The 72089-nt window shown below is 36.7% G+C and overlaps 1 long non-coding RNA gene and 1 pseudogene across 1 annotated transcript; one reads left to right on the forward strand and one right to left on the reverse strand.

The window, feature by feature from the left end:
• Positions 1-26699: 26699 nt before the first annotated feature.
• LOC125755538 (uncharacterized) lies at positions 26700-34481 on the reverse strand. Its single transcript, XR_007412254.1, has 3 exons — positions 33988-34481; positions 31047-31207; positions 26700-30350 (listed from the first exon to the last, which is right to left on the reverse strand). It is a non-coding gene; the product is annotated as an uncharacterized LOC125755538 (long non-coding RNA).
• Positions 34482-49030: 14549 nt separating this feature from the next.
• LOC112657922 (60S ribosomal protein L7a-like) lies at positions 49031-54374 on the forward strand (annotated as a pseudogene).
• The last annotated feature ends 17715 nt before the right edge of the window (positions 54375-72089 follow it).

Genomic DNA, 72089 nt, shown 5'->3' on the forward strand with positions numbered 1-72089 from the left:
CTCAGTTGGAAGAGTATGTGGCTTTTGATTGCAGAGTTGTAAATTCAAGCTCCATGTTGGATGTAGAGATTACTTAAAAACAAAATCCTTATAAAAATAAACTAATAGATATGCAAAAAATAGAGAAAGGAATCCAAGTATATCATTAAAGAAAGCCAGCAAATCATAAGAGAACAAGAAAAGAAGGGAACACAGATGAACTACAAAAACAACCATAAAACAAGTAACAAAATGGCAATAAGTACATACCTATCAATAATTACTTTCAATGTAAATGAACTAAATGTTCCAATCGCAAGATAAGGGGACAGAATGTATAAAAAAGCAAGACTGAACTATATTCTGCCTATAGGAGACTAATTTCAAATCTAAAGACACATGAAAAATGAAAGTGAAGAGATGGAAAAGCATTCGTGGAAGTGAAAATAGGGTCAAGTTAGCAATATTTATGTCAAACAAAATAGACATTTAAAGATAGAATGTGACAAGAGACAAAGAAGGGCACCATATAACCATAAGGAGAATGATCCAACAAGAAGATGTAACAATTATAAATATGTATGCACCCAACATGGGAGCACCCAAATACATAAAACAATAAGTAACAAACTTAAAGGAAGTAATAGTGATATAATAATAGTTAAGGACTTTAACGCCCACTTACATCAGTGGAGAGATCATCCAAGTAGAAAACCAACAAGGAAATAAGGACTTTCAAAGACGCATTGAACCCGGTGGGCCTAACATGTATTCAAAATATTCTACCCTAAAACAGCAGAATATACATTCTTTTCAAATGCATGGAACATTCTCCAGAATAGATTACATATTATGACACAAAATAAGTCTCAACAAATTTAAAAGATCAAAATCATACCATGAATCTTTTTTTTTTAAGATTTATTTCTTTATTCATGAGAGGCATAGACTGAGAGAGAGAGGCAGAGACACAGGCAGAGAGAGAAGCAGTCTGACGCAGGACTCGATCCCAGATCCCTGAATCACGACCTGAGACCTGAGCCAAAGGCAGGCGCCCAACCGCTGAGTCACCCTGGCATTCCCCATACATCTTTTCTGAGCACAGTGCTATGAAACTAGAAATCAATCACAAGAAAAAATATCTGTAAACAGCACAAATACATGGAAGTTAAATAACATGCTACTAAACAATGAATAAGTAAACTAAGAAATCAAAGAAGAAATTGAAAATTACATGGAAACAAATGAAAACAAAATGGCCCAAAATATTTGGGATGCAGTAAAAGCAGTTCTAAAAGGGAAGTTGTTGTTTTTTTAAGATTTTATTTATTTATTCAAGAGAGAGACAGAGGCAGAGAGAGAAGCAGGTTCCATGCCGGGAGCCCGACATTGGACTCGATCCAGGACTCCAGGATCATGCCCTGGGCTGAAGGCAGGCACTAAACCGCTGAGCCACCCAGGAATCCCCTAAAAGGGAAGTTTATAGCAATACTGGCCTATTGCAAGAAGCAAGAAAAATCTGAAATAAAAAAACTTAACCTTACACCCTAAAGATTAGGAAAGAAGAACAAACAAACCCCAAATCAGCAAAAGAAAGAAAATAATAACAATTAAAGCAGAAATAAATGATACAGAAACTAAAAAACAAACCAAAAATAGAACAGATCAATGAAACCAGAAACTAGTTCTTTGAAAAGACTGACACAATTGATAAAGTTCCAACAAGACTCGTCAAAAAGAGAAAGAGAGAGAAGAGGACTCAAATAAATAAAATCAAAAGGAAAAATAACAACCAGCACCACAGAAATACAAACAAGAGAATATTATGAAAAATTATATACCAACAAATTGAACCTAGAAGAAATGGATAAATTCCTAGAAATATATAACCTGCATGAATCAGGAAAAAAAAATAGAAAATTTGAACAGACTGATTTCCAGCCATGTTCAGGACCAAATGGCTTCACATGTGACTCCTACCAACTTTTAAAAAGACAAATATGCGTTCTTTTCAAATTATCCAAAAAATAGAAGGAAAGCTTCCAAAGTCATTTTATGAGGCCAGCATTACCCTGATATCAAAACCAGATAAAGACATTACAAAAAATGAGAACTACAGTCCAATATTTCTGATGACCAAAGATGCAAAATTTCTCAAAAAAGACTGTCAAATCAAATGAAATAATACATTTTAAAAAATCACTCACTACAATTAAGTGGGATTTATTACTGGGATGCAAGAGTGATTCAGCATTTGCAAGTTAATCAACAGGATACAATATATCAAGAGATAGGACAAAAGCCACATGATCATTTCAATAGACACAGAAAACATATTTGACAAAGAACAACATCCATTCATGATAAAACCATCAACAAAGCAGATTTAGAGGGAACATTTATCAACATAACAAAGACTGAATATGAAAAACCCACAGTTGACATTATAACTAATGATGGAAAACTGAGAGCTTCTCCCCTAAGATCAGGAACAAAACAAGGATTCACTCCAAACAATTTTATTCAATATAGTACTAGAAGTCCTAGCCATAGCAACCAGGCAAGAAATAAAGAGAATTCAAATTGGTAAAGAAGAAATAAAACTCATTATTTGCAGATGGCATGATACTATACATAGAAAACCCTAAAGACTCCACCAAAAAAACTACTAGAATTGATAAATGAATTCAGTAAGGTTGCAAGATACAGAATCAATATACATAAATCCATTACATTTCTATATACTAGTAATGAAGCAGTCAAAAGAGAAATTAACAAAATAATCACATTTACAAATGCACCAAAAATAGTAAAATAACTAGGAATAAACTTAATCAAAGAGGTGAATGATTTGTACTCTAAAAACTATAAAATACTGATGAAATAAATTCAAGATGACACAAAGGGAAAGATATCCCATGCTCATAGATTAGAAGAACAAATGTTGTGAAAATGTCCATTCTATCTAAAGCAATCTACAGATTTAATGCAATCCCCATCAGAATACCAATAGCATTTTTCACAGGACTAGAATAAATAACCCTAAAATATATATGGAACCATTAAAGACCCTGAGTAGCAGAAGAAATCTTGAAAGGGACAACAAAACTGGAGGTATCACAATCCTATATTTCAAGATATACTACAAAGTTGTAGTAATCAAAATAGTATGCTACTGACACAAAAACAGACACCTAGATCGACAGAACAGAATAGAGATCCCAGAAATAAACCCACAGTTATATGGTTAATTAATCTTTGACACAGCAGGAAAGTATGCAATAGAAAAAAGATAGTCTCTTCAACAAATGATGTTGAGAAAATTGGACAGCTACATGTAAAAGAATGAAAGTGGATCACTTTCTTATACCATATACAAAAATAAACTCAAAATGGAGTGAGGACCTAAATATGAGACCTGAAACCACAAAAATCCTAGAAGAGAGCACAGCCAGTAATTTCTCTGACACTGGCCATAGCAACATCTTTCTAGATATGTCTCCTGTGGCAAGAGAAAACAAAAGCAAAAATAGTTTTATTGAGACTACATCAAAATAAAAAGCTTCTGCTCAGAAAAGGAAACCAATAACAGAGGTGAAAGTCAACCTATTGAATAGGAGAAGATATTTTCAAATGACATATTCAAAAAGGGTTAATATCTAGAATATATAAAGAACATATACAACTCAACACCTCAAAAATGAAAATATGGTTTAAAAATGAGCAGAATGTATGAACAGACATGTTTCCAAAGAAAACATACAGATGGCCAACAGACTTGAAAAGATGTTCAGTATCACTATCAGGAAAATGCAAATCAAAACCACTATGAGATATCACCTTACACCTGTCGGAATGGCTAAAATCGAAAGCACAGGAAACATCAAGTGTTGGGGAGGAGGTGGAAAAAAACAAAGCCTCATGAACTGTTGGTGGAAACACAAAATGATGCATTCACTGTGGAAAACAGTATGGAAATACTTTGATAAATTAAAAATAGAACTACTAGGTGATCCAGTAATTTCACTACTGGATATTTACCCAAAGGATATGAAAGTACTAATACAAAAGATATATACACCTTATGTTTATTGCAGCATTACAACATGCAACCAAAGCATGGAGCAGCCCAAGTGTTCATCCACAGATGAATAGATAAAGGAGAAGTGGTACATATATACAATGGAAATATTATTCAGCCATAAAAAAAGAATGAAATCTTGCCTTTTGCAACAACATGGGTGGATCTAGAGGGTATAATGCCAAATGAAAAAAATGATAAAGACAAATATGATTTCAGTAATATGTGGAATTTGAGAAACAAGACAATGGACAAAGAAAAAAAAAGAGACTAGCCAAGAAGCAGACTCTTCATTCTAGAGAACAAATTGATGGTTGCCAGAAGGGAAGTGGGTGAGGGGATGGGTGAAATAGGTGAAGGAAATTAAGCACCTGATAAGCACAGACTAATGTTAGAATTGTTAAATCCATATACTGTACTCCTGAAAGTAATATAATACTGTATGTTAACTATATTGCAATTTAAAAAAAGAAAAAGATTATTTTATTTTTTAAAGATCTTATTTATTTATTCATGAGAGACACACACACAGAGACAGAGAGACAGAGAGGCAGAGACACAGGCAGAGGGAGAAGCAGGCTCTATGCAGGGAGCCCGACATGGGACTCCATCTCGGGTCTCCAGGATCAGGCCCTGGGCTGAAGGCAGCACTAAACCGCTGAGCCACCCAAGCTGCCCAAAAGAAAAAAAAATTGAAAGAAATTATTTATCGCTACAAAATAAAGAGATATCTTTCTTCATTTGCCTCACAAGGCCTTAAAGTTTTGTTCTATTTAGGTCTTTCTTCAACAAGCTTTTGTTGTTGTTTGTAATGAAAGATAAAGATCCTATTTTTTTTCCATAAAGGTAATTTATAAAAAGTTCACCTTTCCCCACGATTTGCAAAGCCTGGTCTCTCATGTATCAACTTTAAACACACATTTTGTATCTGGGCTTTCCATCTGTCTCCATTAGTTCATTGTTCTATTTTCATGTCAACATCACCTCCTCTTGATTGCTATCACTTTACAATGTCCTCATATATTGATAGGATGCCTTCCCAAGATGCTCTCTTTCATAGCTGCCTCAGCTTCTTTCCCTTTTTTTCTTCTAGTGAATGTTAGAATCATCTCAAGTTCCATGAAAACACTAGTGAGACTTTTTAAAAGATTTTTATTTATTTATCCATGAGAGACACTGAGAGAGAGACAGAGACAGAGACACAGGCAGAAGGAGAAGGAGGCTCCATGTGGGGAAACTGACATGGGACTGGATCCCGGTTCTCCAGGATCACACCCTGGGCGAAGGCGGCACTAAACCGCTGAGCCACCTGGGCTGCCCGTGAGATTTTTATTGTAATAATTCCTTGAATTTATACACAAATTGAGATAATATACATCTATAGTATTTTTAATCTATCACACTTTCTCCATGTATCTAGTTCTTCTTTAATGACTTTCAATAAAGTTTTATAATTACCTCCATAAAAGTCTTGTACATCTTTTGTTAGATTTATTCTGACTGCTTTACATTTTAGTTGCTATTAAATGCTATCCTTTAAAAATTACATTTTCAAATGTTTTTTGCTGGATTTGATATGCAATAAACCTGTGGAAATCTTATCTTAACAATTGAGTTGTAAAGTCTCTTGAGCTGCTTATTATACTCACATACGGCGTACGGTTTTTTCCTTTACAATCTCTATATTTTCTTACCCTAATTTCTGGGCTTCCTGGTCAGCACAATGCAAAGTAAGACATGACTTTTCTCATACCTGGCCTCAAAGGTAATGTCTGTTTCATTGCTATCAGTAAGATTTCATCAATGAAGGAAGCGTTCCTCTATTCCTATCTTTCTAAAAAGTGAGATCATAAAAGAACATTGGGTTTTGGGGCAACTGGGTGACACAGTCAGTGGAGGTCCAACTCTTGATTTTGACTCAGGTTGTGATCTCAGGGTCATGAGACTGAGCCCGTGTCAGGCTCCACTCTCAGTTTAGAGTCTGCTTGAAATTCTGTCTCCTTCTCCCTCTGTCACACCCACTAATGCTCTCTGTCTCTCAAATAAATAAATAAATATTAAAAAAAACATTGGATTTTGTTGACTTTCCTATTTTTTTAGATAATCCTGTGACTTTTCTACATTAATCTGTTAATGCTATGAATTTCATTAATGGTTTTTCCAGTAGTATATCATCCTCACATTCCTGGAATAAAACCCATATGAGCATGATGCAATTTTTTAGACATTTTGAGTTTAGGTCATTAATTAATTGGTTTAAGATTTTTTGCTTATAAGTAGATGCAATGGTCTAGCTTGTAATTTTACACTTACCAGCTTATTAGACTTTGGTTAAACTGTTCTATTTTATTGTATTTTATTTTTAAAGATTTATTTGAGAGAAAGAGAGCACACGCTCCCTCACATGGAGAGGCATAGAGAAAGAGCGAATCTTAAGCAAACTGTAGTGAGCACAGAGCCCAACACTGGTCTTAATCTCACAACCCTGAGATCATGATGTGAGTTGAAACCAAGAGTCAGAGGCTGAACTGACTGTGCCATCCAGTGCCCCAATTTGTTTTATTTTAAAAGTTGGACAATGCTATGGCTTTTTCCAGTCTCTGAAACAATTTGTTTATAACAATACTGAGTTAAAAGCTATCTTTTACTTGAATATTTGGTATAATTTGCCTATAAACCCAACTTGCACCCAACATCACAACTTGTAGATGTGAGAGAGAAGGAATGGGAAGTAGTTTGAGTTAATTAAAGGTAGTTGTTTAAAATACTATTTCAATTTATTAAGTAGGTAGAGATCTTTCATGTTTTCTGTTGTTTAAATCAGATTTTGACAAGTTATATTTGCCTAACAAATTGTGTCCTTCACCCAATTTTTCAAAATTATTGGCAATAAGATCACCATACCTTTTTAATGTCTGATTTGTGTGTGATTGTGTCATGTTGGTTATTTATTTATTTCTGCCTTCTCTCTTTGTCAGTCTTACTTCTTATAGTTACTTTGAATTTATTCTGTTGTTCTCTCTGTAGCTTCTTAAGCTGGACACTGAGCTCATATTTTTCAATTTTTTTTTGCAATAAATTATTTTCTAAGCACTGTTTTAGCTATATCCCATAACTTGTGATATATTGTGTTTTCTTTATTTCAGTTATATTGTCTAATTTCCATTATGATTTCTTCTTTGAGATATGTAGAAGTGTGTTATTTTCAAACATAAAAAGGTTTCTTTTCCCATAAGGTGTTTTTTTTTTTTCTTATCAATCTTTTTGTTGAGAATTTAGCACTGTTTTATTTAAGAAGCTTGATCCAAGTGTCACCTTATTCAAACTTAAGTCCTCGACTCTTTTAGTGCAGCAACCAAAACCCAATCACCTCGAGATTGGCAATACCCATAAGACAATCTTTGTAGTAAGAACAGCTTATTATTTTGGTTTTCTGTTCTTCTTGTGCTTTGAGCTTTTGTGATCCTTAACTATCTTGCAAGCTAAATTATACATTTTTTAATGTTTGTCAGCAGCAAATTTTCAGACTAGCTAGCCAACCACATTGCCAGAAATAAGTCAGAGGATGGGTGTTCATTTACAGGCTGGTCTGGGGAGATTGGAAAGGCAGGAAATTTTTCCAAAACTGGCACTTTTTGTTTAGTAAATACAATTCTCAAGTGAATATTAATTATCAATGGGATCTGTATGACAATACTGAACCACTATCTTACATATACAAAAATAAACTCAAAATAGGTTAAAGACTTGAATGTAAGGGCTGAACCCATAAAACTCCATGAGAAAACATAGATGGAATTTTGATATTGGTTTTGATGATGAATTTTTAGATTTGATAGCAAAAGCAAAGGCAGCAAAAGCAAAAATAAACAAGTAAGACTACATCCAGCTGAAAAGCTTCTGCACAGTAAAGGAAAGCACCAACAAGATAAAAAGGCAACCTACTAAATGGAAGAAGATACTTGCAAATTATATATCTGTTAAGAGATTAATATCCAAAATATAAGGAGAAATCACACAACTCAATAGCAAAGAACAACCCTATTTCAAAAAGGGACAGAGGATCTGAGTAGACATTTTCCCAAAGAAGACATACAGATGTCAAACAGTAGTCAAACAGGAAAATGTCCTCAACATCACTAATCATCAGGGAGACACAAGTCAAAACCACAATGAGATATCACCTCGACACCTGTTACAAGGGCCAACATCAAAAAGACAAAAAATAGCAAGTGTTGGGGAGGATGTGGAGAAAAGAGAAGCCTCGTGCTCTGCTGGAAGAAATACAAATTGGTGAAATCACTATAGAAAACACTATGAAGTTTTCTCAAAAAATTAAAAAGAAACCACTATATGATTCAGCAATTCTATCTCTGGTTATTTACTCAAAGGAAATGAAAACACTAATTTGAAAAGATAGCTATATCCCCATGTTCACTGTAGCATTATTTACAATAGCTAAGTGGAAACAACCTAAGTGTCCATTAATAGATTAACAGATAAAGATATTATAAGAGATAGATGATAGATAGATGATGATAGATAGATAGATAGATAGATAGATAGATAGATAGATAAATAGAATATTATTGAGCCATAAAAAAGAATGAAATCTTACCATTGGCAACAACATGGATAGAACTGAAGTTAAGTGAACTGAACTTGAGTTAAGCTAAGTGAAATAAGTCAGATAGAGAAAAACAAATACCACATTGTCTCACTTACATGTGGAATCTTAAAAAAAAAGCGGGAAGGTGGAGATAAAACACCCAGAACTCAGATGTAAAGAACAGATTGGTGGTTGCCAGAGCCAGAGGGTATAAGGTGGATGAAAGGGATGAAGGTGGTCAAACAGTATAAAATCCCAGTTATTAAAATAAGTTGAGGAAATGTAATGGACAGCATGATGATTTTAGTTAATAAAACTGTATCATACATTTGAAAGTTGCTAAAAGAGTAGATCTCCAAAGTTCTCATCATAAGAAAAACAAATTATAACTATGTGTGATGATGGATATCAACTAGACTTATTGTGGTAATTATTTCACAATATGTAAAAATATTGAATCATTAAGTTGTACACCTGAAACTAGTATATTGTTATGTATCAATTATGTCAATAAAAAAAATTAACAGCAGGGTGCCTGGATTGGTTCAGTCGGTTGAACATCTGCCTTTGGCTCATGTCATGATCCTGGAGTTCCAGGATCAAGTTCTGCACTGGGCTCCCTGCTCAATGCGAGTCTGCTTCTCCCTCTGCCCCTCAATTCCCTCATGCTCACTCTCTCATTCTCTCTGTGTCTCTCAGATAAATAAATAAAAATCTTTAAAAAATTAACAGCAAAATATTCCAGTAAAGAAAAGACAATGTACATATGGGGAAGGGGGATGGTAAAAAAACAAATTAGCAATTGTGAAAGTTTGGGGACAGGAAGACAGGAAGAATTGGGTGGGAAATAATAAATTCAAGGATAAAAGTATCATGCTAATGCAGTATCATACTGCACTGTACAGTTACTAGCAGTGAACCAAATTTGCTACTGCAAAAGGAGAAAAAGCAAAGAGGGAAACATTATCCATCATAAAAATCAAAATGTCCCTAGGATTAAAATAGGCCAGTTGTCAAGGTATTGGATCAAATATGATATTATAATAAAGCAAAGCCACATTTAGCCCTGGGCAAACTCTAACACACTATTACATAAGCTGAAACATCTGCCCTGGGCAAAAACAGAAAACATCTAGCCAGTGATGTGTCGGGGGCTTTAACAGACATACAAAATGACGAACCATAGAGATTTTTCTCTGTAGAGATTAGATCAAGGTGTATCTTTTGTGGAAACTTTGGGTGTATTTTCTGTGGTGGAATCATTAGGTTAATTTTTCAAAGTCCTATGCCTCTTTAGGATACTAATGCACTAACTCGTATCACATATCTATGGGTCATAATATAAAAGTATAGTTAGTTTGGTTTTACGGCAGAAGTTGGTATGAGGATTATATTCATGCCTGCAGACATGGAAAGTAAAAGCCAGATAATGAGTTCTGTTTAATTTTTAACCACTGAAATGTTGAGATGTTATGCCAAGCTTACTGTGTCCTATTCTAATATGTATAAGTAGATCAGAATTTAAGTCTTGAGTAACTCTAGATATTAGAGAACAAAAATTAGTGCAAATCAAGATAAATTGTATACTGTATCTCAAATAGGTTGGTGCTTCTGATGAATGAAATCATACTGATTTTAAAATATGGAGGAAAATTAGAGAATTTTTTCAAAAAAGCATAAAATATTGTGTGAACCTATATATATAGCTAGAGATATATTGGCCAAGTTGACTAGTTCAAGGAAGTGCGAACAAGTCAGTAAGGTGACACTGAATTATTCTGGAAAACAGTATACTTTCAAAAGGAGGCAAGTTTTCAACAGACTTATAAGAAAGAAGAAATGGCAAAGAGGTAGTAGAAAAACAGAGTACACTAAAAATTACATGGGAATAAATAAGCTGCATGCTGGTACCAGAAATAAGACTTACCTTAATTGAGATGGAGAGAATGAGTTGAGAATAATACTCGGAGAAATGCTGAAGAAAAAAGGACAGAAGGCCTTGATTTTAGAGACAATAAGGGGCTAAACCAAGGCAGTGCTACGATCATATATAATTTTTAATCCTTAAGTAATAGTGTTTACCTGGCTACATTTTGAATGCATTTTGGAGTCTAGAAACGAGTTAATCACTCTATTAACCAAATAATCATGAAAGCTCAATTAAAAGGAATTTCTATGAAAGTAACAGAGGAGAGTAAGAGGTTAATCTGTTTGATGTTAAAAAATAAAAAACAAAGGACTTGCTTGATGGTAAGTGTTGAAGATACATCCCAAAAAGAGAGGAGCAAAATAAATAATGCTGCCAATGTTTGCCACTATACTGAACTGTAAGGTTGTTGATACAAATGACAGTGAAAGGAGGAATTCTGGCTGGAGGAAGGGATGTTAAATATGTGTTTGCAATCTTCAACTAGCTCATCAGGAAACACGAATGAGTTTAATTTTTCAACCTGGGAAAAGGATAGCAATTCCTAAAATTAAACAAAGGAATCTGCTTCCATCTTGTGGCAAATTTGTAAATTACAGCTTGTTTTAGTATTTTTAGATTCTCCAAGACTTAACAAACTTATGCGTCTAAATCATTTAGTTATTTAAAAGATTTTCACATAGCCATCCTACTTGTTTATAAAGAAATCATGTTTCCTATATGTACTAAACTTAAATTTCAGCTTCATCGTAGTCAAGTAGAGAAAATATTTAGAGAACACACACTCCAGCATATTGATTTAAAAAAAAAAAACCTACAAAAATTTGTAAACCAAATAAAAATTATAGTGACATACTTCTTTATCATCAACTTCATACTACTGGCAAAAAAAAGTAAAATGAACAGGAATCTTTTGGTATATAATGAAAGATTATGCTTTGAAAAGCTACATAATGGTATTAAAAACACTGACTTCTAGCTTTACCTTTATATTTAGCAGTTCTGTGTCTTAAGGCAAATTGTTTGGTACCCGTTCTCCTCTATGAATTTGTCCCATGAAATGAGGTTTGAATGAAATGACACGCATAAAAGAACTCTGAAAGCTATAAAAATCTATTTAAACATAAAAAGAGAATTAAACAATAGATAAAGCAGAAGGTAGCACTGGATGTGTGCATAAGCAGAGAATGGAAAGTGAATTGGAATAAGACACTTTTCTCTATGTGAGATGAATTAAAACACCTCAAAATATAGATATTTTACACCTAATAAATATTAAACGTCTGTTATGTATGAAGGATATTAAGAAAACTTGAATCCCAATAGCTACTCCAAAACAACTCACAAGTCTAATGGGAAATACAGTCTATTTTTTTATTGCAAAAAGATGTGAAAATTCTATGGCTAACTATCTGCAAAGTTCAGTGAGTAGTTCCAGAAAAAAAAAAAGTATGGATCTATTATTATTCCTATTTAAAATGTAATATTAACTTTAGGTGGTGGGAAAAGGCATAAAAATTAAATTCATAGGATGCCTGGGTGGCTCAGTGTTGAGCGTCTGTCTTCGGCTCAGGGTTATGACCTGAGGTCCTGGGATGGAGTCCCGCATCAGGCTCCCTGTGAGGAGCCTGCTTCTCCTCTGCCTATATCTCTGTCTCTCTGTGTGTGTCTCTCATGAATAAATAAATAGGATCCTCTTAAAAATTTTTTAAATTAAATTCATGAAATAAATAGTAGCTATGGCTACCTGATGCTAGAAGTTGGGATAAAAGCTTAAACATTCTTTAAGTTATATATGAAAGTCCCAAAACATCTGTGTATTTCATACAATGCATACCAATACTTTCTTCAAGGAAAGTCCTCTACTCCACTACCTGAAACAGAGTAATGAGGAAATCCACTAGATTCAGTGCATTTGAGAACCCCGAGACCTTCACAAACTGCTTCATCCTTCACGACCACCCTTTTCAAACCCCTGAATCAGGTCAGAATCCTGTTAATCCACTTAGTTCCACAATGAATTAGGAAAGGTGACTAATCGAGAGATAATTTTTATTTCATATCATGGGAAGAAAGAGGCTAAGATGTAAGGGAGTTACAAGGAAGTTTATTCATCCCTTAAGAGAATTTCTTATAATCACATTTTCACAATGTCTCATAAGACCAGTCCTTTTGCATCCTGTGTTACTCATAGTAATTCTTCTAAAAGAAATATAAATCCAATTCTAGTAACGAAGCAAAACATCCATCAATAGATAACAAAATGTTAAACTAGGCATTTTGTTTGCCAAAATGATAATAGATATTCAGCGCCAAAATGAAATATTCCATCAGGATGCAAATATTCAAAGAAGAAAAGGAGCCTCTATGGAGCTGTGGAGCCTCTTTGCTGAAAGACTGGAAGAAAGATGCTATATTAGTCAGGATTCTTCCAAGAAACAGAACAAATAGGATATCATATGTATTTATACAAAGAGAAAGAGAGAAATATTTAATATACAGAATTGGCTCAAACAATTATGGAGGCTGAGAAATGCCACCATCTGTCATCTGCATCTTGAGGCTATTTCCTGGAGGCTCAGGAAAGCCAGTGGTGTAGTTTCCTTTCAAGCCTGAAGGCCTGAGAACCAGGGGAGCCAACGGTTTGAGATCCCGTCCAAGCACAGGAAAAGACCCATGTCCCCACGTAGTACAGGCAGAGGGAACCAATGCTTTCTTTCTTCACTCTTCTGTTCTATTTAAACCCTCAAAGGATTAGATGATGCACGCCCACACTTGGAAGGGCAATGTTCTTCATTCAGTCTACGGGTTCAAATGCTAATCTCACCCACAAACAACCTCACAGACACACCCAGAAATAACATTCAGCCAAATATCTGAATATCCTATGGTCCAGTCAAGGTGACACATAAAATTAACTATAATATGTATTCTATAATTCAATTTTTAATTTTTGAAAGATTGTATAGTATTCATTAAATAACACCCTCAGTGGATATTACATATCAACATTTCTACAGTAAGATAAACACACATTCCCACCAAGTGGGATTTTTTAAAGGTTATAAATATCATAAACAACCTCCTGTTGATTTGTCAGGTATTGCTGCCAAACACATATACAAGACACACACACATATGTAAAGAGATATAGATACATTCATCATTTTTTCTTTATTTTTTCAAGAATTTCTTAGATTTCAGAATTATAGATAAGGATTGTAGTCAAAGGCACACATATTATACTATGTCTTTTATCTTGCATGGAAAAGAAAGGCAGAGACATGGGGGAAATACTTGCTAAAGTTTTCCACGGGAACTCTCAGAAAAATGACATGCTCCTTTCCTTAGGAGGATATACTGGACTGGTACCTAGCTTCTGCTTGGGAAACACCAACGGGGAGAGACAGATCATCCGGAATAAGCATTAGTGACATGAAGATCAGCCTGCAGCCCAAAGCCTATCAGGACAAAATATGCATAAATATTTCTCATGGGGCACAAGTCGCCATGTGATTCTTCTAGAGCCTAATCAGTGAAATCACGTAGACGGGGTGAGCAGAGATCCATTTCTGTGGAATCACCACCAATTGTGGCTTACAACAATTTCTTGTGTTGTAAAAAGAACATTGACAGTAGGGATCCCTGGGTGGCGCAGCGGTTTGGCGCCTGCCTTTGGCCCAGGGCGCGATCCTGGAGACCTGGGATCGAATCCCACATCGGGCTCCCGGTGCATGGAGCCTGCTTCTCCCTCTGCCTATGTCTCTGCCTCTCTCTCTCTCTCTCTCTCTGTGACTATCATAAATAAATAAAAATTAAAAAAAAAAAAGAACATTGACAGTGTTGAACATTGTGACAGGGCTAATTCATTCAATCAGCTTGCAGCTTGGATGTGGCAAGATTGAGTAAGATGGCTTCACTCATATTTCAGGAGGCTTAACTCCTGATGAGTGATGAGAAGATTGGCATGATGGAGCTGGTCTCTCTCTCTATCCAACTTGTCTTTCATCTCAAGCACCCTCACAGGAATGCAGAAGTATTCCAAGGGGATGATGTCAAACTCAGAAGTCACAAAATGTCACTTCCAGAATATTCTATTGTATCAAAGCAAGCCACAAGGCCAGCCCAGTTCACAGAATAGGGAGGTAGATTCTGCCTTAATGATAAGGAGAGTTGCAAAGAATTTGAGGTCATATCTAGTATACCACAGCTGTGAGAACCTGCAAGCAGGTCAACAACTCCCCAAAGGCCCAAAGAAGTCACAAGCTGTAAGTCAGAGGAGGATTCGCTCACTTGAATCAGGAAAATGCAGGATGAGTGTCTCCAACAATGGCTGAGTTTGATTATAATATGGTACTAGCTACTTTTAATTATAAAATAATAGTGATCTTTGCAACTTAAGATGACCATCTTTTTTTTTCCAAAAAGAGAACTGAAAATACATGGATTTGCCTGAATTTTCATTTTTGAGAGGGAATAAATGCCATTACTCAGTAACTATTTAAGGGAAGATGAAAGACAAAAATAATGATACTTTCTGGGTGGTTACTATTGCTACTAATCTTGAAGTTGGAGCTTTAACATGTATATCTGGTAGTGAGAAGTGAAATCCATATACTGTGAAGTCTGTTGGTTCAATGTATGAATATTTCTCGAAGAAATGGTGAATGAGAGTACTATATTACTTTAAAAACAGCAAAGTATTCTGAAAATTAGTTTGAAACTTGCCCTTTCCCAGAGTTTCATGTCATGGTGCTTGTTCAGATCTCCCCTGCCCTCCTCTATGAACACTGCAGCCTATGTGTCTTTTTCACTGAGGCTCCTATTCATGAAATTAGTATCCTTTTTTTTCTTTCAGCAATGGCTCCTTGCCAACCACACATCCACATATATGTGCATCTGATTTATAAAATGGAGAAGAAAAATTTTCAAGTGTTTGGGAAGAAAAATTTCTCCTGCAGCAAATTTCAAAACCTAGTTTCACAGGTAATGAAAGAAATATATTGAATATATTAAGAAGGCTTACCTGATGGCCATGTAGAAGCCAAATTCAATAAAAAGTTTTAAAGGAGAATAGCAGAATTAAAAGTGATCGAAATAGACTAGAAGTGATATTCAGTTATGTGCAAATGATAGTTAACTCGACATGGAGAACCATGCTTTGCAGATGAAAAATAATAAGTGACTAGTTATAGCTATGGAGAAAGGGATCTACTTTTAGAGCATTATTGTACTCAGGGGTAAATATAATTTGAAGTTGATTTGCATTAATCAAAATACCAGAAATTAAGACTTCCTGAAATCTCAATATATTGTGACAGGTTAGGAAAAGATGACACTGCACTGAAGATGCAATTTGAAGATCTATATCAACAAAGTATTTTAAATAATTATCAAAATACTCCAGATGGGCAAAAGCAAGATTCCAATGTACCAAATTATCGATTATCAAGATTTGCCATTTACTTGGGCAACCCGGGTGGCTCAACGGTTTAGCGCCACCTTCAGCCCAGGGTGTGATCCTGGAGTCCCGGGATCGAGTCCTACCTCAGGCTCCCTGCATGGAGCCTACTTCTCCCTCTGCCTGTGTCTCTGCCTCTGTGTGTGTGTGTGTTTCTCATGAATAAATAAAGAGAATCTTAAAAAAAAAAAAAAAAAAGATTTGCCATTTACTGAAAATGCTCCAAAATTGATCATGATTAAGTGAGGCACAAATCTATGAACACATTACAAACCATTGAATTATGTAATTTTATGTGTGCAAACTGTATGGTGTGTGAATTAAATCTCAATAAAGCTGTTACCAAAAAGAAAACAAAAATTGCCATTCACACTAACTAAAGTCAAATTTATTTAACTTAGATTATTATACACATTCAAAATTGTTCAGTTTTATTGAATAATACCATAAAAATCATTCAACATTCAGTACTCATTAGAAGTTATTAATAGAGTATCCAGTATATGATAGGAACTCTACTGAGCTGTAAAAAATACCGTTATGGGATGCCTGGTGGCTTAGTGGTTGAGGGTCTGCCTTTGGCTCAGGTCGTGATCTTGGTCCTGGGATCGAGTCCTACATTGGGCTCCCTGCGAAGAGCCTGCTTCTCCCTCTGCCTATGTCTCCACCTCTCTCTCTGTATGTCTCATGAATAAATAAATGAAATCTTTTTTTAAAAAAGATACACAGTTACAAGACAGAAATAGACCTTGCCTTCATATAGGCATATAGGATTCTGACAAATAAACAGAAAATTATGGAGCTCCATGATCTGTGCTACCATAAGGGAAATATAGGATGTGGGGGCAAGAGGGAGACATAGGAAGAGAATTTAATCTACATTTGAGGGAAAGGTAGCAGTCAAGGAAACTTCGAGGAGGAAATGGTATTTAAATAAAAAACTTTAAGACTCAACATGAAAAATAACAATACAAATAAAAAGGAAATCATAATTCACATCAGATGGGATGCAGAGGCAAATCTCTGAAGATTTTAAGAATTGTGATGCATTTTAAGAATTGAATCGGTATAAAGAAACAGGGAGATGTTCTCAAGAGACAGTACTGGAGAAGTTAGAGAGCCACATGTGAAGTCTGGCTCATCAGGCACTGGGAGGCAGTAAGCAAAGGTATGACAACATTCAATTTGCAGTTTTCAAACCTGCTCTGGGTTCAATGTTAAGGGTGGAATGAATGGAGAACACCAAGGGAGGAAACTGGGGCCCTGGGGGATTGGGGAATGACTGGAAGTGGGGGACCAGAAAGGTTAGAGAGGACTTTCTCTCCCCCAGATTACTTCTGTTTTCCCTGAGAACTGGATGAAACTCTATCTTTGGGATAACCTTCATGGAGTTTCCAGATCCAGTTTTGAGGAGAGCAGTAATTATTTGATAGTGTCACCACGGAGGGTGTGATCTAGACCTCACCAAGAAAATACAAAAAGGTTACCATTTAACACGGAGTGCTTGATTGTGTGTTGAGACCAGAATTTAGAGGAGAACCATTCAAGTAACAAGTATTTACCCTATACTCCTCTCTATTACCCTGAAAACGTATACCTCTTTCTTCAGTGATCCCTCTCTTAATGAATGGCATCACCAAGCATGCAACTATCTAAGCCAGAAACATACGTCACTCTGGGACTCAAATCCTCTCTCTTTCTCTCTCCTTCAATTTCTCAGATTCACCTTCTTTCCTGCAATTTCATGGTCTATAGCTTTAGCCCACTCTGGATTCCTGTAGCACCTTCCATTCATGACTTTGCCTTCAGCATTGTTCCCTCTAGTGTCAAGTCAGAATGGAATCCCCTGCCACCAGCACATGAGGCTGCTTGAGGCTATTCCTCCCATCCCATATGTGCCTGTTATAGTGGAAAGAGGCAAAGAGTGTCACATTGGACAGAGTTTGAGGCCCTTTTCTCCCTCCAACACTTCCTATGCTTCATCCTCTCCCTCACCCATCTTCTGCCTAAGAACAGGAAGGACTGGACTAGAATGAAACAATGACCCATTACGGAGTGTGAGTGAAGGACATGCTTGCTCATTTTTGTTATCTTACTGCGGCCACAGGCAGAATGACTAGAAAAAGTACTCAGCATGCTCAGTACTGAGTCCCCTGGGAAGCCAGTCCAAAAAGGGGTATGCCGGGACACCATGCAGTTCAGAGGAGAGCACCTGCCATAGTTTTTGAAGGACGATTTGAAAGCAGGCAGCTCTGTGGAACCCAATTCTATCATATCAGCTCAGTATCTGGTAGCTTTTTGATGAGTATTTATTCATTTATCTGCTCAAATACCTTCTGTGTATCAAAATACCTCACCATGAGAATTCAAATATGAATAAGGCTTGTCCCCGCCCTCACAGTCTTGATAGAGTGATAGCTGCAAACAATTCTAGCAGATTCTTCAAGGTTTTCAATCTAATTAAGTAAAAGTTTCCAAGAGATCATACGAAAAGGAACTTAGAAGTGGACTTTACACATGTTTGCTAGATAATATAACGTCTAGACTGTGTCCTAAATGATTGGCAATTATTGGGGTCTTTTTATCATGTACTCCATGTACTACATCCATGAAAAAATATGCAATTATATTACACACTATTATCAATAGTTAATAGTTAATGAAGCACAAATTACATATAGAATGGGACTGTCTTCTGGGGGTAAAGTACCTCTTCTTTTCTTAGGATTTTGTTTGAATAAATTGTTAAGAGTATTATATGTAATATCCTATGTTTTTTTCTGAAGAATTTCAATATTGGGGGTAATATCTATTAATTGTCTTTTCCTTTATGTGTTATGACTGAAAAAAATCTCATACTCAAAAGGTGATGTACTTTGTTATTTTCTTGCCGTTTGCTCATGCTTGCAATTAACAGTATCATCTCTAGAGTTTTTTTCAGGAAACTTTTTATACTCTTGCCCATATTGTGAGAATGAGTTTATTTAGAATGGGAGAGTGTAACCCATAAAGCCATTAAACTGGATATGGATAAACTATAAAACATTATACCATGTAGCCTGTGAACAAGAGTGAGACATTTGCCATGTTCTCACCTCACTGTGGAAATGCCTCTTTCTAAAAGCCCTCAAGGGCACCAGTGTTAAGTCAGACTACCTGTTTCTGGAGTTTTATTTTTTTCTACTTTGCAGAAAGAAATATGGAAATTGAGGATATAATATTTCCCCCCACATTTCTCAATAGATCATTCCATGCAAACCCTATGATACATACCACTTCAGTCTCTGTAGGAGACTACAATAGTAGGTGTTAGCCAGGCATTGGACAAAAAGGAGTCTGTGCAAAGGTTTTGAGACTAGAGAGAACATACTGTTTTGGAGAAACTCTCTATTATATGAGCTTTGAAGCTGGAGTTCCTGGGCCTAGTTCTGGCTGTGACTGGGAACAAGATCTTACATTATCAGCTTCTTAGTTCTTTGTTGTTGTTGTTGTTGTTGATAAAATGGGGGTAATTGTGCTTGATAGTGTTACTTTGAAAGTAAAAAATAATGATGTTGTAGGTCACATGGGTGGCTCAGTGGTTGAGCGTCTGCCTTTGGCTCAGGTCATGATCTCAGGATCCTAGGATAGAGTCCTGCATCAGGCTCCCTGTGGGAAGCCTGCTTCTCCTTCTGCCTATGTCTCTGCCTCTCTCTGTGTGCCTCTCATGAATAAATAAATAAAATATTTTTTTAAAAATAAATAAAACAATGTAGCAAAATAGTATCTTGGAATATTAATCCATGTTATGTTAATTTTCCCACTTATTTCTGTGTGAATCTTTCCCTAGTAGTTAAAAAGCATCACCACTACTTTAGGAAGAAGTGTGATTGCTACACTGAAAGAATAAAAGGATCAAGATATAATCAATGTTGGTGTTGGTGTTTTTCTTGCTTCTAGAACAGAACAGGTATTCTAGAATAAAGAAGGAGGAGAAAGAAAAGGAGGAGGAGGAAGAAAATGAAGAGTATGAGCTTTTCATAGTCAAAGTAGTAAGTTTAGAGAGGCTAAAAAGAAAAACTAGATGATTCTACACATATTTCCTAGAAAAAATAGGGGTGAACTTCCTGGGATGGAGGATAGGGAGAGTTATGAATGGAATGGGACCTCACTGGAAGTCAAAGGTAGGAAGAGAGGGGATTGAATCTGGGGGGAATAGATGGAAAAGAGTGAGGTCAGCATACAGAGACTCAAACACTTTCAGGGGCCTACCACTCAGAGCCATGTGGAGGCCAAGCCAATCACCATCAGTGAGTGCTAATGTTTACCCTGACAGAAGCCATGCCAGATACTCATGTGCTTACTGAGGAGCTTGGGCCTCTGCTAGAGAGGTTCCTGTGTGAGACTTTGCTGAACTCCATACAGACTGTTTCTGTGTTCATGTGGACTCTCTTTTGAAGGTCCAAAATTTTCAAGATTCCCAAGACAGAAAGAAGAGGGACCTTAGCGGTACCTGGGTGTGTCAGTTAGTTAAGTGTCTGCTTCCAGCTCAGATTATGATCCCAGGGTTCTGAGATTGAGCCCCATATCAGGCTCTCAGGTCAATGAGGAGCCTGCTTCTCCTTCCCCCTGCTCATGCTTTCTCTCTCTCTCTCTCTCTCTCCTCTCTCTCTCTGCAATAAATAAAATCTTAAAGGGAGAAGAAGAAGAAGAAAGAAGAAGAAGAAGAAGAAGAAGAAGAAGAAGAAGAAGAAGAAGAAGAAGAAGAAGAAGAAGAAGAAGAAGAAGTTGTTTACACTCAGAAGACAGTGTTATAGAAGGGAAAACCCCAGAACTGAGCAGTACTTGAATAGACTGAAAAATGGGAAATTCCATTCTAGTGTAGCAATAGTCACCATCCTCATAATAGCCAACATTTTCCAGAGCACTGACCATATTATCAGGAATATTCTGTGCACTACATCACTTAACCAGGGTCTTCATTTCTACACTACACCACTCTTAACATCTACACTCTGTTCTCTCCCAGATAAAATGAGATTATGCATTTCAAGTATTTAATGTTGTGCTGATGTATATCCTGCTTGCTTATAATTACAACTGCAATATCATGGGAAGGAACGGGAGAAGACAAGGAACAGGTTGATTATCTGCTGTGATACCAAAAGAAATATTGTATCTGAAACTTTTAAGGTTCAGATGGCAAAGTTCAGAAAGGTTTATTTAGAAAGAAATTCAGGAAGACATAAAGAGATGGAAAAATATTCCATGCTCATAGATTGGAAGAATTAATATTGTGAAAATGTCAATGCTACCCATGGCAATTTGCACACCTAATGCAATCCTTATCAAAATACCATAGACTTTCTTCAGAGAGTTGGAACAAATCATCTTAATATTTGTGTGGAATCAGAAAAGACCCTGAATAGCCAGGAGAATATTGAAAAAGAAACCAGAGCCGAGGGCATCACAATGGCAGATTTCAGGTTGTACTGCAAAGCTGCGGTCATCAAGACAGTGTGGTACTGGCACAAACACAGACACATAGATCAATGGAACAGAATAGAGAACCCAGAAGTGGACCCTGAACTTTATGGTCAACTAATATTCGATAAAGGAGGAAAGACTATCCACTGGAAGAAAGACAGTCTCTTCAATAAATGGTGCTGGAAAAATTGGACATCCACATGCAGGAGAATGAAACTAGACCACTCTCTTTCACCATACACAAAGATAAACTCAAAATGGATGAAAGATCTAAATGTGAGACAAGATTCCATCAAAATCCTAGAGGAGAACACAGGCAACACCCTTTTTGAACTCGGCCACAGTAACTTCTTGCAAGATACATCCACAAAGGCAAAAGAAACAAAAGTAAAAATGAACTATTGGGACTTCATCAAGATAAGAAGCTTTTGCACAGCAAAGGATACAGTCAACAAAACTCAAAGACAACCTACAGAATGGGAGAAGATATTTGCAAATGACAGATAAAGGGCTAATATCCAAGATCTATAAATAACATATGAAACTCAACACCCAAGAAACAAACAATCCAATCATGAAATGAGCAAAAGACATGAACAGAAATTTCACCAAAGAAGACATACACAAGGAACCCCAGGTGGCTCAGCGGTTTAGCGCCGACTTCAGCCCAGGGCGTGATCCTGGAGACACTGGATGGAGTCCCACAGCAGGCTCCCTGCATGGAGCCTGCTTCTCCCTCTACCTGTGTCTCTGCCTCCCTCTCTCTGTGTCTCTCATGAATAAATAAATAAAATCTTTTAAAAAAATAAAGCCATACACGTGGCCAACAAACACATGAGAAAATGCTCCCCATCACTTGCCATCAGGGAAATACAAATCAAAACCACAATGAGATACCACCTCACACCAGTGAGAATGGGGAAAATCAACAAGACAGGAAACAACAAATATTGGAGAGGATGTGGAGAAAGGGGAACCCTCTTGCACTGTTGGTGGGAATGTGAACTGGTGCAGCCACTCTGGAAAACAGTGTGGAGGTTCCTCAAAGAGTTAAAAATAGAACTGTGTGGAGGTTCCTCAAAGAGTTAGAAATAGCAATTACACTACTGGGTATTTACCCCAATGATACAGATGCAGTGAAACGCTCAGACATCTGCACTCCAATGTTAACAGCAGCACTGTCCACAATAGCCATATTGAAAGGAGCCTCGGTGTCCATCAAAAGATGACTGGATCAAGAAGATGTGGTCTATGTGTACAATGGAATATTCCTCAGCCATTTAGAAATGACAAATACCCACCATTTGCTTCAACAAGGATGGAACTAGAGGGTATTATGCTGAGTGAAGTAAGTCAGTTGGAGGAGGACAAACATTATATGGTCTCATTCATTTGGAGAATATAAAAAATAGTGAAAGGGAATAAAGGGAAAGGAGAGAAAATGAGTGGGAAATATCAGTGAGGGAGACAGAACATGAGACTCCTAACTGGGAAACGAAACAAGAGGTAGTGGAAAGGGAGGTGGGCAGGGGTTGGGGTGACTGGGTGACAGGCACTGAGGTGGGCACTTGACGAGATGAGCACTGGGTGTCATACTATATGTTGGTAAGTAAAACTCCAATTTAAAAATTTACAAAAAAAAAAGAAAGGTTTATTTGATTTTTCCTAAGGATGTATTTTTTTTAATTTACATAGTTTAGTCTTCTAACTTCATGCCTGACCTTAAGGCAATAGAGCAAGAATCTAAAGAGTTTCTCTTCTTGAACATGGTCCTTATTTTCAAATCTCTAGGTGGAAAGACAGTAAATGGCTGCTAAGGCTTACTGTCCTCACCCCATTTACTCTATCTTTCAGAGCTCTTGAATCATCTTTATACCCATCCTAGCATTTTCCCCACTGAGGTGCTTCCCACTTCTGAGGTATCCACTGAACAAAAGTACTTTTTATTCTACTTTACTGCCAAGTAGGGATTTGATAACTAAGTCTCATAAGCTGGAGATGAGTGATGGTGAGAAATTAGTAACACTTTGACCACACATCTAAGCCATGTCCTCCAATCCACGTCTGACTTTTGGATATATTTCTCTATGGACTCCACAGCAGGGAGGGAAAGAGTATGTTAATGGTGTGTCAAAACCACACAATATACACAAAGCAAAATTCTCTACCAGTAGTATATGTTTTAAGAATATGTTAAAATTGTAATTAAACATTAGAAAATTGTATAAATAATATAAAGTAGGGCTTTATAAAATGCATTTATTCAACAACCTTTTTCTGAGTCCCCACCACATACTGGGCATCAAGTATAGAAGGATGAAAAAAAAAAAAAAAGAAAAAGAAACCCAGACACAACCCCCGTAGTTTTGGAGTGTGGAGTTAGCAGCAGAGACAGATATTAATCAAATAATCGAAAATAAATGTGAAACTACAATGTGACACTTATTAAAAAGGAATGTTACATGGTGTTTGGAAAGCACATTATGAAAAAAAAAAAAAAAAAAAAGGAAAGCACATTATGGAACACTCTCAAGCTACTCAGGTCAGGAAAGGCTTCCTTAAGGAAATGGAAACTGACCTTAAATCTGAAGAACGATCTTTCCAGTTGAAAGGACTAATAGATGTTCAGTACCCACAATGCAGATCCCAAGTGTATTGTTTCAAAGCTCTGTATGAATTTGTTAAAAATGAAAACAGAATCACAGATACACATATATAAGACCATATTAGACATAGCTCCTTCCCAGTGCAGCTAACAAGACAAAATACCTAATCCCTAAGCTCCCTAAAAAACCTTACTCTGGGATGCCTGGGTGGCTCAGCGGTTGAGTGCCTGCCTTCTGCTCAGGTCGTGATCCTGGGATCCTGGATCAAGTCCCGCATCTGGCTCCCCGTATGGAGCCTGCTTCTCCCTCTGCCTATGTCTCTGCCTCTCTCTGTGTGTCTCTCTTGAATAAATTAAATAAATCTTTTAAAAAATTAAAAAATAAAACTTTGCTCAAAATACCACCACCAATGAGCCAAAAATCAAATGTCAGTGTGGGTCAACATCCTGGAAATGTAGGAGTTGGAGAATGAGTGTTAGGAAAACTATATACTGTAACTGCACACAGGAGTAAATAAAAAATTGGAAAGATAAACTAATTTCAATCTTTCTGAAGGTTTTTAGAATTCCAGCGAGCCCTTGTGTTTGGGCATAGTCTTAAAGAAGGTTTTCATTAACTTCTACAGACTTACCTTGGCACATAAATGCTAAACAATGGCTATTTCCTGGGATAAAACTCCTTCTGCATCTGCACATGCAGCTGTATCCAGCAAGTCACTGAACTCTAAAGCAAACTGAAAAAAAGCCATGACCTACGCAAAAGAACTGGAAACCTTTCCCAACAAATGCACGCTTACAAAAACAATTTCTAAAATAAGTGTTATATATAAGGCAGAGTGTTACCATGGTTCAATTGTGGTATTTATTTGTTCCTTTAAGGTATTATTAATTTTCCTATTTTAAAGTCCCTATGCAGCTGTAGACAACAAGATTGTTTTGATTATGTAATAATTTATAAATGCAATAAAATGCTATTTTGAAAGTATCGTGCCCCCCTGCGTGTTACTGCTCCCCAAAGGACCTAAATAACTTTTATCAATGAGCATTTCCTCCAAACGCTACTTACCAAATGAGAAAATTTAAAGTAAAAAAGAACTTTAATAAAGCCAAATTTAAATTGTTGTGCTTCATCCAATGCAAACATGACATTTAAATTAATAGTATCTATCTCCATCCCTTAGGACATACAGTATAGTTTTTTAAACAACAAAAGGTTTATATTTACTTCTGTCTTTCTGATGTAGACACACTGCCAATGGGAATTTTAAAAATAGTGTTCTTGCAGTTACTCTATTTCACCACCACCATGTTGAATTTGAAAATTAGCGTGGACTTAGTAAAGCCCATTACATGATTAAGGAACTATCAAGAAAATAAACAGCGATATATAAGTTTTATTCTGTGACCAAACAATACCCATGATGCCTTTCTTTTCTAAACCAGTTCTAATCAAGAAAAGGGAAACATGCAAAATGTTTTTTTACCTGTGTCAAGAAGTATCTCAGCTCTTGGGACATTTTGTAATCTTTATAAGCAAGAGAAATATTGCATATAAATGATATCACACCCTACGTTTTAGCTAGTTATGCCTAAATCCTTTGTTGATTATAGGCCATATAACTTCAGGCAGACAAAAGAAAAATAATCCCTATCATGTTGAATGCCAGTCTGTGGTGTTTATGAGTACCGCCTGCTGTGTTAAATGACTCAAACATCTGTCAGGTGTGCTACATTATAGCCACAGGAAAATCTCAGTACAGGTTGTGTGCCAGGCAAAATGCTTTGTCTAAGACCTTGTCAATCCTGCTGATGGATGAGTTCAGTATTCTAATGAGTAAGATTCTAAATATGTTTCTACTTTGCCAGATCTCTGGATCACATCAGGAGGCACAAACCTCAGATGACTGGAGAGAATAAGATCATTTTTAAAGGACAGGACTTCTCCTGACTCATACAATGTGTGGGTTTTAAGCTATCCTGGTGAGATGGTCTCCTACCCTTTTGTAATCCTTTTTTTATAAGCTTCATTTAACAGACTAATTTCCGTTTACTCAAAACAAATTAATTCCAAACAATTTGCAAAGGCTACCAAACTTCTGAAGAGCATTAGTTACTGTTAGTTTTACATTTTGCACAAGACCATGTCTACAATCAATGGATTTGCAGACACATTATTTAGTGAGTTATATTTTAAACTGTGTCCAGTCACTAAATCAAATGATATTGTTATGGTGGGATGCTATATGTGTGTTCCATGTAGAAAACTTGTAAGTAATAAATCCAACCATTTTTCTCATGGCCTTTCATATTCTAATATAAAAACACTGTTTTTTAAAATTGACTTTGGAAAAGCATTATAGTAAATATATTACCTACCTATATATCAACAGTTTGCTTAAAAATTACACGATATTCATATCATACACTATACAGAGGTATAAATCCTGTCCTTATAATAAGGTAGAGGAGGTTCATATTTTGTAAAATTGATATTCCAAGTTTATTATTTTTAACTTTACATAACATCTAACATGAATCCTAGTAAATTCTATTCCAAACAAGACAAAAACATAGTTTTTGTATTTTTTATTGGACTTTGATTTGCCCACCTCCCTTTCCACTTCTCCTTGTTCGTTTCCCAGAGTTAGGGGTCTCTCATGTTCTGTCACCCTCACTGATGTTTCCCACTTATTTCATTATTTTTTATAGTCTTTCCTGCTTTGTCAAATATTAGTTGACCATAGAGTTGAGGGCCCATTTCTGGGTTCTCTATTCTGTTCCATTGATCTATGTGTCTGTTTTTGTGCCAGTACCACACTGTCTTGATGACCACAGCTTTGTAGTACAACCCGAAATCCGGCATTGTGATGACCCTGGCTCTGGTTTTCTTTTTCAATATTCCTCTGGCTATTCGAGGTATTTTCTGATTCCACACAAATCTTAAGATGATTTGTTCGAATTCTCTGAAAACAGTCCATGGTATTTTGATAGGGATTGCATTAAATGTGCAAATTGCCCTGGGTAGCATTGACATTTTCACAATATTAATTCTTCCAATCCATAAGCATGGAATATTTTTCCATCTCTTTGTGTCTTCCTCAATTTCTTTCAGAAGTGTTCTGTAGTTTTTAGAGTATAGATCCTTTACCTCTTTGGTTCGGTTTATTCCTAGGTATCTTATGCTTTTGGGTGCAATTGTAAATGGGATTAACTCCTTAATTTCTCTTTCTTCAGTCTCATTGTTAGTGTATAGAAATGCCACTGACTTCTGGGCATTGATTTTGTATCCTGCCACGCTACCAAATTGCTGTATGAGTTCTAGCAATTTTGGGGTGGAGGCTTTTGGGTTTTCTATGTACAGTATCATGTCATGTGCGAAGAGGGAGAGTTTGACTTCTTCTTTGCCATTTTGAATGCCTTTTATTTCTTTTTGTTGCCTGGTGGTGGAGGCTAGGACTTCTAGTACTATGTTGAATAGCAGTGGTGAGAGTGGACATCCCTGTCATGTTCCTGATCTTAGGGGAGAGGCTCCCAGGTTTCCCCACTGAGAATGATATTTGCTGTGAGCTTTTCGTAGATGGCTTTTAAGATGTTGAGGAATGTTCCCTTTATCCTTACACTCTGAAGAGTTTTGATCAGGAATGGATGCTGTATTTTGTCAAATGCTTTCTCTGCATCTATTGAAAGGATCATATGGTTCTTGTTTTTTCTCTTGTTGATATAATTTATCATGTTGATTGCTTTATGGGTGTTGAACCATCCTTGCAACCTGGGAATAAATCCCACTGGGTCATGGTGAATAATCTTCTTAATGTACTATTGGATCCTATTGGCTAGTATCTTGTTGAGAATTTTTACATCCATGTTCATCAGGGATATGGGTTATAATTCTCCTTTTGGGGGGGTCTTTCTCTGGCTTTGGAATTAAGGTGATTCTGGCCTCATAAAATAAGTTTGGAAGTATTCTGTCCCTTTCTATCTTTCAGAACAGCTTTAGCAGAATAGGTATTGTTTCTTCTTTAAATGTTTGATAGAATTCCCCTGGGAAGCCATCTGGCCCTGGACTTTTGTGTCTTGGCAGGTTTTTGGTGACTGCTTCAATTTCCTCCCTGGTTATTGGCCTGTTCAGGTTTTCTATTTCTTCCTGTTCCAATTTTGGTAGTTTGTAGTTTTCCAGAAATACGTACATTTCTTCTAGATTGCCTAATTTATTGGCATATAGCTGCTCATAACATGTTTTTAAAATTGTTTGTATTTCCTTGGTATTGATTGTGATCTCTCCTTTCTCGTTTGTGATTTTATTAATTACAGTCTTTTCTCTTTTGTTTTTAATAAGGCTGGCTAATGGTTTATCTATCTTGTTAATTGTTTCAAAGAAACAACTCCTGGTTTTGTTGATCTGTTCCACAGTTCTTCTGGTCTCTATTTCATTGAGTTCTGCTTGAATCTTTATTATCTCTCTTTTTCTGCTTGGTGTAGGTTTTACTTGCTCTTCTTTCTCCAATTCCTTTAGGTGCAAGGTTAGCTTGTGTATTTGAGGGGTTTTTTTTTCCAATTTTTTGAGGGATGCTTGTATTGTGATGCATTTCCCTCTTAGGACTGCTTGTCCTGTATCCCAAAGATTTTGAACGGTTGTATCTTCATTCTCATTAGTTTCCATGAATCTTTTTAACTCTTCTCTAATATCCTGGTTGACCCTATTTTAATCTTTTGGCAGGATGGTCTTTAACCTCCACGTGTTTGAATTGCTTCCAAATTCCTTCTTGTGATTGAGTTAAGTTTTTTATCTGTCATTTGCAGAAAGTCCCATGTTGAAATCTCCTAATATTAGTGTACTATTATCTAAGTATGTCTTTACTTTGGTTATTAATTGATTGATATAATTGGCAGCTCCCACATTCGGGGCATAAATATTCATGATTGTTAGGGCCTCTTGTTGGATAGACCCTTTAAGTACGAAACAGTGTCCCTCTTTATTCTTACTACAGTCTTTGGGATAAACTTTAATTTATCTGATATGAAGATTGCTACCCCTACTTTCTTTTGAGAACCATTTGAACGGAAATAGTTCTCCAACCTTTAATTTTCAGGCTGTAGGTGTCCTTAGGTCATATGAGTCGCTTGTAGACAGCAAATAGATGGGTCTTGCTTTTTTATCCAGTCTGAAACCCTGCGTCTTTTGATGGGATCATTAAGCCCATTCATATTCAGAGTTACTATTGAAAGATGAATTTAGTGTCATCATAATACCTATTCAGTCCCTGTGTTTGTGGATAATTTCTTTGGGCTTCCTGTTTCTTTTACAGGATTCCCCTTAATATTTCTTGCAGAGCTCGTTTGGTGGTCACATATTCTTTCAGTTTCTGCCTATCTTGGAAGCTCTTTCTCTCTCCTTCTATTCTGAATGAGAGCCTTGCTGGAAAAAGTATTCTTGGTGCAGGTTCTTCTTATTTAGGACCCTGAATATATCCTGCCAGCTCTTTCTGGCCTGCCAGGTCTCTGTGGAGAGGTCTGCTGTTAATCTAATATTTCTCCCCATATAAGGTAGGAATCTCTTGTCTCTTGCTGCTTTAAGGATTTTCTCTTTATCTTTGGAATTTGCAAGTTTCACTATTAGATGTCAAGGTGTTGAACAGGTTTTATTGATTTGGGGGGGGGGGGAATCTCTCTGTTTCCTGGATCTGAATGCCTGTTTCCCTCCCCAAATTAGGGAAGTTCTCAGCTATGATATGTTCAAATATGCTTTCTGGTCCCCTGTCCCTCTCAGTGCCCTCTGGAACCCCAATTAAATGTAGATTTTTCCTTCTGAGGCTGTCATTTATTTCCCTTAACCTTCCCTCATGGTCTTTTAATTGTTTTTCTCTTTTTTCCTCAGCTTCCTTCCTTGCCATCTACTTGTCTTCTATGTCACTCACTCTTTCTTCTACCTAATTAACCCTTGTCATTAGGACCTCCCGTTTGGATTGCATCTCATTTAATTGATTTTTAATTTCGGCCTGATTAGATCTAAATTCTGCAGTCATGAAGTCTCTTAAATCCTTTATGCTTTTTTCCAGAGCCACCAGTAGCTTTATAATTGTGCTTCTGAATTGGGTTTGTGACATCAAGTTGTAATCCAAATTCTGTAATTCTGTGGGAGAGGGTACTGTTTCTAATTCTTTTGTGGTGAGTTCTTCTTTCTAGTCATTTTGCTCAGTGCAGAGTGGCTAAAAACGAGTTGTACTGGAAAAAGGAAGAATAAAAAAAAAAAAAGGAGGAGTATCCTCTGGTTATATATACTGTAAATCCCTTGACTTTCCCTGGAGCTTCCCAGTGCTGCTGGATCAAGAACTTGCTCTTCCCCTGTCCTTCTAGCTGGTCTTCTGGGGGAGGGGCCTGCTGTGCTGATTCTCAGGTGTGTGCACCTTGGAGAGCTGCCCCGCCCCCCGCTTGGTGCATGGCTCAGGGGGAGCTGTTTATCTTGTGAAGCCCCTGTTCCCTGGCAGCCCCCCTCCCAGGCACAGGGTGACACCAGGAGGAACAACAACAGTGGCGGCGGCCAGCTCCCCAGCCCTGGAGTCAGCTCCCCCAGTAACTCCCGCAGCTCCCAGTCCGCAGGGGCCTGGATGCTCCCGGGGGCGGGCCGCTGACCTGGGCCTTCCCAGCCTCCACCTGTTCCAGGGGGAGCACAGGATCCTGGGCTGTGTCCCCCTGCACCCTGGGCTCCAGGGCCTGCGCCACTGGGATCGTGCTCCCAGGGCGTGCAGCCCCTTTGAGTGCCTTTCAGTTCAGGAAGAATCCGGTGCAGATTTTTTAAGTTCCTCTCTCCAGGGCTGGGCTTTTCTGTCCCCAATACTCTTGCCGCCCCACTTAGCCTGGCTCCTCACGGGGGCCCCTTCCCCATTGGAGTCTTTTTTATTTTTTTTTCCACCTTCCTACCTTGTTAGAAGTGCAAACTCTTCTGTCTATAGCATTCCAGTTGTTCTCTCTTTAAATCTCAAGTCGAATTTGTAGGTTCTCAGGATGATTTGAAAGTTATCCAGGTAGGTTGGTGGGGACAGGTGACTTGGGGACCCTACTCCTCCATCTTGCCATGCTCCCTCCAAAAACACATATTTAATGGAAATGAACAAAGATAATAAAAACAATGAGCTATCAGAAATTATAAATCAATCTTTCTCTATTCAAAATGTTATACTACTTAATGTAGCAGTGAGGAAAAACTCACTAAGAACATTATGCCTTTCTAAGAAAACAACTAATTTCATCTAATGCCCTCAAAAATTACATAAGCTATATGTTAGCCTTTACAATTAAGCCAACACAGTTTTGAGGCTAGTGATTTAGCAGCACATCAAAAATAAAATCTTAATAGCATTTATGGTTAGTCAATATAGAAACTATTCATTAATCACAAAAGGAGATTTATCTGGGTCATTTATTGATTCACCCATTCATTGATTTATTCATATTATCACAAACACTACAGAAAGAATACTGAAAGTTCTAAATATCTAGCCAGATTTTAGCATTTTGCTGATTGGGTCAATGCATGCATTAAAATTATAGTACATACTAATCAGCAAGCAATACTTATGTCATGACAAGACTTAATTTTTAGTTTTCAAATCTTTACTGATTTGTTATATAGATATATATACATGTTTACTATAGAACACTTAGAAAATAAATCTTTTTAAAGATTTTATGTATTTATTCATGAGAGACAGAGAGAAAGAAAGGCAGAGACATAGGCACAGGTAGACATAGGTTCCATGCAGGGAGCTCAATGCGGGACTCAATCCTGGGACTCAGTCCTGGGACTCCAGGATCATGCCCTGCCCTGATCATGCAGATGCTCAACCACTAAGCCACCCAGGAATCCCTAGAAAAAAAAATTTAAATAAAGATAGTAATTAAAATAAAGTGATCTACAGTCCTATCACACATATTAGTAAAAAGGTACCCCCTCCACTACAATGCAGATTCCTAAATCAGTTAACATACATATATAGTCCATATCAGAACTTTGTGTTCTGCATCAATGAAATATAAACAAAATACCAGTTGTGGAAATATGAATAAAGGACTTGATCAGGCAATTAAAAAAAAGAGGCTAACCAAATGGCCAATATAAAAAAGATGGCTAACTTCAGTAATCAAGGGGGGAATAAAATTAAAGCAATTTAATATTCTCTGGAATGTCTACATGAAAAAGAGAGAAAGTTCCAAGTGCTGGAAAGGATTTGGAGAAACTGAAACTTGCTTACAGTGCTAGTGGGAGTGTATATTGGTATAATGACTCTGAAAATTGTTAGGCAGGGTTTCCTAAAACTAATTATATGTGTAGCTTATGATTCAGCTATTAATATCATAAATATACTCAACAGAAACAAAATATGTATGTTCACCAAACTCATGTACAATATATAACAGCTCTACTCACAATAGATCTAAACTGAAAATATCCCAAATATCCAATAGTACAATAAATAAATAAATAAATAAATAAATAAATAAATAAATAGCAGTATAGTGATAAACTCTATTCTCTTCAATAATAATGAACATACTAAACCCAAAACTACATGGAAGTGTTTCCAACATAAAACAGTAAAAGTAAAAGTAGATATATTATCAAAGTTCAAACAAGTGAAAGTACCAGGGGGAAAAAAACCATGATGCTCTTCCCTGATTCTGCACCCCCATCTCCTTTATGGAACAAAAGCCTGAAACTTCCAGGATAAGGTCAGCAAATCTTACTGCCCTTTAAAGTACTTTTAAAGGGGATCCCTGGTGACTCAGCAGTCTGGCGCCTGCCTTTGGCCCAGAGCGCGGTCCTGGAGTCCCGGAATCGAGTCCTGCGTCAGGCTCCCTGCATGGAGCCTGCTTCTCTCTCTGCCTGTCTCTCTCTCTCTCTCTCTCTCTCTCTCTGAATAAATAAATAAAATCTTAAATATATATATATATATATATATATATATATATATATATATATATATAAACAAATGTCTCTTAATAGCAGGATGCAAACAAAATAATCCCTCTACACCCTGCGGGAGTAGAAAAATTCTGGGCTGAAACCTACAACTGAGGGAAACGAGTAAGATCACTGAAAAAGTCCCTCCACCCAACAAGAATCTAGGGACATAGGACCTACCTAAGAAGAAAGGAGAGGGGGATCCCTGGGTGGCGCAGCGGTTTGGCGCCTGCCTTTGGCCCAGGGCGCGATCCTGGAGACCCGGGATCGAATTCCACGTCGGGCTCCCGGTTGCATGGAGCCTGCTTCTCTCTCTCTGCCTCTCTCTCTCTGTGACTATCATAAATAAAAAAAGGAAGAAAGGAGAAAGTCTTCCTCTTCCTGTGCGTACCACCAAACTAATGGAGCATCAAGTGACAGCACTCTCCTGCTTGTACAGAAGCAAGAAGATAAAGACCCTCTCTAGCATACAAGTTCAAAGGGAAGATCTAAAGTTGAAGAAAAAGTACATCTTGGAAAAAAAAACCTGTAGCAAACCAGCCCCCACCCTAAATTTAAGGTAAATTTAAGGTAATTCTAAAGGATTTCTAAAAGCTGGGAGGCACAGAAGTTAACCATAGCAACATCACAGACCAAACTCAGTTCAATTCCTGACATACTGGCTCAACATTCCATCCAGAAGCCGAGCAATGTGGACCCATTTCCAGGTATGAAATCTAGTCACTTCAGTCTCTATTATCCTATACAAAGTATCAGTTGTCAACAAGAAACTAAAGGCATAAAGATTTTTTTTAATTCACTTTCAAGAGATAAAATCATCAACAAAATAAGACTTCCTAAATATGAGAACTATAACACAGAAAGTGTAAAGTAACTGGACATACTTGAATAGAAACATACCTGAAGAATATCAGTAGACTCAGCTCAGCACAGAAAAGAATCCGTGAAGTTTAAAGGAGATCAACAGAAAACTCAAACTGAAATATCAACAGGTAAAAAGTAGGGGTGCTTAGGTGACTCAGTCCATCAAGCATCCAACTCTTGAATCCAGTTCAGGTATCAATCTCAGGGTTATGAGTTCAAGCCCCATGTTGGGGCTTCAAAGCAAAACAACTCAGGAAAGAATAGAAAAGAAAAAATAATCTTAGAGGAGAACATCTAAGAGCTCTGAGATGGTATCAACAAGCTGATACATAGGCAATTAGAACCATAAAAGTAGATAGGAAACAAGGAAAAGTAAAAAAATTGAAGAAATAACAGCTGATAGTTTTGAGTTCCAAAAATCTCAATGAACATTAGGCATAAATTATGATAAATGCAGAACACACACACACTTAGACATATCATATTAAAATTCCTCAAAAGCAAAGAAGAAAATATCTTGAAAAAAAGCCAAAGATTAAAGGTAAATAACATAGATAAGGTACAAAGATAAGAATTACAGCAAGCTTATCACCATAAATAATACAAGCCACTTAAAAAATATAGAGACATCTTTAAAATGCTGAAAGAAAAAAAAAGAAACTGTTAATGAGGAATGTACTTCTTTTGTACTTCCATAGTACAAGTATAAGTTTCTACAATAATAGCACAAAAGAAGAGAGGAAAAAATTTGGAATATCCCCTCTTTTAGTCCTCAAAGTACCTATGAAGTGGTTCAATATGATTTGAAGATATGTTCTCATTAGTTAAAGATACATATTATGAATTCTAAGGCCATCTCTGAAAAAAAAAGTGAGAGTTACATATAATAAGGCAACAATGGAGTAAAAATGAAATTACAAAAATTACTCAATCCAAAAGAAGCTATAAAAGAGAAAAAAATACAGTTATCAGACAACACTAATAGAAAATTGTTAGGAGGATGGTAGATTTCAGTCCAGTCATATCAACAACACAATGAAGTAAAAGTGTGGGAGAAGCTATGCATGGAAAAACTAATCAAAATAAAGATGAATAATTATATTTATATATGATAAAATCAATATGCAAGAAATAATAATCTTAAATGCCTATACAGCAACAGAGCTTCACAATCGCTGAGGCAAAATTGATAATACTGAAAGGAGAAATAGAAAAATCCACAGCAGTTGGAGACTTTGACACTCTTCTTTCAGTAACTGAGAGAAAATGTAGATGGAAATTCAGAGAATTTCAGGGAATTCCAACTACAGAGAAGATCTAAGCTATGTCACCTATAAATTTGACTTATTTTCCCTTTAGAGAATACTCCACTAAATAATAGCAGAATATGTATTATTTTCAAAAGCATATGAAACACTTTCCAAGACAACTATTTAAAACCAAATGTCAACAAAATTTAAAAATTGATCTACACAACGTATGTTTTCTAACAATCACAGATTAAAATTAGGAATCAATACCAATAAACTATCTGGAAAATACCCCAAATATTTGAAAATTAATACAATACTAATGGGTCAGGAAAGTCGAAAAGGATATTACAGTTAAATATACTTTGCACCAAATGACAATGAAAAAACGTTAGGTGATGCCAGAAGCTAAAGAAGTGCTTGGGGGAAATTTATACATTAAATGCTTATCTTAGATGAGAGGAAAAAAATCTTAAACCAATATTCTAAAGTTTCCACTCTAAGAAACTTGAGAATAAAAGGGAAAATTAAGTCCCAAGCAAGTAGAAGAAAAAAAAATAAGTAAAAGCAGAAGTCAATGAAAACGAGGGCAATAAAAAATTGGAAAAAATCCATAAAACACTTGTTCTTTGATGGAGAGGAATGGGGGAGAGAAGATTGGTAAAACTGGTAAATCTCTAGCCAAGCAAACCGAGAGAGAGAGAGAGAGAGAGAGAATCACATTACACATACATACATTATGAATGTCAGAAATTAAAGAGAAAATATCATGACATTAATAGGAACACTACAAACACTCTACACTCATAAAATCCACCACTTAGATAAAATAGTGAAATTCTCTGAAAGATCCAAACTCCAAAATCTCACTGAAGAATTAGATAAATGGAATATTCCTAAATTTATTACAGTAATTGAATTTATACTGGAAAACTCCCCAACAAAGCAAGCTGCAGGCCACATGGTTTTATTCCTGAATTTTCATCAACTGATCAATATACTACCTTGTTTTAGTGTGTTTCTGTTTTATGAACCCTTATTTAATACATATTTTTCATCCATTGACACTGGACTCCCTGACCAGCAGCAGGATTCTTCTGCCCTGAGCAAAGCTTCTCTCTCATGTGTTTCTTCTTTAAGTCCTAACACTTAGGAACACCAGACATCATTTCAGCAGTACACTAAGGGGGCATTTGAAACAGTAAAATCTCTAAATAAAAAGCACAAAAATGTGAGTAACATGAAAATAAACAGACCAGGAAAATGCTGCTTGTTTGCAGTATGAGAGCTGAGACAGAAAAGCAAAGTAACACCTTGTCTGACCTCTGCTGGGACCATGCACACTGGGGGACTCAAACTTTTTGCTGTTCTGTGCATGTCTGCAAATGTTGCAAAAGCACCATGAATATTGATTTTGGGGTTAGAGACAAATTTTACCAAGTAGGCAAATTCACAAACACAGAATCTACAGATAATGAGGATTGACTGTAATTCACCATATCAACAGAATAAGAAGAAAAACTCTGTTATTATCTCAATAGATGGAGAAAAAGCTTTTGAAAAATTCAACACCCCTTCATGATAAAGCTTTGAGCAAACTGGTAATAGAAAGGAACGTCGTCAAGTTGATAAAGGGCACCTACTAAAAAAACTACGGCTCAGATTATACTTAATGGTAAAAGGCTAAATATTTCCCTTCCCTATGATTGGAAACCAGACAGGGATTTCTGCTTTCACATCTTTTCATCAACATCTTATTGGCTGTCCTACTTAGCATAATAAAGCAGGACAAAAAAAAGACACACAGATTAGAAAAAAGAAATACAACTGTCCTTATTCTCAGAAAACAAGACTGTCTACCTAGAAAACTCCAACTCTTTTTTATCTTATTTTATTTAAATGCAATTAATAAACATATAGTGTATCATTAGTTTCAGATGTAGTTTAATTATTCATCAATTGCATTTGTATTTGAGTTCTTTCCAGTTTTTGAATGGATGCTTGTATTGCGATGTATTTCCCCCTTAGGACTGCTTTTGCTGCATCCCAAAGATTTTGAACGGTTGTATCTTCATTCTCATTAGTTTCCATGAATCTTTTTAATTCTTCCTTAATTTCCTGGTTGACCCTTTTATCTTTTAGCAGGATGGTCCTTAACCTCCATGTGTTTGAGGTCCTTCCAAACTTCTTGTTGTGATTTAGTTCTAATTTCAAGGCATTATGGTCCGAGAATATGCAGGGGACAATCCCAATCTTTTGGTATCGGTTCAGACCCGATTTGTGACCCAATATGTGGTCTATTCTGGAGAAAGTTCCATGTGCGCTTGAGAAGAATGTGTATTCAGTTGAGTTTGGATGTAAAGTTCTGTAGATATCTGTGAAATCCATCTGGTCCAGTGTATCATTTAAAGCTCTCGTTTCTTTGGAGATGTTTTGCTTAGAAGACCTATCAAGTATAGAAAGAGCTAGATTGAAGTCACCAAGTATAAGTGTATTATTATCTAAGTATTTCTTCACTTTGGTTAATAATTGATTTATATATTTGGCAGCTCCCACATTCGGAGCATATATATTGAGGATTGTTAAGTCCTCTTGTTGAATAGATCCTTTAAGTATGATATAGTGTCCCTCTTCATCTCTCACTACAGTCTTTGGGGTAAATTTTAGTTTATCTGATATAAGGATGGCTACCCCTGCTTTCTTTTGAGGACCATTCGAATGGTAAATGGTTCTCCAACCTTTTATTTTCAGGCTGTAGGTGTCCTTCTGTCTAAAATGAGTCTCTTGTAGACAGCAAATAGATGGGTCCTGCTTTTTTATCCAGTCTGAAACCCTGCGCCTTTTGATGGGGTCATTAAGCCCGTTCACATTCAGAGTTACTATTGAGAGATATGAGTTTAGTGTCATCATGATATCTATTCAGTCTTTGTTTTTGTGGACTGTTCCACTGAACTTCTTCTTAAAGGGGAATTTTAAGAGGCCCCCTTAAAATTTCTTGCAGAGCTGGTTTGGAGGTCACATATTCTTTTAGTTGCTGCCTGTCTTGGAAGCTCTTTATCTCTCCTTCCATTTTGAATGAGAGCCTTGCTGGATAAAGTATTCTTGGTTGCATGTTCTTCTCATTGAGGACCCTGAATATATCCTGCCAGCCCTTTCTGGCCTGCCAGGTCTCTGTGGAGAGGTCTGCTGTTACCCTAATACTCCTCCCCATAAAAGTCAGGGATTTCTTGTCTCTTGCTGCTTTAAGGATCTTCTCCTTATCTTTGGAATTTGCAAGCTTCACAATTAAATGTCGAGGTGTTGAACGGTTTTTATTGATTTTAGGGGGGGATCTCTCTATTTCCTGGATCTGAATGCCTGTTTCCCTTCCCAGATTAGGAAAGTTTTCAGCTAGAATTTGTTCAAATACATATTCTGGCCCTCTGTCCCTTTCGGCGCCCTCGGGAACCCCAATTAAACGTAGGTTTTTCTTCCTCAGGCTGTCGTTTATTTCCCTTAATCTATCTTCATGGTCTTTTAATTGTTTGTCTCTTTTTTCCTCAGTTTCCCTCTTTGCTGTCAACTTGTCTTCTAGGTCACTCACTCGTTCTTCCACCTCGTTAACCCTCGTCGTTAGGACTTCTGGTTTGGATTGCATCTCATTCAATTGGTTTTTAATTTCTGCCTGATTAGCTCTAAATTCTGCAGTCATGAAGTCTCTTGAGTCCTTTATACTTTTTTCTAGAGCCACCAGTAGCTGTATAATAGTGCTTCTGAATTGGCTTTCTGACATTGAATTGTAATCCAGATTTTGTAACTCTGTGGGAGAGAGGACTGTTTCTGATTCTTTCTTTTGAGGTGAGGTTTTCCTTCTAGTCATTTTGCTCAGTGCAGAGTGGCCAAAAGCAAGTTGTATTGGGAAAAAGAGAAAAAGAGAGGAGAGAAAGAAGGAAAGAAAAGAGAAGAGAAAAAAAAGGGAAGAAAAAGAAAAAAAAACGAAAAAAAAAAAAAAAAAAGAAGAAAAAGAGAAAGAAAAAGAAAGGAGAAAAAAAGGGGGTGGGGAAGGAAACAAATCAAAAAGCAAAACAAAACAAAAACAAAAACAAAAACAAAAACAAAACAAACAAACAAAAAAAGAACCACCGGGGAGTATCTTCTGATTCTGTGTACTTTAAGTCCCTTGGCTTCTCCTGGAAGTTGTCAGTCTTGCTGGTGTTCTGGGGGAGGGGCCTGTTGTGCTGGTTTTCAGGTGTTAGCAGTTGGGGGAGCCGCTGTGCCCCTGCCTGGTGCAGGGCTCGGTGGGGGTTGTTTACCCCGTGAGGCCGCAGGAGGAACAGCCCCAGTGGGGGGGCAGCTCTGGAAACCTGGATTCAGCTCCGGCAGGAACTCCGTCTGCAGGGCCTGGAGGCTCCGGGGCGGGGCCGCTGATCTGCTCAGCTGGGGCAGGAGCGTCCTCGCTGTCCTGGGCCCTCCCGGCCTCTGCCTGTCCCGGGGGAGGCCGGATCCTGGGCTGTGTCCCGGCGCCCTGTGCTCCGGAGCCTGCGCTGGTGGATTCGCGCTCCCGGGCCGCGCAGCCCCCTCCGCGGAGCCGCCGCCCGAGCCCCTCCGAGCTGCTCCTGGAACCGCGCAGCCCCCTCCGCACGGAGCCTCTTCTTCTGCCCGAGCCCCTCCGAGCTGCTCCCGGGGCCCCGCAGCCCCCTCCGCGGAGCCGCCGCCCGAGCCCCTTCAGCTGCTCCGGGTCCCGCCGGGTCCCGCCGTGCGCGCTGCAGCCCTTAGGGAGCTCGGCGCACTCTCCTGGGCGCGCAGTTGCTGTTACTGTCCCCGGGAGCCCGAGGGCATCCCCGCCCTCCTGGGTCCTGCTCCACCTCCCCGCGAGCCCCTTTCCGCCCGGGAAGGTCGGTGCAGCTCCTGCGTCTCCGGGACGGGGCTCTCCTGTCCTGGGGACACTCGCCCCGGCCTCAGCCCGGCTCCTCGCGGGGCCCCTCCCCCTTGGAGGCCTTTGTTCCTTTATTTCTTTTTCCCCGTCTTCCTACCTTGATAGATGCGCGAACTCTTCTCACTGTAGCATTCCAGCTGGTCTCTCTTTGAATCTCAGGCCGAATTCATAGATTTTCAGGATAATTTGAAGGTTTTCTAGGTAGTTTGGTGGAGACAGGTGATTTGGAGACCCTACTCCTCCGCCATCTTGCTCCTCCCCCCATCAATTGCATGTAACACCCAGTGCTCATTAGATCACATGCCCTTCTTAATGAATCTTAAAAAAAAAAAAAAAGTAATGCTAAAAAGCAAGTTTATCATGGTTGCAGGATATAAGGACAATATGAAGAGAGCAATTTTGTTCTATATAGTAGCAATGAACAATTGGAAATTGAGATAAAAGTAAACTTTACAGTGGCACCAAATATAACACAGGTATAAATCTTACAAAGTATGTGCAAATCTTCATGCTTAAAATTATAAAGGTCTAATTGAGGACATCAAATAAAACTTAAATTAGTTGAGCAATATATACCATGTTCCTGGAGTTAAAAATTCAACAGTCTTAATATGGCAATTCTCCCCAAGTTCATGTACAGTATAAATTTCAATCAAAATTTCAACAATTCTTTAATAGAAGAATAGACAAGTTGTTTCTAAAAGCTGTATGTGAGGGCAAAGAAACTAGAAGAGCCAAAACAATTCTGAAAAAGAATAAATTTGGAGTACTTACACAACCCGATTTCCATTCCGACCATAAAGATCAAGACAGTGTGGTCTCTGGTTTGAGGGGGAGAGGGGAAGGACATCAAGAGAGCACACTAAAAAGTCCAATAATATATCCACCTATATACAGGCAATTAATCTCCACAAAGATGCAAAATAATTTCGATACAGAAAGGATTTTCTGTTTAACGTGTGGTTCCAGCATATACAAAAGAATGACTCTCTCTCATCATACGTCACATTCAACACAGTAAATTTAACCAAAATGGCCATTGACATAAATTAAAAACCCTAAAACCATAAAAATATATGATGCCTGATATAATCAAATAATCTATATCCTTTTTGATTCTTTGTTGTGGAATTATACCCTCAATACTTGAGATTTTTTTTTTTTTTAATCACCAAAAATTTTGCCTTTGTCTATTTCTCCATTAAGTCTGTCAGGGTGTTTTTTTTTTTTCCTAACTTTATTTTATCTTATTCTAAGTTTTTACTTAAATTCCCATTAGTTAACAAATAGTGTAATATTAGTTTCATGTGTACAATGTAGTGATTCAACACTTCCACACAACACCTTGTCCTCATCGCAGCAAGTGCGTTTAATCCCCATCATTTGTAAGTTTGTCACTTTTTGATTTGTGTATTTTGAAATTCTGTTATTAAGTGCATAGACATTTATAAATTATTATAATTCCTCAATATGTGAACATTCCTTTAGGAAATGTGCCTTTTTGTCTCTTGTAACCCTTCTCATCTTGAAGTCTTTTCCTACATAAATATAACAACTCCAGCTTCTCTGATCTTACAGTTTGCATAGTATATGTTTTGTCTTCCTTGTAAATTCACCCTATCTGTGTCTTTGTGTCCAACTCTCTTGCAGACAACATCCAGCTGCTTTCTGGTTCTTGTTTTCTTGCCCATCTGAAAAAGTCTCTTTTTGCCCATCCCCCATCCCCTCGGGCAACCATCAGTTTGTTCTCTGCATTTATAGATCTGCGTCTGCTTTTTGTTTGTTTGTTTAGATTACACAGTATAAGTGAAATCATATGGTAATTGATTTTCTGGCTTTTTTTTTTTTTTCTGACTTATTTCACTTAATACAACCCTCTCTAGGTCCATGCATGTTGTCTCAAGTGGTGAGATCTCATTCTATTTTTATGGCTGAGTCATATTCCATTTTACTGAAAAACAGTCTTTTGATTGGAGTGTTTTGCCCACTTTACCTGAAGGTGTACTCAGATAGTTGTATTTAAGTCATTTTGCTATTTTTCGATTTGCCACCTATTTATTTCTGTCTGTTCTTTCTCCTTTTCTGCTTTCTTTTATGTTAAATTATTTTGAGTATTCCATTTTTTCTTTGACCTACTAGCTTTAATTCTTTGCATTTTAGTATTAGCAAGGTATTACAACATCCATCATTAATTTAGTGCAAAATTCTTGGAGTTAATGTTTAATTATTTAAGTTAAATATTAGAAATTTGGAACAATACTTCTATAGTTATTCCATATTCCTTGTGTTATTGTTATCATACATACTACATCTATTTTGTCTATTTTATAAGCCCGATATTCAGCTATAACTTTAGCTCTAGGCCACCACCCACCTTTTAAAATACTTTAGAAAAAGAAAAATGTAATATTTTGTATTTACCAACATATTTATTTCCTGTGTACTTTATTTCTTTTAAATCTGAGTTACCATTAGTGTCCTTTCCCTTCAGTCTAAAGCACCTCACCTAAAAATTTAGAGGCAGTATGCTAGATTCAGTGGATATAAAATTATTAATGGACAATTTCAACAACTTGAACATGTCTTCTCAATATTTTATGGACCGTTGTAACTGCTAAGAAGTCAATCATTAACTATACTGCTATTCCCTTGCATGTAATTTGTTATACTTTTCTAGCTGCTTTCAATATTTTTCCCCATCATTGACTTTCAGTAGTTTGATTAAAATACACCTACCTGGGACGTTCTGTTTTCGTCCTGCTTGAGTTTTATTAAAAATTCTTGAATCTTCATTTTTTAAATTTCCCCCAACTCATTTGGGAAGATTTTGGCTATTATAACTTCAAGATTCTCTGGAACACTTGAGACTCTCTCCCTTCCTCTCCTTCTTCCCCTCCTAGGACATAAATTACACATATATTGGACTGTTGGATATTGTTCCACAGCTCCCTAAGGTTCTGCTTAGTTTTTTTTTTTTTCAATAAACTTCCGTTATTCACATTAGGTGATCTTTATTGATCTAATCTCAAGTTTACTAATGTTTTTTCTACCACCTCCAAATATAGAGCCTACCCATCAATTTTTCCTTTTAATTATTGTACTTTACAGGTCTAGATTTTTTTTCAATTGATTCTGTTTTTGTATTGATAGTTCCCCTAACTCTTCAATTTTTCCTGTATTATTTGAGCATATTTGCCTTTAATTTTTTAACACATTATAATAACTGTTTTGATATCTTCATTTGCTAAAGCTAGTTTCTGGACCCACTAAAAGTCAACTTCTACTGTTTTTTTGTTTTGTTTTTTGTTTTTGTTTTTGCGTAGGTCACATTTTCCTGTTGTTTTGACAGGTCTAGTAATTTTTAGTTAAAAATGACAGTGTACATATTGCAATCTGTATCCATCTTCTGAGGACTGTTTTTTGTTGCTTCCTTTGTTTTCTGTATTTTATTGTTGTTCTAATACACAATGACCTATTCCAGATTCAAAGTGTAAACTTGGTCTACAGTACATTTTGCAACAGGTGATACCTCTGCTTGATTTTTATAAATTCCCAAAGCTACATTTTTTTAGCCTGAGAGTGCCCCCTGCATCTGCAAGTTGAGCAGTTAGCCAAGCCAAGGATTTGAGCAGGGTATAGACATGGATTGGAGGCCTCACTGTATAGGATCGCATGGCTTAAGTGATCCCTTCAAGTTTCAGCTGCTCCTCAGTTTCAGGTCCTGTCCACTGATGCCTCAAGCCCACAATACTTCAGCTGCCTGCCACCTAGCTGTGCATACTTTGGGAAAGGTACTCAGTTAAAATAGCAACAAACACAGAGCTCATCCAGTGCAGTTCTGTCTTTCAAGGTTCAGTTTCTTCTTCAATCTCTATTTGTTTAGGGGTAGTCCCTCTAGGCTCTTCCCTGCACATGTGTAGTTTAGTATCAGGGATTTAGGCAATATACACTAGATTTTGGATCTCATCCATTCTGTAATTCTCACAAGATTTCCCTCTTAAATTTACAGCAATCCTTCCAGGCCTCAACTGGTTCTTTGAGTTTTTTTGCTTTGTTTTGTTGTCATCTCCACCCACAAACATGTAGTTTTCTGCTGCCATAGACATAGTGGTTGAGAAGAACATGCAGGAAAAATAATTACAAATGCTCAATTTCTACCTTGTATAGTTACAATTTTTCAAGAGTAAACTCTTCTCCATTTTTACATAATTTAAAATGTTTTCCAGTGCTTCTATCATTTTTTGTACAGATTTTACAACTGCAAAAAATAAATAAAATAAAATAAAAGATTTTACAACTGCTATTTCCAAAGAGTTTGCATTAACAGTTAATTCTATTGCCAATACTCTAAAGAGCATTTAAAGTGTTATTGTTTTCAGTTTTATTACAGAAACAAAACATGTTTATTATAATAAATTTAGCAAATATAGGCATATGAAGAAAAGGAAATGAAAATTACTTATAATCTAACTATCTGAAGGTAACCATCGATAATATTTTTTTAAGATTTATTTATTTATTTTTATTTATGATAGACACAGAGAGAAAGAGGCAGAGACACAGGAGGAGAGAGAAGCAGGCTCCATGCCAGGAGCCCGACGTGGGACTCGATCCTGGGACTCCAGGATCGCGCCCTGGGCCAAAGGCAGGCGCCAAACCGCTGAGCCACCCAGGGATCCCCTAACCATTGATAATATTTTAATAACACTATAATACTATTGATAATATTTCTATCATTTCTGCAATGAGATTATTGCATAAGATTGCCAGTTTTCAACCGTAAACATTCCTGAAAGATATGCAAAAGTCATTATTAAGAATGACTTTTATGTTATAAGATACCAAACTTAGATCTATTTAAAGAACAATAAAGAAATATTATGAGCAACTTCATACTCAAAAGAGTGACGGCCTCAAGAAAATGGCCAAATACCTTTAAGGAAATAAATTACCAAACTTTCAAAATCTGTGGGGAGAAGAAGTAATCAGTTTTAGATGTTTATACAACTGAGTATCCATCTGGAAGTTTATGGAGAAAAATCAGGGCTGCATTAATAGATTTTAAAGTCACCACTATCTAGATAAAACTGGATGGAGACCATATACTGTTAGCCTTTGTAGGGCATGTGGAAGAATTTTGTCTTTATTCCCAAAGCAATAGAAGCCACTGGCAAGTTTTATGCAAGAAGTTGACCTAAGGCTTGTCTTTTGAGAGGTTCAGTAACTACACCACAAACACCTTAACAGGGGAGAGAGAGAATTGCAGGGAAATAAATCTTATAACTATTTCAGTAGGTCAGATGAAAATGATGGCCTACAGTGCTTTTGAATAAAGTAGGAAGATTTATGAGCTATTAAGAAGGTAAAATCAGAAGGGTTTGTTGATGGATTTGATGTTTAGAATGAAAAACAGTTTCTTCTGGCCTGTGTAACTACATATGAGATTGCCATTCACTGGACTAAGGAAAGTGCAAACCATACGTTCATTTTTTAAATTTATATCTACTTGGAAAGTGTGTAAGCCTTAAGAGAAATTTTTTCTTTTACATTTAAAACATTTGATCTCAAAATTAACATAAATAGAGAAGGAACATATCTCACATAATAAAGGCCATATACAATAAGCCCTCAGCTAACATCATGCTTGATGATGAAAAGCTGAAAGCTTTTCCCCTAAGATTAGGAACAAGGCAAGGATGCCCACTCACTACTTTTACTCAACAGTGTTGGAAGTCCTAGCCAATTAGGCAAAAAAAGAAAAAAGGAAAAAGAAAGAAAGAAAGGGCATCCAAGTTGGTAAAGAACAAGTAAAACTGTCACTATTTGCAGAAGACATAATACCATATATAGAAACCCTAAAAACTTACCAAAAAATAATTAGAACTCATAAATGAATTCAGCAGTTGCAGGATACAAAAATCAATATGCAGCAATCTGTTATGCTTCGCTAATAACTAACTAGCAAAAAGAGAAATTCAGCAAATAATCCCATGCACAGGGACAGCTGGGTGGCTCAGTGGTTTAGTGCCTGCCTTTGGCCCAGGGCGTGATCCTGGGGTCCCTGGATTGAATCCATCAGGCTCCCTGCATGGAGCCTGCTTCTCCCTATGCCTATGTCTCTGCCTCTCTCTCTCTCTCTCTCTGTCTCTCATGAATAAATAAATAAAATATTAAAAGAATAATAATCCCATGCACAATTGCATCAAAAGGAATAAAATACCTAGGAATAAATCTAACCAAGGAGTGAAAGACCTGTCCTTTGAAAACTGTAAGATATTGATGAAAGAATTTGAGTATGACACAGATAAATGGAAAGGTATTTCATGCTCATGGATTGGAAGAATACATTAATAGGTCTGTGATACCCAAAGAAATATACAGGTTTAATGTAATCCTTATCAAAATACCAATAACGGTTTTCACAGAACTAAAACAAATAATCCTAAAATTTGTATGGAACTGTAAAAGACCCCAAAGAGCCCCAATAGTTCTTCTTGAAAAAAATAACAAATCTGAAGTTATTACAGTCTCATACTTCAAGATATACTATAAAGCTCTAGTAATTAAAACAGATATGGGAACAAAAATAGACATAGAGATCAATAAAACAAGATAGAAAGCCCAGAAATAAACCCATGTATATTCAGTCATTTAATCTACAACAAAAAAGGCAAGAATATACACTAAGGAAAGGATTATTTTTTAATAAGTTGTGTTGGGAAACTGGACAGCCACGTGCAACAGAATGAAAAAGGACCACTATCCTACAACATACACAAAATAAACTCAAAATAAAAGATGACCTAAATGCAATATCTAAAACTCCTGAAAGGAAACATAGGCAGTAAACCCTTGGACATTGGCCTTAGCAACATTTTTCTGGATAGATCTCCCCAGGCAAGGGAAACAAAAGCAAAAAATAACAATTAGGACTACATCAAACTAAAAATCTTCTGCAAATTGAAGGAAACCATGAACAAAATGAACAGACAACCAACTGAATGGGAAAAGATATTTGCAAATATATTCAGTAAGAATTTAAAGTCCAAAATACATAAAGAACTCCTATGACTCAACATGAAAAGAAAATCTGATTAAAATTGGGCAGAGGACCTGAATAGACATCTTTCAAAGAAGACATCTTTCAGAAGCCAACAGGCACCTGAAAAGATGTTGAGCATTACCAATCTTTGGAGAAACACAAATCCATATCACAGTGCGGTATCATCTCACACCTGTCAGAATGCCTAGTATCAAAGATACAAGAAATACTAAATGTTGAGGAGGATCTGGAGAAAAAAAAGAACCCTTGTGCACTGTTGGTGGGAATTTGAATTGGTGCAGCCCCTTTGGAAAACAGTACAAAGGAAGACGAGTGAAATGAGTTAAGGAGTTTAATAAGTAAAAACATAAGGAATATAGTCCATAATGTTGTAATAACTCTGTATAGTGACAGATAATAACTACACTTATCATGGTGATCATTTAACAATGTATAGAAGTGTCAAATCATTATATTGTACACTTGAAACTAATATGTCAACCATTTGTCCATTAAAAATAAAAACTATAACAAAAAACTGAAAAAAATTAACATGAATATCCTGTCTAGACACATGAGACTAACAAAGGCACTCCAGTTGCCTAGTAATATTGTCATACCTTTTAAAACATGATTACAAAGAATCATGCTAATATTGTCACACCTGTCTCTACCTCAAATTTTCCCACACTAAATTGTCAGTGTAATTTCAGCTCCCGGTAAACAACCTAGCCTATTTCTGAGTCTTAGTCCTTCCATAAGTTTTAAAACTCCTTCAGCTTCTGACACTAAGTGATCATATTTATTGCTGTTTACGTGGCCCACCTTAAAAGTTTCATGTGTTACTGGATGAAATATGCAGAATGATGACCTACTGGGGGGACACCTGGGTGGCTTAGTCTGTTAAGCCTCTGCCTTGGCTCAGGTCATGATCTCAGGGTCCTGAGATCAAGCCCTGCATAAGACTCCTTTCTCAGCGGGGAGTCTGCTTCTCTCTCCCCATCTATCTGCCTCTCCCCCTGCTTGTGCTCTTTCTGTCTCTCTCTCTCTCAAATAAATAAATAAAATTTTGAAGTGACCTATTGCTACAAGAAAAATTTTAAAACAGGTCTTTCTAGCATGTAAATAATTATAATAAGCATTGAGTATTAATAATATTTAGCATAAAACTTTTGGCAAATTCATTTATTTTCTCTTAAAACACTGATAGCATTTTGTAATTGTTGCTCTGTGTTATATTGATTTTTGTGACAATATCTAATTGCTTTCTCATTTCTCTAAAAAAAGTCATTCATTCTGGTGGATATCATATAAATAAAAGTGCATTTCACAAAGCAACGCTAACAATTAGTTCAAATAGAAAATTTAAAGTTAGAAGACTACAGAGGACAAATACGTATCCTGTAATATTAAAGATAACCATTTAGTAAGTATTAAATTATAAAAATACAAGCCATACTAAAGTTACTCAAATGTGAACCATGGACTACATAGCAGTTATCAGTCATATATCATTATGTGATACATCTCACACCTATGTATTTTCAGTGCCTAACTGGAAATGACAAAACCTGACAAGAGTATTTTTGACACTACCTGACAAGAGTATTTTTAAAAAAAAGACCTATTTATTTAGAGAGAGGGATGGGGAAGGGGTGGAGGGAGAGAATCTTTAAGCAGACTCTCTGCTGCGCATGAGAGGAGGGAGGTTGGGGGGGGCAGTACTTTATCTCACAACCCATGAGATCATACTAGAGCCAAAACCAAGAGTCAGACACTTAGCAAACTGAGCCACATAGGCACCCCTTGACAAGAGTCTTTTGTGTCCAGTAGAAAAGAACAGCAAGGCATGATAGAGACACAGTACCCGGAATGTGTGGTGATGACCAAGGATGCAACAGTCCTCAACAGTGGTGCCTAGTAGGCATCATGACACCCAGGAAAAACAAAAGTGGTTTCTAAGAAAGCAACACAACCCAGAACATATATTCAATATAAGCAACAAGACTGTTCACTGCATAACATATGGTCATCCAACCAACCTGTCAATGAAAAGATGTGAAGCATTCAGCAGGAGCTCCCAGAAATATTGAATTTAGAGGTAAGAGACTTTTGAAACCAGATGACACCCTACATGAGCCAAGGGAAATCTTGGTTATTATCATTAATATAAGCCCTCAGTAAGGCCTGAAGAAATAAATGATCCTGGTGGACTCTATAAGGGAAAAGCAGAAGGGAGAGAAGTTTATCCCAATCATCACCCAAGTCCTTGAGTATATAATCGTTGAATTTGTTATTAATAAAGAAGGAGAAGTAGCACCATCCTCCAATCTCTTCCTTGGTATCAGGACAAGAGGAGAAATGGCTTGGCAATAAAACTGATGTCGTGGCTCCTTTTGGATCATGATAGGGACATAGTTGGGCCATCACTTCTACTGTCTGTCCAGGGGAAGCTGAGGAGTTGTTTTAGGTCAATAGAACCTGAAACAGCAGATTGCACAGCAGACAGAGGAGACTACCTGGTGACCTTGGCAATCCTTTTATGTTGTTTCTCTCTTGTTTCTGTCTTCATAAATGAGAGTTTGTGCTTCACTAACCCATTTCTCCTAAAGCAGCACTGATTGCTCAATGCCCCAAGTGCAACTGTATTTCTTAGTGTAACAAAGTAGATGGATATCAAGAACTATCACATTTCTTTCAGTCATTAGGCAGGCAGAGTTTCTTAAAGAGAACCAATTTATTTTACTTTGTGAAACATTGGGAGTACGTAAATGTGCTGACACTTGATCTTTCCTGACTTAACATGTGAGTAACTATCAACCAATACTTTAAAACTCCCCTAGCCAACTGTAACATTACAAAATAAGCTCCATGAAGGCAGGGATTTTTGGTCTGCTTTGTGTAACGCTGTACCTGTGGGGCCTAAAATTGTGTTTGACACAGATTATATTTTCAACATTTTTAATTAATCAACACCAGTGACTTCGTTCAAGATAAGATGAATTAAGCACCACTAATAACTTAAAATGAGGACAGTGTATTTCAAATATCTGGGGAAAATAGTAGCAGGCATTCCAGGCTTAAGGAAAGGAATAGTTAAAATAAATCATGAGAAATAAAAAGTATGTGGGTCATTCAAATGAAAAGAAAAGATATCCCAGGTAGAAGCCAACAAAGTAATCTAAGTCCCTGGGGCTAAGAAACACACTGTGTGTACAAAGAAGAGCAAGTGATGCAGTGAATTCAAGGAATGGAACGTGAAAGAGAGAAAGCAGAATGAACATTGGAAAGACAGGTTATGGTTAAGGTTGATGTAAGGCAAATACAGAGACTCAAAGGGCAAGCCACAGGATATGGATTTTATGCTCTCGGAGTGGAAGAGCTGCTTTCTGCTCTGAATGTGAAAATCATATCTGACTCCTGGAAAAATTAATCAAGCAGCAGTCCAGATTGGTGAGGATAGAACTGAAGACAAAATGCACAATAGAAAGGCGGGTCATACTCTTCCTGAACAATCTAAAAAACAACACCTGACAGCAAGGAGTGGCCTCCTCCAGTCAAATCTATCTAACATGAATTCGTATAACTTACTTCAGATGGGCAGTAAGAATAAAGGCAAAAATGCTATAAAACCAAGAATTGTGGTTTTCTTAGATCTGTCAAAAATTGATTTTTTTCTTATTCTTAAAGGCCTTTAGGCACCAACTGTAAAATAGTAAAACCAAAGAGTAAAAATAGCTTTCAGTACAAAAGGTAGGAACACAAAGAGAAAGGAGAAGCCCAATGGCAATAGACTGCAATGATATGAGAAAGGTGTGTTTGGCAGAAAGAGCAAAAAGCAGGTGGGAGATGAGAAAACACTGAGATGTGACACCTAGAAGTGTATTCTGCAGGACATGATCCATGATACACTGCAAATTCCATAGGATGCATATATTACAAAAAGAGAGAGTTCGGGAAAAAATGAAATTCAGCTTTAAGAATTTATACAAAGGGCAGTACAGCCCTAGTGATTGATTATCCAAATCCCAAGCAAACAGGAGTATTAGTCTGTCATCCCCCTGCAATGCCCAGGAAGAAACCACAGGGTCCAAAACACTCAGGGCACAAAAGCAGAAATAAAATTTTGACCTAGCAACGTTTGGATAGAGCCAAGACTAAAAGTCAAGTGAGATGAGGTTAGATGGAAAAGCTAAACTCACTTTTGTAAAGTATGCACACCAATTCGTAATGCCTGATTTAAATACAAAGTAACTCTTGAGCACAATTTTATCTCATGCTATTCATTTTTGTTAGAAATTTCAATTGCATTGTTTTGCCATTTTCTAAGAATCATTAATTATCATTAAAGGAAAAATGTCTAAATCTGGTCATGCTCCACCAAATATCTTTTCATTTGAACAGGTGGTCAGGTGGTAACATTGGATATACACAATTGGGTCTCTAGGCTTTAGAGAGAAAGGAATGAGAAGAGTGACTATCTGATTGGCCTGAGAGAGGATGGCAACATGAAATGCACATGTTATATGTTGAGCTCTTCCTTTCATATGTGAAAAGATTGGACATTATTCTGTCCCTTCCTTAGCCAACACATGCAGAGAGTTTGACCATGATCTCTAATCCATTCCCTGATGGTGCTCATGCATTGCTGTACTTCTTTTGTTTAAGATTTTATATATTTATGCACAAGAGACACACAGAGAGAGAGGCAGAGACATAGGAAGAGGGAGAAGCAGGCTCCATGCAGGAAGCCTGATGTGGGACTCAATCCCAGGACCCTGGGATCACACCCTGAACCGAAGGCAGACGCTCAACCGCTGAGCCACCCAGGCATCCCTGCTGTACTTATTTTTAAGATTGAATCCTTAAAGGATAGGAAACAGCATGTCATTGATCCACGTCATATACAGCAGCCTGAAAATTGCTCTTTCCTGTTGTGAACCAAGCATCTATGAGTGGAAATGAGTCAAGGGACATCACTATTTTTTAGTCATAGAAGGAGAGCAGAACATGAGAAAGCTACAGAGAAGGGGACACAGGCTTTTACCCAAAGACAGAGCAGAACATATAATTCACTGGAGGCTATAAGAACCAATGGGTAGGAGGGAGATGTTCTCCGGGAAGAGCTAGGAGGAGGAGGACAACCAAAAGGCTGTTTTCTGAAAAAGAAGTTGAGCTAATCTGAAAAGGATTGCATTTTAAGCCACTAATTGACTTAAATGGATAAGTTGAATCCTTTCACACACATTCACATATCTTGCCCCACTCCTGAAAGAAATGAACTAACACATACACGGGTTGTCAAATCAAACAAACAAATCAGTCATATCCAGTAGCATACTTTATGAAATAATTTCGAGTAGACATGAAATCAAGAGGTTCGGATAAGATAAACAGAAGTCTGAATCATCAAAGGCAGCTCCTCAGGTCTTTCCTTCCCATCTAGAACAAAATTAAGGAGGTTTGGGGAGGGCCTCACAGAGCAGAAAGTGTTTAGGTTATAAAACATGTCTGTTTTACACTCCAGAGTGTTGAAAGCCTTTGTGAAGTTCTCCAGGAAGGTAGGCCTTAACCTCTGGGTTTTACTTGCTATGGATAATCTTCACCTAGGGGCAATCTGCTAAGGGCATATCAGGGATAAAAATACATCAGTATATTTATTCAAAAGTCCATTTGAGATTAGACTGAGCCACCCAATTCTTTCCACTTCCCCATAAGATCTCTCTCTCCATATCCAAGCAGGACAGATTGCAGGTCAGCTGCTCTAACCCCCCTCCATGCAGTAAGTGGAACTCTTATAGAAGAATAAGAGTAAAGAAAGTTTTATTCCTGCACCTATGTGTCATTGATTCCAATTTCCTGTGATCTAACTAGTTCAATTTTGGCCATGATCTGTCTTCTCATTTAAATGCTATTTTGCCATTTTTTTCATGAGTCAGCAGCTCCTCTACAGAGTCTTCTTTCCATAAAATCTTTCCATAAAAATCCTATTGCCTATCACTTTGAGTTCATATTTTGGAAATCTTAATAAGGTCCTTACATTTGGAAGGAATATTCAAACTGACTTCAAGATAGAGTATATTTAGCACATAAAACTTCAGTAACTATTTTTTCGAGTTAAAAAACATTGTCCTGGGCACCTGGGTGGCTCAGTTGGTTAAGCATCTATCTGCCTTTGGCTCAGGTCATGATCCCAGGGTCCTGAGATCAAATCCCACATGTCAGGCTACCTGCTCAGTGGGGAGCCAGTTTCTCTTTCTGCCCTTCCCCTTGCTCACGATCTCTCTCTTTCTCAAATAAATAAATTAATTAAATGTTTTAAATGTACAGAAAAAGGTCAAATATATTCTATTAAGAATAGAAAAGTCCCTCTCTCCTCCAGCAAGCCAAGATGCTGCAAGGGAAGAAGGCAAAGGGGAGAAGGTAGCCCCAGCCCCTGCTGTTGTGAAGAAGCAGGAGGCCAAGAGGATGGTCAATTCCCTATTTGAGAAACAGCCCAAGAATTTTGGCATTGGAAAAGACATCCAGGCCAAAAGGGACGCCAATTGCTTTGTCAAATGGCCTGGCTACATCTGGCTGCAGCAGCTAAGGGCTATTCTCTAGAAACATCTTAGAAGTGCCTCCTACATTTAACCAGTTCACCCAGGACTTGGACCACCAAGCAGCTACTCAACTGTTTAAGCTAGCCCACAAGTACAGACCAGAGACAAAGCAAGAGAAGCAGCAGAGATTGTTGACCTTAGATGAGAAGAAAGATGCAGGCAAAGGGGATGCCTCCACTAAGAGGCCACCTTTCCTTCGAGCTGGGGTTAACACTGTCACCACCTTGGTGGAAAACCAGAAGGCTCAGCTGGTAGTGATAGCACATGATGTGGATCCCATTGAGCTGGTTGTCTTCCTGCCTGCCCTGTGTCATAAGTTAGGGGTTCCCTGCTGCATTATCAAGGGGAAGGCCAAGCTAAGGCATCTGGTCCACAGGAAGACCTGCATCGTTGTCACCTTCACACAGGTTAACTGGGAAGACAAGAGAGCTCTGGCTAAGCTGGTTGAAGCCATCAGGACCAATTACAATGACACGTATGACAAGATCCACTGCCACTAGGGAGGCAGTGTCCTGGGTCCAAAGTGGGTGGCTCGCATTGCCAAACTGCAAAAAGTGAAGGCTAAAGAACCGGCCACCAAACTGGGCTGAGTGGACGCTGTTGAATTTTCTGTACATAAAAGTAATAAAATGTTCTCCTCAAAAAAAAAAAAAAAAGAATAGAAAAGTCACCCTAAAATGTGTTTTGAAAACATTTTCAATGCAACACAGAAAGTGGGCAGTTCTTTTTGTCCAAATACATGGGATGCATTTAATACTAAAAGGATTCTGAGAATGCCCTCAGTCAGAGTCTTGCTAAAATTAAGTAAGGGATGTTCATAAGCAAGCAAACAGGTATATGGTCCAAAAGTGACGTAGCATAGCTAAAGTCTTCTTAGTCAAAATCTACTCAAGGCATTGCATTTTTTCTGGCAATAATTGGAATAGATGTTTTTTCTTGCCCTGGAAGAGTTTGTTGTTTCTTGAGTAGCATCCCTTACACAATTCTGCGTTGTAACATGACAACACTGCAGTGTAGCCCACTTGGTTATTTCCCACATTTCAAAAGAAACTCCTAGCTCTGAACTGTTTTTTTAACCAATTTTTGACCTTCTTTTTTTAAATGGTTTTATTGGTTTGAGTGACTAATGATTAATAAATACTTTTTTAGGTTGAATGCCGTTTGGAAATATATTAGAATTGACTGCTTTTTACCTGAATATTTGGACTTAGATAAGATAGTATGATGTTGGGATTTTCTTCAAAATAATCTGGAGTGACAAACATTATATGTTCTCATTCATGTGGGGAATATAAATAATAGTGAAAGGGAATATAAGGGAAGGGAGAAGAAATGAGTGGGAAATACCATAAAGGGAGACAGAACGTAAAGACTGCTAACTCTGGGAAACGAACTAGGGGTGGTAGAAGGGGAGGAGGGCGGGGGGCGGGAGTGAATGGGTGACGGGCACTGGGGGTTATTCTGTATGTTGGTAAATTGAACACCAATAAAAAATAAATTAAAAAAAATCTGGAGTGATAACCTCATCACAAAAGATCTGAAATGAGCTGATCAATATTTTAAGCTAGCTTATGAGTACTTAAAATTCATAATATTTTCCTCTACTTCCAAATTTTATGCTGGATTTCTTTGGTAACAAAAGTTTTGAAATATCTTAATGGACTAGGAAATCTCATCAGGCTACTCTCTTATATTGTAATATCTTCATTCTACTCACTGGGAGAGAGGACTTCACCATTTATTGCCAAGAAGTTTCTTTCTTGGGATGCCTGGGTGGCTCAGTGGTTGAGTGTCTGCCTTTGTCTCAGGGTGTGATCCTGGAGTCCCGGGATCGAGTCCCACATTGGGCTCCCTGCAGGGATCCTTCTCTCTCTGCCTGTGTCTCTGCCTCTCTCTCTTTCTCTAGTTCTCTCTGTGAATAAATAAATAAAATCTTTTTAAAATTTTTCTTTCTTAGCCCTGAATTAATACTGTAAGTAAAAAATATTTGGCAAGCTATTCATCTTGTTATCTGTGATGATTTGGCTTTCTGTCCCATCCCTCTGAGTCTCTCAATGCTGGCTTAAAAAAAAAAAAAAAAAAAGTTAATTCCCAGAATACCTCAGGAGAGAGAGTCAGATATTCCACTTTTGTTATTACTTTAGAAGAGCTTTAAAAACTTGTTCAAGGTCACAAGCAATTTGCTATAAAAATCAACCCAGAAACCCTAAACTACGTGGTGCTGAAACGAGTTCTAATTACTGGTAGTTGTCTGGGTCGAGAGTAACCTTGGATTGTTGCTTTGATTGAGATTAATTTAGATTATAGACAGGCCTGTACTTTTCTGCTAAGTCTTCTCTTCTTTGAGAGTCATTGGTAGTTACGCACTAATTCAAATGAATCATCTCCAAATTTAAATCAAAAATGTGTTTGGCAATAAACTACAGGCTTTTTGGATCCAAGCAGAAGCTTTCTAGCAGTGCTCTCAATCAGTCATAGGTTTATGAGTCATATCAGTCATCGTGAGTAAGGACTGTCAGTATCACCAACATGGACCTTGGCTGAATAATCACTGTTATGCACCCTAGTGAGGTAAGTTATAGTAGTTAATGAGATTTATGTTGTCATATCCATAAGAACAGTGAAGTTCTTATGATTATTTTTAGAGCAGATGGGGAGAGTATTTCCTGTTCTGAGAGCTATAATCCTTCTCTAATAAATAAGCAACTAAATATTTTGAGTCTATACATTAAGCTTTGACAGCAATATGTTTCAGAATTGGTACCAAGGATATTTCATTAAAATAGATTTCCCAGGAAACAAAATGCCAATGCATTGCCCTGAAGAAAATGTTGACATACAAAATGTGTTTCTATTTCCTTATTTGCCATTAATTAGTAAACTATAGTATAGAACTTTTTAAGAATATTATATTTATTTGAGAGAGAGAGCATGCACATAAGCACAAGGGAGGAAGAGAGAGAGAGGGAGAAGCGGGCTCTCTGTTCAGCAGAGCTCAATCCCAGGACCCCAGGGTCACAACCTGAGACAAAGGCAGATGCTTAAATGACTGAGCCACCCAGGCACCCAGTATAGAAACTTTAAAGTTTCACGAAGGCCTGTTAATATTATGAAATTATTTCATACATGGCCCTGAAAAGGGGAAATGATAATTATTTCCAATTAAATGGCCTGTTTTTAATTGCCATGTAACAAATTACCACAGAGTCTTATGACAGCCCCCATTTATTGGCTTACAGTTCTATAGGACAGAAGTCCAGCACAGCATGGTTAGGTTCTCTGCTCAAAATATCACAAGGCTGAAATCAAGGTATAAGCCAAGCTGAGTTCTTCTTAGGAGGATCTGGAAAAAAGCCAATTCCATACTCAGTCTTGGAATGAGTAGAGTTCTCCTTCTTGCTAAAGTAGGGCTGAGGTCTTGTTTCCTTGCTTGCTATCAGCCAGAATGAACACTCTCCACTCCTGAAGGCTGCCTACATTTTTTGTCATGCAGCTTTCTTCATCTTCAGTTCAGAAATAGCATGTCAAATCTTTCTCTTTTTTTTTTAAGATTTTATTTATTTATTCATAAGACACACACACACAGAGAGAGAGAGAGAGAGAGAGAGAGGCAGAGACACAGGCAGAGAGAGAAGCAGGCTCCATGCAGGGAGCCCGATGTGGGACTCGATCCTGAGACACCCCAGGATCACACCCTGGGCCAAAGGCAGTTGCTCAACCACTGAGCCACCCAGGCATCCCTCAAATCTTTCTCATGCTTTGTGTCTCTGAATTCCATGACCAGCCAGAGAAAATCCCTGCTTTTAAAGAGCCCATTAGATTAAATATGCCCCACCTGGATAATCTCCCTATCCTAAGGTCAACGAATTTGGGACCTTAACTGCATCTATACATACCTCAACAGCAATATCTAGATTATTGTTTAATTAAATGGCTAGGAAAAGATATGTGTGAACCTGGGGCCAGAATCCTAAGGAGATTTTGAATATACCCATTCCAAATGGTATAGTATAAAATGAAACTTTACTGCCTTCAAATATTTATAACAAATCAGACAAATGACCATCTTCAAATTCCCTTATATACCTTGTGTCTTAGTCCATTTGGACTGCTATAAAGGAGTACCACACACACACACACACACACACACACACAAAAGAGTACCACAGACTGGGAAGCTTATAAACAACAGGAACTTATTTCTCACAGTTCTGGAGGGTGGGACATCCAAGATCAAGACAGATTTGGTGTCTGCAGCGAGCCCCCACCTGGCTTACAGACAGCTACTTCTTGTTATAGTCACACCTGGTGGAAGAGGCAAGGGAGCTTTATGGGGTCTTTTTTATGAAGGCACTAATCCTGCCCATGAAGTCTCCACTCTCATGACCTAATCAACTCCCAAAGGTCTCATCTCAAAATACCACCACATTTGGTGTTAGGGTTTAACATGTGAATTTGGGGAGATATGGTATTCAATTTTAATGACATGCAGATGGCCATCAGACATATAGAAAAATGCTCAAATTACTAATCTTCATGGAGATGCAAAACAAAACCATAATAGGATAGTGCTTCACACCCGTCAGAATGGCTAGTATCAAAAAAACAAGAAATAACAAATATTGGTGAGGAGGTGTAGAAAAGGGAAACTTTGTGCTTTGTTGGTGGGAATGCAAATTAGTACAGCCACCATGGAAAACAGTATGGAGGTTCTTCAAAAATTTAAAAATAGAAACATCATACAATTCAGTAATTCCACTACTGGGTATTTACCCAAAGAAAACACTAATACAAAAAGAGACATGCATCCCTACGTTCATTTATTGCAGTATTATTAACAATAGCCAAGATATGGAAGCAACTTAAGCGTCCATATGGATAAAGAAAATGTGTACACACACACAGCATGGAATATTACTCAGCCACAGAAAATGAGATCTTGCCATTTGTGACAACGTGGATGAACTTAACAGGCATTATGCTAAGTGAAATAAATGAGGCAGAGAAAGACAAATACCATATGTGGTATTTCACTTATATGTGGAATCTAAAAAACAAATAAATGAACAAACAAACAAAACTCAGAAACAGAATCATAAATTGAGCGAGTAAACTGGTGATTTCCACAGGAGAAGGGTTTGCAGGGATGGGTGAAATAGATGAAGATGACCAAGAGGCACAAACTTGCAGTTGTGCAATAAGTCACAATGATGAAAAGTACAGCTTAGGTACATAGTCAAGAATATCATAATGATGTTATATGTGACAGATGGTAGCTAGACTTATGGTGAGCATAGTATAATGTATAGAATTGTTGAACCACTATGAACGCCTGAAACTAATGTTGTATGTCAACTATATTTCAATAAAAAAGAAAAAAAATATCAAACAATAAATAAAAGTAAAACAAAAATTCTGATGCATGACTTGTGTGTATATATTAACAGGTGCTATTAACAGGTGCATGTCTCTGCATGTCATTAAAAAATGTATATTCAGGTCCTCTGCCCATTTGTAATCTGATTTTTCTAGTATCGAATTGTATGAGATGTTTAATATATTTTAGATATTAAGTCTTTTTTTAATATAACATTTTGAATATCTTCTCCCATTAGTAGATTGCCTTTTTGTTTTGTTGATGCTTTCCCTCATCATGTAAAGGCTCTCTTATTTAGGTATAGTCCCAATAGTTTATTTTTGCTTTTGTTTCTCTTGTCTTGAGGGGACATGGCTAGAAAAATGTTGTGAAGGCCAATGTCAAAGAAATTACTGTCTATGTTTTCTTTTAGTAGTTTTATGGTTTCAGGTCTGTGGTTTTCTTTTTCTTTTTCTTTTTTAGTTACCTGTTTATTTTCAGTTGGCCATATATAATAGTTTCCACCTCTGTAACATAGACCCAAATTTAGCAATGCATTGTTTTATCCATGTACTGATAGATCTAGGTTAACGCATGTACACTTATGTCCTAGCCCAATGGCCTCTAATCAATTTTGCAGATTGTCAGTACAACTGTTTATGACAAATGGTACTATACATAATAAACACAGAACAGAGCAAATCAAATTTGACTACTATACTAGTCTATCGAGTACCATCTGTAGATAAAGGCAATGGTAATGATCGTCTAGATCTCTATCATGTTACCACTTTGTTTTTCATAGGCATTTAGAGCTTCCTCCTAAAATAGATTAAAAACCAAGCATTGTCTGATTGGTCTATCAGGTAAAGCATTATCAGTCTTCTCACTAAACCTGGTAAGAATTAATTTTTCTTTCTTAAAAAAAAATCAGGTCAACTCAAGGTTTGTCATGATTCAGAGTCTTTGACTCATCAAAGTGAATTGAAAAGTAATCAGATTTTAGAACCATCATTCTTATAGTATTAATATCAATTACTGACAAGTATAGTCATAGTAATACCTGAGATGAAATAGTATACTGTCGTAAAAACCATTGCCTATAAGGAATAATGTAGTTTCCAACAACAAGTTTTGTTGCTTTTTAACCAGGTCCAAAGGAAATAAGTCTCCTTAAAAAAACAATATTGTAAAATACATACATATATATATGTGTATATATATATATTTGTTTTGGAAATATATATATAGTTATTTTACTAATTTCTAGGTTTGTTTTGGAAATATATATATATATAGTTATTTCATAATACTGTGTGTATTAGCATTTGATCATGAGGCATGGTAGACAGAACTCATTGAGGAGCTAGGCCAGAAAAAAGTAAACTGTGATGTTCAGACAAGAAACTAAAATCAAATACAATGTTGATTATTTGAAATGAATTTGGAATTCAGATCTCTATCCAAGATAGAATACTCAGGATACCAAAGCCATTGTGTCAGAATCTGAGCAAAAAAGGCTGAGCAAATACCTAGTCAGAAATAGAGTTTGCATACCAGTAAAACCTTAGAATTGAGGGACCTCGATTGGCTATAAAATGAATAATATGACAAAAACACGAACCATATTATTCATAAATCCTTCAATGTCTCCCCCTTGTACTTAGTATTCCAAATCCAAATTTCTTACTGTATCCTTCATGATTTGGTTAGAAGAACAGGAATTCACTCTATGAATTCTTCCCTGTGAGGGTTTAATTTAGATATTAGGGGTTTTGTACAACTATAAGAGCTTGAGCAACAAGGGTCAAGGGAGCTGCTGTTGAAGCATGATATTCTCAAGAATCTTTGTTGATTACTATGAATAAATTACATTTGATTTTTAATATCATACATCTTGAGACATTCCTAAACATGTTATTTACTTCTAGTTATTTTGGGGATTTTCCATTTATAGCAACATTTCTGACAATAAAGACACTTTTATTTCTTCCATTCCAGCATAAATGCCTTTAGCCATCCTTTTCTCAATATTCTTTGCCTTGTGAGTCAGCCAACTTTTTCTACAAAGGGTCAAGTACTTAATAGTTTAGGTTTAGCCAGTTGCACATTATCTATCACAACTACTCAACTCTATTGTATCAAAAAGCAGCTATAAACAATATGCAAAGAAAAGGGATCAATTGAGATACAAAAAAAGAAAAAGAAAGAAAGAAAGAAAGAAAGAAAGAAAGAAAGAAAGAAAAGAAGAAGAAGAAGAAGAAGAAGAAGAAGAAGAAAAGAAAGAAAGAAAGAAAGAAAGAAAGAAAGAAAGAAAGAAAGAAAGAAAGAAAGAAAGAAAGACAGTAGCAGACCATATAGGGTTCATGGGATATAGTTAACTGACGCCTGACCTATTGTGCTGACTAAAACCTCTTTAAATGCTGAATAAAAGCGGAAAGAATGAACATCCTTGTTCCTAATCTTAGAAGGAAAAAAGTTTAGTCTTTCCCCATTAAATACGATGTTATTTGTAGTTTTTTTGCAGATCCCCTGTACCTGGTTTAGGAAATACCCTTTTATTGGAAGTTTGCTGAGAGTATTTATTTAAATGGTAGTTAGATTTTGTCACTCTTTTTGTTGTGTCTTATGAGATGACAATATAATTTTTCCCCTTTATTCTATTAATAAAGTGAATGAGTTGTAATGTAAAGTTTGTAAAAAAAAACTGTTATTTTTTTCTTTAAATATTTGATATAATTCACTAGTGAAGCTGTCTGGGCCTGGGATTTTATTTGTATGAATATTTTTCACTACTAAGTCCATTTTTACTCATTATGTATCTATTCAGATTTTCTATTTCTTCTTGACTTAGAATTTTACTAATTTCTAGGTTAGGAAATTTTTGCATTTCATCAAAGTCCATAAACACATTTATAGTTTTCTAATTCATTTAACTTCCATAAGTTTGTGGTGCCCCCTCTTTTTTTTTCCTCACTAAACTTATTTTAATGGGTCTCAAAATTCTGTGATAGTTCTTTTTTTTTTTTTTTGGTCAAGTTGCTTCCATTAAAAAAGTAGTTATTTTAAAAACTAATTACTTAGAACTGCCACACACACACACACACACACACACACACACAAACACAAATCGTCCAAAAACATTCTCCTTTCCTTTTGAAGGTTTTATGTTGCCCTCTCTTTCATTCCTGATTTTGTTAGTTCATGTCTTTAGTCATTTATGTTCTTGGTCACTCTAGTTAAAGTTTCCCAGTTTTGTTTTTCTCTCCATTACCAATTTTGACTTTATTGAATATCTCTATTGATTGCATGTTCTATTTAATTGTTCTATTACATTCTGGTCTGTATTATTTCATTCCTTCTGCTTGCTTTGAGTAGAGTTGATCTTTATCTAGTTTGTTAAGATACAAGTTTAGATTATTGATTTTAGAATTTTTGTCTTTTTTTTTTAAGATTTTATTTATTTATTCATGACAGACAGAGAGAGAAGCAGAGACACAGGCAGAGGGAGAAGCAGACTCCATGGAAGAAGGGATGCAGAACTCCATCCCAGGACTCCAGGATCACACCCTGACAGTGAAGGCAGATGCTCAACCACTGAGCCACCCACGCATCCCTGTCTTTTTTAATATTGGTGTCTAAAGCTGCAAATTTTCCTCTAAACACTGATTTAAATCCATTTGCCAAGTTTTTTATGTTGTGTTTCACTTTTGTTCAGATAAAAATATTTTAAATTTATCTTGTCTTTCAATCTTTGATTCAGAAGTTACTTAGAAATGTGTGTAATTTTGAAATATTTGTCAATTTCCTCAATTTTTTCTTTTTTTGATTTCTAATTTGACTCAAATGTGTTCATTTGACCTAATACCTTTTAATTTATTGAGATTTGTTTTATGGTCCAACATATGATCTATTTTTAAAATCTTTCCATATGTATTTTAAAAGAATGTTTACTCTCCTGTCATTATGCAGAGTGATGATATCAATTTGAATTAGGTAAAGTTGATTGATAGACTTGATCAGATCTACTGTATCCTTTCCAATTTTCTGCTCAGTTGTTCTATTAATTTTTCAGATTTAAGAATTAAATTCTCCAATGATTTCTTGAATTGTCTATCCTTTCAATTTTTTCTGGTTTTGCTTTACTTATTTTGTATCTGTTTTTAAGTGTGTACACATTTATAATTGCTATATATTCATGATGTATTGATCTTTTTATGATTAGGTAAAATCTCTTTATAATATATAATATTCTTGGCTTAATATCTATTTTGTCTGATATAAAAATACCACAGATATCCTGTGGTTACTTTTTACATGATACATTTTTTTCTGTTCTTTTATTTTCTACCTACTTCTGTCTTGAATATATACTGTGTCTCTTCTAGAGAGCAGATAGTTGAATTTTGATTTATTTATCCAATCTGATGATCTCTGCCTTTTGATATGAGATCCTCTAAGTAAATTTTTACTTATTGTAGTCTTCAAATCAAGAATTTCCATTTGGTTTCTCTTTTTATAATTTTTAATCTCTTTATCAAGATCTCTATTTACTCAGCAAGTGTCATCATGTTGTTCTTTCAGTCTTTAAACTTGTTTGCCTTAATTCTTTGAACATAATTATAATAGCTCCTTTGAAATCTTTATTTTCTAAATTTCAACATCTGGGCTAACTCACAGTCCCTAATTGCTTCTTTTTTCCTGATTACGGTTACACTTTCTTGTTTCTTTTCCTTTCTCATAACTTTTGATTTAAACTAGCATTTTAAATACTGTCATATATTGTAAACAGTCTAGATTCTGATAACCCTCCCAAGGGTTGTAGTTGTTGTTGTTTGTTTATTTGTTTGCATCACAAACATGCTATGAAGGCACACACATGAGTTGTGTCTCTCCACGATGTCAGCTTTATTCAATCATAAAGCAAGGTTAGCATAACATAATTGTAAAGCAATTTCAGGATTCCAAACTCAATGATATTTCATTACATGTTAACTTGGCTTCTTACACATCACACAAAGCAAAGCCCAATACAAAATCATACAATAAGGGGTACCTGGCTGGCTCAGTTGAAGGAGCATATATGCCTCTTGATCCCAGGAGTCAGGAGTTTGAGCCCTGTTTTGGAGGTAGAGATGCTTAAATAATTTTTTAAAGATTTATTTATTTATTCATGAGAGACACAGAGAGAGAGGCAGAGATATAAGCAGAGGGAGAATCAGGCTCCTCAGAGGGAGGCTGATGCAGGACTCGATCCCAGATCCCGGGATCACATCCTGGGATGAAGGCAAATGCTCAACCGCTGAGCCACCCAGGCATCCCTTAAATGAATTTTTAAAAAGTCACATAAGATATAACAAGGGATAGGAAGTTTTTGTTTTATTTTATTTTATTTTATTTAAATTCAAGTTAGTTAACATATAGTTTATTATTAGTTTCAGAGATAGAGTTCAGTGATTCATCAGTTGCATATAACACCCAGAGCTCACTACATCTCCTTAATTTCCATCACCCAATCACCCCACCCCCACCGACCTCCCCTCCAGTAACCTTCAGTTTGTTTCCCAGAATTAAGAGTCCCTTAAGGTTTGTCTCCCTCTCTGATTTCTTATTTTATTTTTCCCTCCATGGGTAGGAAGCTGGTGCACCAAATGCAAAGTCAGTCTGCAAGCATACAATTGAGATGAGGCCTTGGTGCCCTTGAGATCAGTTTTCATGCCGCTCATTATGTTCAAGTAGTGGAGAATCTCTGTTATATTCAGAGATCAATTGGGCAGGTCCTTCAGAAGGAATTGCCCTTTTGATGTGGCCAGATGAAAGGGTCAGCATCTGGAAAGTCTGACAATTTGCTGCAAAAAAGGAGTTTAGCCAGTCTTGGGACTTTGGAGATCTCTCTGGTTCTGCTGGTTGTTTCGGATGCCATCAATCTTCACTGATTTCAGCGATATCTAGTCTTGGCTGTAATGCCATTGGTTGCTTGCATCACTACCTGACATAAGTCACTGCTTGACACCAGCGACTTCACTTTGCTTTCCACAGTTTGTTTGGTTGTTTAGTAATCTGCCTGGATTAAATCTGTGGAATATGTCTCACTTATAGAACATCACTGCTGATGTCTCTACTTGGGGAGTTTTTTAAATTCTTGTTTTAATTTTTAAGATTAGCTTTCTAGGGACTGGTTCTATAGATAAAATTATGGTCATCCAGTTATTGGCCATAGGTTATGCACAAACACCTTAATCCAAAAACGGCTTCTACCCTCTGCCCAAGGATCTCTGTACAGGTTGGGGAGTACATTAAAAGTTCAGCATGTTTCAGGTATGCTCCTGGTTTTACTTTCCATCAGGCCCTTTTATATACTATCTGTGCATGAACACAGTCTCTCAGACCACCTCTGATTTGTTAAAACTCTGGAATCTTTTCAATCTCCCATGAACATTTACATGGACCTCCAGTTAGCCACGGATATGTAGAAAGTTTATCAAGCCCTCCTGTGTTTTCCTCATTTCCTGGATGTTTTTGTTAATTTCTATCTAGGTCATTGTCTACTGCTTGCTGGCAGCCAGAGTGACAACCTCAGACTAGCTGAGATGTTGGCTGTCCCTGGTGACTTGCCATCAAGATGTCTACTTTTACTGACACTGCTGAACAGGGTTTTCCCCTCCCACTCCAAATCAAGAAACTCCTCCAAAAGTAAAACTTCTGATGTTTCTAGTCTTCCTGCCCTGGTAGGATAAAAGGAAACATCCAAACTGGGATGCAAGGGAATAGCCATAGGCAAGAATGTCACTGATTCCCACTAATCTTAACCGAAGTTCAGTAATTTTTTATGAATTAACACTTCTCATTTTGTTGCATGACTTTGGTAGATTTCCAAAGCTCTAAAATTGTTGTTTCTGAAATATGTGCAGTTTTATGGTTGCTTTTTGAGGAAAGAATTTTCTGACCCCTTTATGATGCCAAACCAAAAGTTTCACCTCATGAGGGACTTTTTTTACCTAAGGTCAAAAGCTCTCTTATCTCCATATTACTTTTCAGCAAAGTACTGCCATGTTTATGGTTTTTCTTCATTTAAATGGAGATACTGAGAGGAAGCAATTTTCACTTTCATTACCCAATTGAATGAGAACAACTCAGCGGCAAAAACAAGTACCAATTAGCTAAATGAAAAGTTCAAGCTGTGAATTTATCTTCAGGGCAAACTGCAATGATTTGAAGGGCAGCAGTGGGAGGCAAAGTATACAAGCAAGATAAAATAGATACTCTGGAGGTGGGACCTGCCTTTGTTGTTCATTATAAATTATAGATTGATTGACTTTATATCAAGATTTATGATATACAATCATATTTATTTAGGCTGTAACTTGGACTGAATGCAGGTCATTGAATTAATTTGAATAAATTAGTCTAAACAATATACTTACAGAATTGTTTTCAAGCTTAATCCTTTCACTTAAAAGTATAACATGTTGAAGAAAAGTTTTTTTTTTAAACCTATCTGATATCCATTTAACATAATAAAATGATGCCTGGTAAAAAGTAAACTGAAATATATGCTTGTCAAGAAAATTAAAGATATAGAATAATTCGATTTTAAAAATTGAGAATAATTAAAAGTTGGTGCACCTGGGCTCAGTCAAAGTGTCCAGACTCTCGGTTTTGGCCTACTCAGGATTTCAAGGTGGGGAGATCCAGTTCAGTCAGGATTGTGTTCAGCAGCATAGAGACTGCTCATCCTTCTCCCTCCCTCTCTGTTCCTCCCGCCCCCCTTCCCACATGTGCATTTGTGTGCTCTCTCTGATAAATGAATGAATGAATGAATGAATGAATAAATAAATAAATAAATAAATAAATAAATAAATAAATAAATAAATAAAATCTTTAAAAAAAAAGGAAAGAATTACAAATTAGGGGGTAAAGAAATTTTTTAAATCTCTTACTACCAAATATTGCCAAAGCTGTGGAAACTCATGGGAACTCTACATGCTGGTGGGAAAATAAATTACTACAGCCACTTTGGAGAACAATTCTACGTTACCTAATAAAGTCTTTAAAAGCACAATTATACAACTCAGTAATTCCATTTCTTCCAGGGAGATATAAACAAGAAAAGTCAATTAAAATAAAATGCACTAGATCTAAATGTATCAAAACGGAATAGGTTTAAAATGTAATAATAAGTTAAAAAATGTAGAAAGATATTTAGTATGTAGCATTTATTTTTTTTTCTTTTTTTATTATTTTTTTAAATTTTTTATTGGTGTTCAATTTACTAGCATTTATTTTTTAAATGTATTTGTTTATGTATAAATATAAGAAGTTAATTTTAAGATGGTAAAGTAGAAGAACATATTATAAATTCATAGTAGAGCTTGATTCTGAGGAGGGCATGAGGAGAATATGGTATGGGGAAGAAGGAGAAAAGGGAATTCATATCTCTCAGTAAAGATTTATGAGTTTAGAAAATAAATGAAAATATTGACCCTATTAATCCTCACTGATAGTACATGAGGTAGCTAATATTTTTATCTGTATGTCTAGCTTATAAAATATGTAAGTTTCAAAAATATGGTAAGATAATATCAAAAACAAATGGAGCTATCACACATGACTGTTTGTTGTACCCATCTAAATTACCAGTTTATAGAATGAACTAATACATTTCCAAAGTATTGCTCTAAGGAATCTAAGTGATTTATGGAATATTCAATAAGGTCATCTATACCAACTCTTCTATAGCACTTATATTTATACATTACTTACATTCAGCACATAATTATTTGGGGTACTCAAGTTGGTACAAAAGCATTTTCAGAGAGATCCAATCGAAATAAAATTTGACATATGATTTCATCTTTTAAAAATATATGCCTCAGGGCACCTGAGTAGCTTCGGAGGTTAAGTGCCTTCAGCTCAGGTCGTGATCCGGTGTCCTGGGATGGAACCCCCCACAGGGCTCCCTGCTTATAGTCGAGAGTCTGTTTCTCTCTCTCTCTCTCTGCCTGCCTCCTGCTTGTGCTCTCTCTGTCTCTCTCTCTCACTCTCTCAAATAAATAAAATCTTCTTTTTAAAAAATAAAAAATATGTGTCTTATCAAGAGTCTAGGTATTATAGATTTCTTTTATTCCTCTGATATTTCAAAAGGAAAAGCTGCACTACAGCCAGCATTCTTTTTGGCTGACAATACAATTAGCCTCTAGTGCTCACACTCCCTCCATGAACTCCCCCCATGTACTCTAGAACACAAAAAACTTTTTTTGTGTCCAGAGAATTGAGAAGTGAATTTAAACATCTATCTAGGGATCGATTAAATAATTACTGTTTTACTCTAAAGCATGATTCTTTTCATCTGTAGGTCAGGAGACCTATGTCATAGCTCTGGATTTCTATTTTGGGAACCTGAAGAAATTTGGGCCTTATCAATTAGGGGGCAGATAAGGGTGTGGGGCAGTCAGGTAACTTTAATTTCCTTCCTAACATAAAATATACATCAATTTACTTGAGCAAGTCATTTAACATGGCTACACTTCAATTTCCTTATCTTCAAAATACTAACGTACTAAGAAGGATTAGTGTAAAGTTTAAAAAGAAAGGATATGTAAAATATACTTGGAACAGTGTCTGGTTTATACGAAATGCTCAGTAAATGTTTGCTATGATCACTATCATCATCATTTTTATTTGTAACAGTAAGAGTTTTAATAACCCAAAATCCTAGTTTTATAAAAGTCATTAGAAACATTCACTTATTGCATCTTTCATCAAATTCATCTAATTTTTTTTACTTTAAATTTTCTGTGTTTTTATGTAGATCAGTGATGCACATCCAATGAATAAGATATTTAAGATAGCAATTATAATTAAACCACCTTAATTTCTCTGTGGAAAAATAAACAAGACAAAAATTTACAAATGCATTGACTGTGAAATTATAGTATGTTTCTAACAGAGGAAAGTATCTAGTCATAAGTAAATACACAATGAGATTTATAAGACTGATAGTAACTTAAGTAATTAGTTTTGTGATCCTTAACCATTTAATCCACTCATATTACTAGAATTCTAGTCATGTTGCTTCTTATGTAAGAACAAGCTCCTTTCCCAAATTCCCAAATCATCTTTCTTCCCTTTTCTCAAATAACAACTAGATGAAGGGATAATATTCTTTTTAAATATTTATTTATTTAGTTAGTTAGTTAGTTAGTTAGTTAGTTAGTTAGTTATTTTAGAGAGGATGAATACACAAAAAGGGTGAGGGGCAGAAGGAGAGGGAGCGAGAGAATCCCAAGTAGAGCCCCCACTAAGCACAGAGACCGAGGTAGGGCTCAAAGCAATGGCTCTGAGATCATGACCTGAGCAGAAACCAAGAATCAGATGCACCCTAGGATGATATTTTTATAAGAAAACTCAACCTAACCAAGTGCAGGAGACAGGATCTTTCAACACGATTACCAAAGGATTATAATCCACCTCCACATTTTACAGTGTAGGCTGATTATATTCTGTATCAATAATTGCTGTTTCCTTTGGGCTCATTTAGTTGTGTGACAGAAGCATTTATCATACATTCTATCCATGTGCTCACCCACATTTCAGAACGCCCCTACAGTTTGGCCCACTGCCATAGGACTAGTTCTGGCCAACAGGCTTTGCACAGAAATAATACGCATTCGTTCCAGACTGAAGCATTTAAAAGCCAATATATAAATCTTCTGCTATCCCTTTACCCGCTGTGGCAACAGTGGGATCCACTTATTGAGATGGCAAAGCCACAAGACTAAAACAGCCTAGATTTCTAAATCTACCCTTAGAAGGGAGCCATCCCATATAACTGTAGACTTAATGTGAGAGAGAAATTAACTTTCATATGTTAAGCCATGAAAATTTCAATTTTGTTTTCTTAGCAAAGCATAATCACTTTGGGGTGTTGCATCTCCATGAAGTACCCGTCTCCATAAGCTAGTTGGCAGCTGTCATATAACTTATGTTCACAGGTACATAAAATATTTTTATCACATTAAGATTATGGTAGCACATTGCTAAGGCAAAAGAGAGGAAGAAATTGGCAACTCTAGAAGGAAAAGATTTATCCCAAGATAATGACCACTCATTTCACATAAATTGTTTCCCTGCACATATTTATATAAATATAAATATAAAGAGGTGCCTAAGTGGCTCCGTCAGTTGAGCATCTAGCTCTTGCTTTTGGCTTAGGTCATGATCTCGGGGTTGTGGGATCCAGTCTTGCATTGGGCTCCTTGCTCAGCAGGGAACTGCTTAGGATTCTCTCACCTCCCTCTCCCTCTGCCCCTCCACCTCCTCTCCTGATCTCACTCATGCTTAGTGTTCAGTGAGGAGTGTGCTTGAAGATTCTCTCCCTCTGCCTCCCCCCCAGCTCTCTCTCTCTCTCTCTTTCTCTCTCTTTTTCCCTCTCTGTCACTCTCAAATGAATGGATAAATCTTTGAAAAATATAGAGAGAGACATAACACATCTCAGATTTATAATGAAAATATCTCTTCTAAATAGCAATCTTTCCTCTTGGATATCCAGATAGAAAATTAATTTTACTTCAAGAAATACCCTCAAAAATAAATACCCTTTCACACATATCCCTCTTCCACATATACTTACGGAATGGAAATTAGTAGCATAAATGTGATTCAGAGGTAACCTGGGAAAAATAACTGAAAGAAAATAAATTGGTAGATTACATAACTATGAGTTTTTTCTTTTATGTTTTTCCTACCAAACTCCAAAAGGATTTGTAGGTGTTTTAATGTTTCCTACAGAGAACTTGAACACCAAACTTAAAAGCAAATGTGTGTTGGGGTCAGTAATCAATTATTCCCTCTTAAAATAGCTCTTTCACAATTATCCTTTGTAATAGATCCGTATTATAAGTCCTAATGATGAATTGTTTCATAATGCATCAAATGTATAAGTAAATCTTTCCTTAGATTTCCAAATTTCTGTTATATTCCATTTTTGATTCAGATCAAAATTTTCCAAATAGAATCACATTTTTTTCTAGTTTGCAAATTCTTTTTGAAAAGGAAGAAAATGGAGAGGGAGGATAAGGTCCCAAACACATATTATTGTCATTTACTACAAGCCTTTACATTATGATGAAAGTAGTGGTGTAAATTTGCAAATAAGTTGTAGGTCAATCAAATGACAAAGACTATGTTTTCTATCAATTTTGGCCATTCTCCATAATGACTTTTAATGTATTTTAATAATATGATGTTATGAATATTTTGGAAATTGCAATTTCAAGCCTTTAGGGGAAAGGTATTTCTTGCATGATTTAAAAAAATAAAAAGTTCTGAAGACTATATTTCTACCAGTCCATTTTCAAAAGTATGTAACATCAAAAGATTTTTGGCTCCAATAGACATCTAGTTTTCTGCCAAGATCAATTCTATAATTTGTAAGTGACAGTTTTCTCCTTATATAAAGAAAGCAGTGCAAAATCATACTTTATCTAATTAACATCCTTTCCCAGTTTGGCTTTCAATACTACTGCTATTAACTAGTACTCTGCTACCAATCACCAAATCCTACCATCCTTGAAGGCTCTAGTGATGCCAAGCCAGGTCCCAATTCTATTGCTCTTTTCAGGACCTGCTCCAATGTGGCTGCCCCCCACCCCAACCCCTGCTACCACCGCTTCCATTATTGCCTTAACCACTAGTGTCACAGTTCCTCCAATCTCCAAACGAGAAGATATTTCTTCTTAAGTAGAATAGTTATTTCAATACATTAAGAGATATCACAACCTTTTTATTTGTCACCAACAATAATAGCACTATCCTTTCAGAGTGGTATGTCCCTCAGATAATGAGCTTTCATCATATTCATGAGATATTGGACAAGGAATAATTTCTGTGCCACTATGTCAAGTGCTCTGCTTTTCTCAGCACTAATACCCAGAAGCAATCCCATGTTTTCCAAGAGTTCTCTTGTTAAATG

This window comes from Canis lupus, chromosome 8 (assembly GCF_003254725.2).
Source record: "Canis lupus dingo isolate Sandy chromosome 8, ASM325472v2, whole genome shotgun sequence".
NCBI lineage: Eukaryota > Metazoa > Chordata > Mammalia > Carnivora > Canidae > Canis > Canis lupus.